At 45.7% G+C, this 71,481-nt stretch overlaps 3 protein-coding genes across 3 annotated transcripts; 2 read left to right on the top strand and 1 right to left on the bottom strand.

Moving 5' to 3' along the window:
- The first annotated feature begins 11,090 nt into the window (after positions 1-11,090).
- Positions 11,091-41,066, top strand: LOC8030955 (calcium-activated chloride channel regulator family member 3). Its single transcript, XM_029970494.3, has 9 exons — positions 11,091-11,152; positions 20,748-20,913; positions 28,230-28,527; positions 35,392-35,498; positions 36,245-36,418; positions 39,311-39,432; positions 39,878-39,992; positions 40,725-40,952; positions 41,061-41,066. Exons 2-9 carry the CDS (start codon positions 20,755-20,757, stop codon positions 41,064-41,066), a joined length of 1,209 nt encoding a protein of 402 aa, XP_029826354.3. The 5' UTR covers positions 11,091-11,152; positions 20,748-20,754.
- Positions 41,067-42,797: 1,731 nt separating this feature from the next.
- LOC121834558 (zinc finger MYM-type protein 1-like) lies at positions 42,798-44,669 on the bottom strand. The gene has a single exon (XM_042288270.1). It carries the CDS (start codon positions 44,667-44,669, stop codon positions 42,798-42,800), a length of 1,872 nt encoding a protein of 623 aa, XP_042144204.1.
- A 5,662-nt stretch (positions 44,670-50,331) lies between these two features.
- On the top strand, positions 50,332-63,312 carry LOC121834557 (calcium-activated chloride channel regulator 1-like). The gene is made up of 7 exons (XM_042288269.1): positions 50,332-50,403; positions 50,505-50,804; positions 52,779-53,000; positions 54,536-54,809; positions 57,434-57,598; positions 58,403-58,729; positions 62,855-63,312. The coding sequence occupies exons 1-7, from the start codon at positions 50,332-50,334 to the stop codon at positions 63,310-63,312; spliced, it is 1,818 nt and encodes a 605-aa protein (XP_042144203.1).
- The last annotated feature ends 8,169 nt before the right edge of the window (positions 63,313-71,481 follow it).

The raw sequence follows: 71,481 nt of genomic DNA, 5'->3' as shown, positions 1-71,481 counted from the left end.
GCCGCCTTCGCTCGTCCCATAAAATCTGCCGGCTAATGGCTTCCTTCATGATAGAAACTGTACCCCTCTTCACGTTACGAAGCCCAAATGGTTTGTTCGAAACTCTTGACTCTTGTTTGTTTGGAGCATGGCTAGCACAACCACATCAGAGAACAGAATGGAACATATTTCTTTCGTGCTTCTGAGCTATTGTTGGGGTTCCGCAGGCTTTATTTGTTGCCATCTAAATTCTTCTAATCAGTTGGAAACAAGTTCTACTGCCAAAACCCAACCCCTCCCCACCCCGACGTCACAAATACTGATGTCACATAGACAAGGGGAACACGACTACAACATAAACAGAATCACTTCTGGACACTAACCCCCGAATTCATAGATGTGACTTCAACTGAAGCCGAACTTCGACTTGCTCAAGTCCGCCTCAACACCAAGTTCGACTTGAAAACGCTCAAGCTGGCTTTTACGTTTCATAGACGCTCCCGCGAACTTCCTTCGTCAAGTCCCGTTCAAGTCGCGAGCGCTCGCGCTGCTTCCCGCCTGGGAGCGAGATTAGGTTGCAATTTTTCTCTTAAAAAGGGTCTCAAACGTCAAAAAGAAGTTGCTTCTTAAAATTTTCTTCATAGCATGTCTTTACGAAACGCAAACCGTGAAAGATGCTGTTTAGCAGGTTTCGAAACTAACGTTGTACGCGTTTTCTAGACAAATGTGCTTTTCCGTCTAGCAACGTTGGCTCATTTGAGCGATGGCTCCTGGCCTGTTTCTTTTCGTTTTGCTCGTTGGCGTGCCTCGCTTGTGGACATATTTGGCGTCAAGTGAGTTTCGACGTCTCCTTCATTATGAAAACTCGGGAGAAGCTTGAACTAGGATTCACTGAAGACGAAAAACAAATGCTTATCTGGGTTCAACAAGCATGAAAAGGTATTCGAGTGAGTGCCTGACTCCGGTGCCGCGTCCACACGCTTCAACGAGAAAGTTTAAAATCCTCATAGGATCTTCCTACGGGATTCTAGTAACGAAAAAGCGCTTGGAACTCCCGATGCGGAAGGTACAGGACTGTGAATTGAAGCGGTGCTCAAAGTAGGTAAGTGTTCTACAACATTTCCTTACTGCAAACTATGCGGCGTAGTACTCTCGGATATGTAAACTGTAAACTACGCGGCCTGGCCTAAGCGCTCTTTCGGCTGTTTTAAACGTTATTTTGTGTTGCTTACATGTTTCTACGAAAGCTTGTGTTAAGGGGCGCCACTACATAAAGCGTTGGGCGCGGTGCCTGTGCTTTCGGTGTTCGAAACCAGGAAGTAGCTACCGGGCATCATGGTTTTCGCAGCTATGTTTACCTCGTCGGGCTTTCGCGGGCAAAAACTCTGGCCCAGAACATGTTGTGCATGAGGCAGTGGAACTGTCACTGATGTTTGGTGCGCAGAGGCAGGGTTGTTAACCTTCTGTAATCAAAAAGCTCTCTTTAAAATTTTAGTTTTTTTCTAATTTCTATTTGATTATTTCGGCTGTTAATAGTCTCGACGCTGCCACTCTCTCATTTGTGACAACCGTGGATTGAAGTCAAACCATTTTATACGGTTTGCAGAAGTCTCTTTCCTAAAGATGAAGTCCAGGAGCAGGAGTAGCACCTTAGGAAATATTAGCTTTGTGGTTACATCTTGTATATTTCATGTAAGTGCCTTACATAAACTTTTCTTTTTTTTTAGGAAGGGAACTGCTTTTTCAGCCAGTGAATGCGGTCTGGGCTGGACCTAATTTCCAGGCAAGTAAATGAGCATGGTCATGTTGTGCCCCCTGTGCACAGTGAGTGCCCCCTGTCCACAACGAGTCAGTGTGCTGCTGCAGCCAATGGTGCACTGGTAGGAAGGGGAACTGTCTGTTGAGCAGGAGAAAGATGAAGCAACGAGGACATGAGTAAAGCGCTCAAGCTGTTGAATGCACCTGCATGCTGTGGTTTCGTGAAAGGGCACTTTAGGGTGTAGGCGACTTCCTGTTAGATGTCTATCAAGCATTTCAGGTCAGTACCCATTGTCTTCTCATAAATGAGTGACTATGATGCCTGGGAGCACCACATCAATGTCAGCAATGCTGCAAACGAGTGGACTAACAGCAGAAAGCATCTCTTCCCGCTGACGTGACTGCAGAAATTTGCTTTTATGGCCTACCGTCGTCTGGATGTGAAAGGCCGCTCATCGCTCTTCCGCCTGTGCGACCATGTCTCAGAGCTGCAGTTGCTTCACTGATTGAAAAGTTGTGGCTGCCCAATTCTGCATGCGACACACTGTTCCAGAGATTGGTATGACATGTTTCAGTACGGCCAGACATTCTACTTGTTCATAAAAACATATGCCGGACTGTTTCAAGACAACTGTGACACCCTGATCGTTTGTCGAGTTCAGTGACAACCATCAGTTCGTCGCTGTACTCTTCAGTGCCGTTTTTATTTGGCTGCTTGAACATCTTTGGCTACGGCAGTAAATGCTCGCACCACTGTAATTGTTTAATAGGAAGTCATTTAGGACCTGAGCCGTTTTTGTTACGACCATGGCCCTCCTCTCATGTCCTCGTCACATTGTTTTTCTTCTGCGCCACACAACCATGAAGCTTGTGACACACTAGTTTGCATTCACAAGCTCACGACTCGCACAACGTCTAAGCTTGGAAATATATAAGCAACCTGAGAAGGCTGTTTAGTGACTGAAAATTTGCATAAACTAGAAAACCTGATGACTGAATTAAGGTGGTTAGTTGGGCGAGTTGGTAATGATAGAACATGGTTAAAATTGTGCACAAATAGAAAGGAACAGAGGAGAGAGAAGAGACAAGCACAAACTCGCAATTCAATGTATTGAAGGAAGAAAAAAGAACAGCCTGTAGCAACAGCTCGAGCCGAGGCAATTCAATGTATTGAAGGAAGAAAAAAGAACAGCCTGTAGTAAGAGCTCGAGCCGAGGCCGGTGTGGCCTCGGCTCGAGCTGTTGCTACAGGCTGTTCTTTTTTCTTCCTTCAATACATTGAATTGCAAGTTTGTGCTCGTCTCTTCTCTCTCCTCTGTTCCTTTCTATTTGTGCACAATTTTAAACTGATGACTGAAATGCACTCATTGTGGACCACCGGGAGATAAATTGTTCAACAGCACAGTTGTTTCCTAGATATAAGCACAAGCTTGCACTCCTTCTATTTTCCTCAACTGCCAAATGTATGTGCAGCATTTGGTGTAGGCTATACGAGGTTGGTCAGAATGATTTTTTTTCTATAATTTAGCATCTCAGCTATCTGTAAACAAAACTTGGAGTCTTTCAGGGCCTCTAGATGTGGAGGGCCACCTCCAGAAAATTATTTTGTGTTTGCCCGTCAGAGCCGCATGTTGGGATATGTATCTAAATAAGCAGCTCTGGTCTGTATGTTTGTTTGTCAACAGCTTGAGCCATTCCCTTTTTGCAGGTTTTATGTCGGTAGTGTTTCATGATTACAAGACAAACAAGGAGGCTAATGCACAGGTTGCAGCCATTAAAATTCTTTTATTTCGGAAGTGGGACAGCAATATTGAGGCTCTTACATTTCTAAGTGTGCAGCGAGTAATGAAACGTAAACAAAGGAAGCAATACGTTCCACCATATTTTTAGCACAGGGTTCACATTCGTTCTAAACAGAATCAAGAAAAGAAAACGGGTATTTTCACTGGGGAAAGAAACATGCAGGACACAGCATTCACAAGGCATGCCACTTAGAAATGCAAGAATCAAAGAGAAAATAACTTGTAAAATAATGAAAAAAGCATGATCCCATAATAAATGAGAAGATCACAAAAATGCAAACAAGACAAGGATGGAGGGAGGTGCGCATATGAAATGGATGGTACTTTGCATACCTTCCTTCATCTTTATCTTATTTCGACTGTTCTAGGTTTAGGTCATTATGCCCAAGCAAAGCATAAATCACATCATATTTGTGATAAACATCATATACATAAACATCAGTTAAACAAAGCATTTCAGTTAGGGATTATATGAATGATTGTGATTAATGAACTGTGGCTCACTATGTGCTCAAAAGTTTGAAAATGTGCACACCGTGCAACATACGTATTATCCCCATTTCATTGGTGCCACGAGGAAGGGGGGTCCTATACAGTACCACTCTGAATTTAGCCTGCTTGTTTTTCCACCCCTTTCAGGTGGCAGTTGCACTGATCTTCCCAACATTGCCCCCTGGCTGGCATGACTGGCAGAGCAGCAAGGATGGCTCATTCTCCCTAGGTTACGTGATGCTGTGCACGGAGTGACCATTTCAACTACCCGACGAGTATGGTGCCTGGAGCGAGTCTTCGACTGGTGTGTTTAGCCTCCTTTACTGCCCATAGATCAAAAGTGGTCACGAAGAGGCAACGAATGACGTCACAGAAGCCGAAGTGTCACGCTATTGCATGTTGCGATCCTGGCGGTTGGCCATTGAAAAGTTAAAGAGCAGCCGCGAGTACCACGAGGCGAACACGAGTGTTGCTGTTGTCACGGCGTCCCAACCACCGGCTGCTGGAGCTTCAGTGGACTGTCGAACTGGAGAGTGACCTGCAGCAGAACAGGCGTCTGCCACATCAACCACCGCCGCTGGGAGGATTGCGACCGGCGACAGTATGACACTTGTATGACGCACCGGGCAGAAATTGAGGGACCACTTCTTTGGACACTCTAGACACACCAGTCGGAGATGCATTCCAGGCACCATACCTATACATGGATGAAGAAAGAATAAACAATTAAAACAGGGACAACACAACCACATCTTTCACGAAAGATGTGGTTGTGTTGTGTCACGAAAGATGTGGTTGTGTCACGAAAGATGTGGTTGTGAAAGATGTGGTTGTGTTGTCCCTGTTTTAATTGTTTATTCTTTCTTCATCCATGACTTTAACCAACACGCTCTGGCTTCAGACTGCTTGTTTTTCTACCCCTTTCAGCTGGCAGTCGCACTGATCTTCTCAACATTGTCCCCTGGCTGGTATGACTGGCAGAGCAGCAAGGATGGCTCGTTTTCCCTAGGTTACGTGATGCTGCACACATACCGTAGTGATAATTTCAACTACCCAACGAGGCATAGGGATTGTTTTTTTCTTTCAGCAGTGTTGCGAGTCTTTATTTGGGCGGTGTTGTACCTGAATCAGTTAATAAATGTTACGAGTCAGAGAGACAATATATGATGTTTTCAAGAATTTGACAAATTATCATCCCAACATCTTCATTATGGAGGTTGCATGCAGATAATATGTGCATGGGTGTGAAGTTTAGTGCAAGTGAACAATCATAAAAAAGGTCAACTCACTTTGTCTCGCCTTTATTGCAGTGGAAGAATTGTGATGTAGCTTTTTCTTCACGAGGCAATAATATTTTGATTGTGGAGTGGGCACAAAAGTGTTGTGCCCGCGAATCGAGCTTGGTGCAAACCTGTGCATAGTAATAAATCTTTTAGAGCAAAAAAAAAAAAATTAAACCGGTGGCTATTGTTTCATTAGATATTGTTTCGGGGAAAGTTGGTAAACACTCCTCAGCATAGTACTAAACAATGCTTTCGACACATCCACTTGTCAAATGTTGCAGAAATCTTAAGAAAAGAAGATATGCCTTCTTTCAGCAAAGCCTTTCGACTAACTTTAAGCGAGATGTAATTCGAGAAGTATAATGTTTTGTGGTGAACAGCTACTGAACAAATACAGTAGTGAAACAACACATCAAAACTTGTTAAAAAAAATTTGTTGAAATGTGTCGCATCTGTAAATGGATTCGAGTGAGTTTTCAGCAGCTATATGACCAATTTTGTTCTAAGCAGCCATTTGACCCTTCAGAGATCACTTGAGGAGTTGAAATGCATGGCAACACCAAACTAGAAAGCATTCCTGATTTTTCATATTTATTTTACTGACGCAGGGGGCAAGTACATACTACACGTCATTTTTTTTAAACTAGTAATCCAGCACAAACAACAAAGAAGTGGGAATAACTGCTGCAATAAAGTGGATATTTGGGGCAGTTGGTTCATTGCAAACAAAAAGCGCCGAATAAATGCAGGTACACAGACGAAGGGAAACAGGACAATGCGCCTTGTCCTGTTTCTCTTTTTCTGTGTCCTTGTATTTTTTTGGCGCTTTTTGTTTTTAACAACTGCTAGCATGCATACAGGGAACGTTACATATTAGGGGTCAAGAGCTTGCATCAGCAAACGTGCGTGCGCACCACACATGCTTGCTCAGGTCCTTCGCGCCAGAAGCTCTGGAGACTTGTTTATTTTCGGTAAGCGGGGGAACCCACCTGATAGTTTATGCAGGCAACTGCTTTGAAGTTCTCATAAATGTCCGCATAATCGCCACCGGGGCCCGGGCTCTTTATACACGCGTGCGTGAACCCGGTTACTCGAAGGAGGCGGATGATTTCGGGAGCGCCGGGGAAGTGGACGAGTCCGAGCAGTCCGAGCAACAGATGCCTTACGGTGAGACGCGTCACTCTCCCGATTGCGCCGCACGCCGTCTGTTGTGAAGTGTTGACAGCTAGAAACATCTTGCCAGCAAAAGTCGCAGCGTGACGAGCAACTGTAGCTTGGGTATCAGCGGCAGCCGCCTGTTGTCGCCGTTCGGATCAGGCCGTCAAGTCGCGGCCGAGCAGCTCCCGCGCCGTTGCCGTTCGTCGTCGCATATCCCGGTGGGATGCATTCAATCACGGAGGAATGGCCGCTTCTCTCGGCGAAAAATACCCGTCACCGAGGGCAACACCGCAATTACAGGACACATATATTGAACGCGGCGATCCCATATGCGACATCACATCAGCAAGCCGCCATGTTGAAATGACTACGAAGTCGCGTTCAAGATAGGTCCAACCCAGTCTTGAAATTTGGGCACTTCAAGTTCGCTTCAAGCTCCGTTCAAGATCGGTTCAAGTTAAGGTGCGTTTGTGAAGCGCGCTTGCTCGTCGCAAGACGGACTTGAGCAAGTTGAAGCTCGACTTCAGAGCAAGTCACATCTATGAATTCGGGGGTAAGGCATACATTGCCAAGATTGCAGATGTCAAGCAGAACTAAAATCATTGCCCCGTAATAAGTAAAAATAATATTCAACTAATTAGGGAAGTTATTGAAGCTGAAAAGATTTCGAGGTTAGAAGAAAACTGTGTCACTAAACCTTGTCCAGATTTATTACAAAAAATAATTGAATTATCTTGCATCCACATGAAACCAAAAATAACAAAAAAAATCTTATTGTTTAAAAAGACAGGCGCAGGCAGAGAAGAAATAATACAAGTCTGAGTTGCAAGTCAGAGCTTCATGAATGTCTTTTCCTTTTGTGTGTGCCTGTGCTTGGTTGCGAATTTTTCGCGCTGTGGAAAAGTATGCAACACCAGCTTGCCCGAGCCTCCATATTTTTAATACTGCCAGTAGAAACTTTCACTTTGAAAATATGATGAGGACCGAATTTGAAAATTCAATGTCGCCAAACAATTTTTTGCGGACGTAAGGTTTTGGTTACGAGGTCAGTCATAGCTACTGGTGTATTTAGCCAATCTTGAGTCAAATTTGTGACCTTGAAAAAAATTACAGGTATACTGTTACATTCTCCTTAGCCTCCTGAAGATGTAAATCACTGGATTGAGCCCCTACCATACTGTTTTGTCTCATAACTGATGCAGGTATCTTCTTTTTTTCTTCAACTCAGTTCGACGTAGGAGCAGCCAGGGCGTCCTGTCCCTTTCACGTGAGCAGTGGCCAGCACTGGAAGAAGCAACCTTTGGACTGCTGTAATCCATTCTTTGGGCAAGTGAATAAATTTCTTTGAAGCAGAGACCTGGTGTTTGCACAGCAACTCTACAGAACCAACAACAAACACAAATGTTTCTGTGCCCAAAGCCTTCGTAGCTGCTTGAACTTATTGATCTGAGCTTGCACGTTGCAATGTTAAGGCAAGATGCAGATATAGTTAACGTCTCTCTAAAAAAATTGGGGGCACCTTATGCTTGGATGTCTAGCTTGATCAACTTGGAACGTCCAGCCGAATTGAAACAAGGATCTAGCCGAACTGAAGCATGCAGCCGAATTGAAACTTGTAGCCAAACTGAAGATTTAGCGAAACTGAAGCGTCCAGCCGAATTGAAACTTCTAGCCGAATTGGAGATGTAGCCGAACTGGAACGTTCAGCCGAATTGAAACTTCTAGCCGAATTGAGGCAATAGCCGAATTGAGGCTTCAGCCGGATTGGGACGTAACCCTTTTCCTCAACCTCGAAATACCTCTAAACACTTTGAGAAGTGATTCCGCAACACTTTTTGGCAAGTGAAGTTTCTTCCAGCGAGGAACAGAAAGGAAAACATAAAAGATGCAAGATAAATGAAACATAATTCACCCCCATGAGGCACGCCCGAACACTTAAACAAACCTGTCGAATTTCTTGATGAAAGACACTTTGTCATCCGCCAAGGCCACGGACGGGGCACTAACACACGTGTCTGCTCCGTAGGTAGAAATAAAAAAAACGCCTCATAAATTTCTCAAGTCACTTTGTTGTGTTGACGAGCCAGAATTTTAATCTCTGCGAAAACCGGAGAACACGAATGCGAACGCTGGTTGAGACACGAATGAGAACACGAGCGAATGCTGGTTGAGAGGGCTTCCATTTGTGCGCCAGGGAACTCAGTCAGAGGTGGAGACGAGAGCGCGCGGAACGCGCAGTTCTGGTTGGCAGGATTAGTGGGTAGACCCAAAGCTAGATGCCTTTGTCTCCACTGCCCTCGTCGAACGTACTATAGTACGCGGAACGCCAGCGTCCACCGTTTGGCTCTCGCATTCGAATGCTTTCGACGAGTGCAGTGCAGACAAAGACATCTAGCTTTAGGTCTACCCATTAATCATTCCACTCAGAGCTCGGCGTACTGATTTTCCGACGCTCTTGTTTCCTTTTCTCCTTTAGGACCCCTTTATGGAGAAACTAGAGAAAATGGCGATGAGCCTCCTTTTAGCGAATTCGGCCACCGCAAAGTACGGGTGGGCCAGGTGGGTTAACGTTTTTGTAATGAGGAACCGCAGACTGTGGCTGCGAAGCGGCGTGAACCAAAAAAGGTGAGGGGGGAGGGGGGTGGGGCTTGGGTTACACGCGGACTTGAGATACACTTGTGGAGTAGGTTATACTGTTTTAGTAATTGCTTCCCCTTTTCGATAAACGGCGTTTCTCTAAAGTGAGGTTCCGCTTTTTGTAAACAGATCTTCGATAAAACGTGCCCAATACTAAAACGTGTTTGAATAAAATGGTGCTCCATCCACCGTAGTGAACCCCATAAAGATAAAGAAAGAGCGCAGCAAATTAGCTCCGTGTACCTGGGTATTCTAATCCCCACTGTGCAGTCTGACCAAACAAGCTCACAAACTGCTTACTTCTTACTTCAAATTCCTACTCTATATAATCTCACAAGAATACGAATTCCACGAGAAACATACGATGTAATAAAACAATGTTGGATTTCCGCTCACATGTTACAACCAAGTTCAGGTGAGCGCCGATTGCAGATGACCGAGTGAACCCAGGACCACGAATGCAGATAAGCGCCATCACAACATTGCTTGCGAGGTTGTTTCATTCCGACCACCTGTCAACGGCGCGCCTATTTCTTTTATAGTCTTTTTAGGGCGCCGTCTCGAAAGTTGGCGACGGGGAGGAGGCGAAAGCCCCGCGTTGGCGCTGCGCTTCTTCGGCAACGGTTTCTTTCTCGCCACAGTGGATATGAATCACGCGAAAGGCCTGGTGTTTTCCAATGCTAGAACTTTCTTCGTCTTTCTCTGGGCCTCACGGTGGCTCCGCGGGGTCGGACTCCGCCCCGTGTAACTCTTTTTTTTTTTTTTTGGGGGGGGGGGGGGGGGCGGGGGGCGGGGGCGGGGAAGGGTGTGGTAGCACGCGTCCCAGTGACACATGACACACGCACTAAGCACGGAAGCCTTTTTTAAGCAGCGTTATTTTTCAATAAACGTGTTTCACAAATTTGAAGCTCCGCTTTCTATAAGCCGAGCTTCGATAAAAGGTGCCCGTTCTCTAAAACGTGTTTCCATGAAATGGCGTCCGACCAACCGTAGTTGCGTTCGATCCCCTGCCGCGTGTTGGTCGCTTGGGGAATCGGGAGTCTCGTAAAAAATTTCTATGTTTTTTCCCGCCGGCGTAAGCTCGGCGGCATGAGGTTAAGTGAAGCTCGGTTTAGCGAAGCCGCGCAAAGCGGCGTGTACGAGTGAGGCAGGTAGGTTGACATTTGTGTGATGAGCCGCCGCAGACTTTTGCCGCGAAGCGCCGTAAACGGGAAGGGAGGGGGGGGGGGGGGATAACAAGCTGTGATACACGCGCGAAGTAGGGGATCCTTTCTTTTATATCAGCGTCCCCTTTTCGATAAAAAAGCATTTTTCTAAACTGGGTCTCCGCTTTCTCTAAATCAAGCTTCGATAAAGCGAGTCCGTTTTCTGAAACGTGTTCCGACGAAATGGCGTCGGATCCACCGTGGTATGTGCCGATTTTGATGGTGCGTTGTTGTTTCCGCTTCGGCTCGATGCGACATCTTGGCGACAGGCGGTGGCGGCTTTTTGCACGCTCGTGAGCGGCTCAGGCGGGTTTTGTGACAGTCATTAACAGCGGTAATTTACCTTCGTCTTTGTAAAATATGGTTACATAAATATTTGCATAAGTGGAAACACCTTGCCACACAGCGGAAACTAAAGCTGCACGTGCACATTCGAGTTTTAACGCGTTTGAGTGCGTTGCGGAGTCCTTGCGGCCAGGAGCGGTTGCTTGCGGTGCGACGCGCGCCTTCCCGCAACGCTCGGCAGCGCGACGCAAGCGAGTAGAGACTCGCTCAACTTTTTGAACCGTTGCGGTGCGTTCGACCAATCAGAAGCCGAGAGAGGGGAGGAGGGTGACGTGTCCGCTCGCGCCACTCGGCCGACTCGGCGAGACGTATCTGGTTCTCCGCTAGCAGTGCTCGCTTTTTCGTTTTGGGGTGCGATGGGGACTGGTCTTCCATGGCTGGCGATGTTCAAGTTCGACAAAATGTTGGGGAAGCCAGCCGGATTGTCCCAAGATCGAACATTTCGGCGCTGTCGCTGGGCGGCGCCATGTTGCCGTGGATACCGCTTACCATTGGTGAGGCGACGATAGCGCGTTCTTATTCGCTCTTGACTGCAGTTGAATGCGTGTCAGCCTGACCGTGTGTACAAGCATGGCGCAAGCGCTCTTCGCAACGCAACGCGTCCGCTTGCCGCTACGGAACGCACCGCGCTCAAACGCAGATGTGCGTATGGACCGTGAGCCTTTCAAAATTTCTGGCGCACAGCGCGCTGCGCGAATGGGCGCCCGGACTGTTTGGCGAACAGGTTCCTGGACGGTTCTTTTGTTTTGCTCAAGTTCAGGTTCCGCTCCAAAATGGCGCCGAACATTTCTTTTCGTGTTCTGTTGCGATCCGTGCAAAACAAGCGGTTCAGTTCCGGTTACGGTTCGACACCCTGCTGTTGACCCAGAAAACACAACTTTCTGCGCGCCAGCACGCAAGCTACACAAGCAAGCGAGCAAACCTGATAAAAAATATATATATTTATCAAAATAAAGAAAAACTGTTTTTGCCGCGCGGCGGCGTAACGTGCATGGCCACTTATTAGAGCGGCTAGATTGCAAAGAGGGTCCATCTCAGACCATGGAGAGCGTTGAAATTTTAATGGCGGACTCCTCCTGTGGAGATTAGTCGCAAATGCGCATGCAGTGCGTTTTTGCGTGGCGAGAAGGAAAGCAAGTGGAAAAGCGGAGATCTTAGCAGACGATCAACTCTAATAATTACTTCAATTTTTTCAAAAGTGTATGCAAAACACAATTAATAAAGACAAAGCGTGCATGTATATATTGCGGATTCAATTAACCGAACCCGAGATTAAGTCCGGTAGTGCTGGCATTGAATTGAATGGCGCTTGAAGTAAATTGAATGGCACTCGGATTGAATTGACCACCATTGAACTAAAATGAGCGGGAAAACCTTTAGATGAAGATGAAGTGGGGCAGGCGCCACAACCTAAGAGGTAAGCGTTAAACTTGTTAGTAAGGAGGGAATTTGAATATGAGATACCATCAATTACCAGTTCATTTGGAAGTACACTGTGGGGCTGGGGGATAAGATACCGCATACACTCTAACAAATGCCTGCGCGTCTACTTACAGGCAAAACACTCACTGAGCCAATCTCTGCGATCTACGAAATCAGCTGAGCGAATGATGAGGGGGAACATCCGTTTCGACCTAAAAATGAAGTCTGCGCTGTGGCATTATGCAATGCAAAGCGTCATGCTTGCATTGCGCAGATTTCGTAGGTCGCAGAGATTGGCTCTTCAAGTGTTTTGCGGGTAAGCAGACGCGTAGGAATTTCTGAGAGTGTACAGCGTTCCATACTTTTTCAGGATCGTTATAAACGGGCGCGAATTTTTCGCCGGAATACTGCTTGCGTGATTTCTTTACGTTTGCGTTTAACTTATTCCTTATCTTTTTAAATTCGCGTTCCACCAACTCATCTTTTGTTCTGATAAAACTATCATGGAGCATATTTCGCCGATTTATTCTTCTATAGCCCGACACGCGGCCCAGCTCTGTTTACCAAGACGGCCGGAAGGCCGCGCATGCGCAGTGGCTATGTGGGCAGAAGCGGCCAGGCTCTCCGTGTTTTCGCCATTGCTTTGAGTGGCGTGCGCTCGTTGTTGACGTTGTAGAGACGCTTCCACACTCTCAGAAGAAAAGGGTGTATTGTTACACCCTTTGTCTCATATAATACACCCCAAAACTTCAATGCGACGTACAGCGCTTTATAGTCAAAAAGACGGCCCCAAGTTTTACGAGGGTCTTGATAGCCGTGTGGTACTACTTATTAAAATAGCTAGTCTACGTGTTACTGAGTATGAAAAAAATAATCGGGGTTTTCTTGGCACTACTGCAAAAGCTCAGTGTTTTCTTTGTGTGGTCTTCGATACGTACTTTAGTTCGTTTAACAAGTTATATCGCACCGTTATCAAGCCAATCGTAAAATTTTTGGCCGTCTGTTTCACTGCAGTGCGCTGTACGTCGAACTGAAGTTTTGAGGTGTGTTATATGGGACAAAAGGGTGTAAGGTGATACCCTTTTTTTTATAGATTTATTTGTGCGTAGTATTTCCTGTCAACGTATGTCGTATGCTGTGCCCGACTATTTGACCTCGCTACCCGAGTTTGAACGGAAGCGGGATCGAGACAAACTGTGCGTGGACGGTGTTCCCGCGTACACGATCCGTACGCCGTAAACAAGGACTGCTGGAGTTCCGATATGAGGTTGCTGCCACCGACGTCGATGGCTCACGTTGTCGTTTATTTAGTGCTTTCGCTGAAGCAGTTCACGGCCGACACGGTGCAGGTGTGCAGTCTTCTGGAGGCCTACAATTTGCTTCGAGCCGCTTTCCGCATAGCCGGCGGGATTAGCACAGTGGATCAGCACACTATTGGCCTACGAAAGTGTATTTGTTAATTGATTAATTACACACAGCGTTCATCAAGTCAAGGCATGATATTTTTATTTACTCTCATGACCACAAGGCACGACAAGCGGTAACGCTTTTTCTGAACTGCCGCCGGTTTCCTTCGGCTTGGTAGCACGGGCGTAGAGAGTAGTCTTGTAGGCGCTACCGAAAAAAAAGTTACGGAATACGTTACTCGTTACTTGCCAATAAAAGGAACGTGTTACTGACCTACGTTACCTCAAAATAAAAAGAACGCGTTACCGTTACCGATAAATGTAACGCACGCTACGTTTGCGTTACTTTTTATTTATAAATTGACGGTATAAGTGTTTTTTTTCTTTTGGCGACATCGTTTTTTTTATATTGGGACGAAGAGCGTGGTCGTTGGGGTTTTTCTGAAGTGGAACTTTTGGCATTGAGAAAAAACGAGCAGACTTTTGAAGGTAGGTAAAATGTAGTGCAATAATTGATGACTTGTCGCCTATACTTCGTTTCAGCTTAAATCCAGGCACAGCCAACGCGACGACCTCATGGGACTAATCAAGTAGCCTCACAAGTGCAAGTCACTGTGCCTTTTCTGTTCATGATTGGTTCAGCGATGGTAGGACACGCACAGAAACATGACGAACACCACGATGATGAGCTTTTGACGATGCCTGGTTGTACGCACCAGCTCGTAGCGTCGGCTACATTTGGGCTGAAAATAAGATAAACTATGAAAGCACGAAAGAAAATTACTTTTTTTTCAGGTCTTGGGAAGAATATATAACGAGTAACGTAATTACGTTACGCGTTATACGAAATACGTAACGTGGTTACGTTTCCTGTTATTGTCTTGAAAAAGTAACGAGCACGTCATTACGTTACCGAAAGAAGTAACGCTTTACCGGTAACGCCGGTACTTGTAACGCGTTGCCGCCAACACTGGTAGCGAGCCACCGACGCTCGCTTGGCCGGTGCCCTGCGCGCGAGCACCGTAGGAACAAAATCCATCTGGTCTCGATCAGAGAACGGTTTTACTGCACATAAGCAAGCCTCGGGATGGAGATTGAAATGGAAGCCGCACTTCCCTTCAAGAAAGTGCTTGCGGCACAAACTGTCGTCCTCGCGAGGCGGCCATTTTTTTCGATCCTAGGATATTATCCACCTTCTGCGCCTTTCAGAGCCCACCGGGAGCTTGTGGCAACTTACTCCGCTATTTTTGCTGTACCTTTAGGTGCAATTAACGGCTACACAGTCTTGCGGCAGGCTGAAATGCTATGACGCCCATGCAAAACGCAAGCCCTTCTGCCCTCACCACCCGGCTCCGGCGCGAACGCAGCGCCGCCGCTGCTCCGTGACGTCAAGCCCGCGTGTCGACCGTGGGTAATCCATAGTTTTCTCATTTTTTTATGTTGCTAAACATTTCGCAAGGGAAACGCTTCGTCATAGGATTATTTAATCGTAGTTATGAAAGTTCCGTAGCATATACCGGCATTACATTCGCTGTGTGTATACCATCCCAATTAATGTTTCAAACGAGGTAGTAGAACTTCGGTATATTGGCAGAATTGATACTCCTACAAACTGTGACAGCCACGGAGTGTTTTGTATCTATTCGTATTCGACGAGCAGGAAAAATGCTAAATATAGGTAAATGATCATTGACTGGACAGGCGGACATTCTAGAGATTGTTTCGCTCGGTAGGTTGCTTGTAATAAATAAATGAATTATGGTTGCATTATCCCGACTTATTCTTGTTGGTGCGGTAATAACGTTATTGCACCCGAACGATTCAATAGTATCAAGGAACTGTCCGCAGAGCGGATCCGAGCCCGATAGATCGATATTAAAGTCCCCTATTAGGCTATTAGTATGATTCGTAAATTCAATGAGGCCATATGGTCCAAACGTTTAACTACGTAATTAATAAATTTAGACATTGCGCCAGAAGGTGGCCATATAGAGCAGCCACTACGGTTCCGTCACATACGGCAACAATCGAGTCATAGTCCCTACTTACCCTACTCGGGCATAACACTGTACCCTATGCTAAAAGTCCCATGTGTAAAAGGAGAATTGCTTCATGGCTCCGGTCATCGGTCCAGCCGCGGCAGTGAACAATCTTTGTCCGGTAGCAAAACAAAATAGCCTCAAGCACGCTTTTTTTCCTTAAGCTTTCGAAGGTTACTAACAATATGTACTGGCCTATCGGTGCGCTCCGTCAACTTCGGCCCCAACTTTGTGTTTGACAAGTTTAGAAGCCCAGGTGTCTAAAAAAAAAAAGATTACGGTTTGTCTGTATTTTTTTTACACAAAAACAAACAACGCATCGCCGAACACAATCCCCGCCCAAATGCTGCGCTACAGGTTGCGATTAGATGTCACACATTCCAAACATACCGTTACCCGATTCAAATGCTACAAGCGCTGTGACGCGTGCCATCCTCGGCGCCTCATTGGCTCGAACTAACCCTCATCATCCCGCGTTAGGCGCACACCCAATCACTCCGAGTGAACCAGCTAGCTAGTCAACAGATAACGTCCGTTAGTCAGTCGACAACAATGCCTTATGCGCAGTTTTTCTCGTCTGTAAAGATAATATGCTCCTTTCCCCTATCTGCGTCAACTTTTGAAGACAGTTCGAGGGGCGTATTACGGGCTGATAATGCAACAAAATAGAGGACGGCGACGCATCCGCCTCGAACGCAATAGCTCTCTGTTGTCGTGATTCTCGATCAAAGGTTTCAGGTTGCGAGACATCTTGTAATTATTCAATGAGGCCAACCAAAGCGAAGTAAAGGTAAAAACCTAGGCCCCGCTGGTTAATAACTTCTATTACAAACCCGAGTCAAGAGACGTGTCCATTTGTTTTTATTGTTCCTTGTCTCAGGTTTGTAATGGAAGCCAATCAGAGAGCACTAAAAGTGCAACGGAATGGCATATATGGCATCTTGTTGTGCGGTTGCTTTCATCGGTCAATCTAAACCCAGTTAATGCGCCGTTACCTTCCGCTTTTAGTAATACATGTGGACGTGTTGGTACGCCTTCTATGGTTACCAACAGAATGAGAATGACAGGGGGTTCTTTCGAACGCTGCAACACGCGATCCTTACCTTCAATCGTGCTTCTGCCTCGCGCGTGCGCTGTATGTGCAGTAACCCCAAAGCGCCGTCGAAGGTAGGAGGCTAGCGCTGGAACCGGAACAGCTGAAGCTCTTCCCTGCCGTTGTCAGATTGTCGGTGACCATAGCCTTTGACTGCGCTCTGACTTCTAGCCAAGGTATAACCGATAAGCCAAACAGCCAGTGAATGCAGTCGGGAGAAACGACAGGTATTCCAAACTTTTGCCGCAATTTAATTACAGCAATTATATTGATGTAACTCAATTACTTCTTAAGTAATATTAGTGACTGGATCAGTTGCGTTTGGCTAAAAGTGATTATTTTTGGACTTTGATACATATTTAGCATCAATGCTTTTAAAGTTTTCATTACTCTGGCATCTGCTATATTTTTTTCTTTTTTTAGTCTTGGAATGGTGGAATGTTTATTGTGCCTCCGTACAGAGCCGCTGATAGGACGAAAAAGCGCAGAGCTTTCGTTTTTGTTTATATAATTAATTCATGGGAAAATTACTGCGCTTTCTGGTTGTTCATTAGCCAACGAATCGAGAGAAAAAAATAGCAGTTCTTGCATCGCGTTCAAGGCACACGTTAACCTGCAGAACACTTTGTATCGGTATTTGCGTGTTCAACGCGTCTTTTTAGAACATATACTTTCACGGCTTCGTCTTTACAGCGCCAGGCGCTGTGACTATCAGATTCGCTTGAGAATTCTTGCGAGCGAACCTCTCGCTAGAGCTTTCTGCACTAGCCGTTAGGGGCCGTCGATTTCGCTGCAGTCGCCAATACACCAACACGCCGTACGTGCTTTTCGTACGCTATGCGTGCGCAGAAAGCAGACTCGCGCGAGATGAAGAGTTTGCGCATGCGCAATAGGCTTTATAATGCGCAGAGCGGACAGCAGCGCACCGCAGGGCCGTAACATCAGAGAGTTTTGTTTGGGCATTCATGGCTTGCACGTGACGTGATCGCCAATGACGGTGGTCATTTCTAATTGTTCTTGCTGAGAATAACAATTTTGATGGCGCGAAGTGCGTGCTGTAGAAGTGTAAGCCATCTATACCCGGCGGTAACCACATCAGAAAACTGAAAATTGTGCGGTTTGTTCCTACCCTTGAAGTGAAAGAATAAGCGCTGTTCTTCACAAAGGACAGTTTCTGAGGAGTGTTTTGACTTTGTAGGACGGTCCTCTCACGTGGGTTTCTCGTTTCGTTAAACACGTTTAATCGAAACACGCTTCGTGAAGAACGTTTCGGAGGCGGAAATTTCTTCGACGCTGCAAATTTTCGTGAACGCATACTCCTGTGACGTTTCGTCGACGACGTATTTTTTGTTACTACCGTAATTTCTGGAGAGATGCGCCACTCCCGAAATATAGCCCACGCCCTATTATTTGCATGATTTGCTATTTCTCCCGAAACACCGAAAAATAGCCCAGTTCTACTAATTGCAGGGCCCTGGCCAATAATAACCTCGGTGAAAACGTTGTTACTTAACTGCAGCGGGAGCTAGGTTAACATTTCTGACTGGGAACGACAGTCGTCTTTGGTTTACTGCCCCCTCCTGCGATTAAAGGTTTCGAGGAGAGCAAAATTTAAAACTACAACATTATTTCACCCTTTTTTTTTTTTTTCTATGACACACCAAAAGTTTGCCCACCACTTGTTTTCATCCGATTTGCTATCGACTTTAAATGGGCTATCTCTCTGGATATTAAGCTCGGGGAAAGTTCAGTATTACCGCAGGTCCGAGTTTTCACAAGGTTTCACTGGAATCATCGAGGATTCGGCAAGATAGGCTACGATTCGGAAGCCGGAGACCGAGGTTATCTATACGCAGAAAGACGCTTTCGGCGAACCCTCGAGACATGTTCCCATGAAACGAACGCGATAACCTTTCGATGAAACGATAGGTCGCTGAAACGTCGCAGTGTCGACGAAATGGTCTGTGGATGCAACAGCGTTCATCAAACTGATCGTCCACCGCCCTCACAATGGTGATGCAAGAAATTTCTTTAGAGCATGCATTTGTATAATAAACCTGCTTCAAACGTGTTTGGGGCGCGTTGGGAAATAATTCTGCTATTTTGTCGGAATCGCTGACTGCCGCGATTGGTCAGCGCCAAGGTGAAGCGCGGCGCTGGCCAAACTCTGGGGCCTGGGGCTCTAAGCTCGTCAAACACAAAGTTGGGGCCGAATTTCACGGCGCGCACCGATTGGACTATCGCGACGATGACTTCGCGCTTTTGTCGCCAGCGTCCGATCGGCGCGCTCGGCGAACTTTCGGCTCCAACTTTGTGTTTGACAAGTTTAGGGCCCCTAGTTGACTTTCTCGCCGAGTGTAGAACGTAGAGCCGCTTGAGGAAGTGGGCGAGAAGGAATGCCGCTCTTCTTAAAGGGAAGCTACGGAGCTTCTTGAAAAAAATGAGTTAGAAGTGAATTCTAGTGTATTTTTACCTCGTGAACCCGAATACCAAAACCATTTGCCGCGCAAGTATTTTTAAACGCGAGAAAAACGCGAAAGATGGTCGCTGTCCGTGACGTCATCGACGGACCTTTTGGCTTGCCAAGGCTAGGGAGGCGGGGCTTCAGCCCTATTTTCAAACTGCTCTTATGGCTCTCTGGCGCGTCGTATTGAAATATAATTGTGATATCTGTTATTCTAAAGGCCAAATGAACGCAATTCAAGCGTTTTTTCTCAAATGTAGAAGTGCCCCATCTTCCCTTTAAGGTAAACTCGTGAAATCTGCGCGATAAAAAAAAGGTGTTTCTTCGTGAGGCGTTTAAGTTGTAGCCCTCCCTATACGTCTCTCATCGCCCAACACGTCATGCGGGGGCAGCTCGGTTATCTTATCCGGGCAGCGTCACAGCTTCCATATAAAACGGTCCCTTACCGAGTAGCGGCCGAGAGCGGTATCAGTTGCACACACGCGCTCCCATCTGCCAGTTTCGTCGCTGCTTCCCTGCACGGTAAGTCGCCAAGGCAAGCTTTTCTCCATGGACCCCGAGCATCGAAGAGGATACCATAAAACGTGCTTTTCTTTTTCTCGATTTCGCTAAACACTTCGTAAGCCGTAGTCACACTGCTTTTACATCATACAGGTCACGGTGTTCTCCGTAGACGCGAGAGAATTACCTGCGCCTACGCCTCACGCATCTTCGAACCATGCATGTTTCCTTCAGACATGTATATGCTTCGACCATGTCCGCGGACAGTGTTTGTATGGCCAATATGTGACGAGAGGAAAACACGCCTCAGAGGGGGTCGGCAGACTTTCTTTTGTATGATGCATTTGCCACGTGAGCGCGGTTTAGACGTCTACTAAGCTCGCGGGGAGAAAACCTGTCCCGCCGCCAATCTACTCAAACGGAGCGTAAAACAATTGTTTATTACAAAGCCACCCATGAACAGGTTGGTGATACGAAGCTCCTACAACTCAGGAAGGAAATAACGTTTTGTAGCATTGGACACCTTAAGAAACGCCTCGCTTGGTTTCTTACGTTCACGCTTCCATAGTTACTGACAGTTTCAAAAACGGAGGGAGCGGCGCCTGCGTCCTGAGTATCACATTATTGCCCCTCGGCCAAAGAGAACGCGGCATTAGCCGATAAGAACTCCGGAGAACGAACCAGGTAGCAGACAAGTTTTAACGTGATAAGTGACGCCCTGCGTTTCTCCAGCTCTCGGTGACCAAACATTTGTGATTAGGTCTTCCGGGTTCTGATACCAATGCCGTAATCTCATTGGCTGCGATGTGATGATAACGTGTTAGGAAGTCGCCACGGCACGCGTTTCTTTAGTTGTGGGCGGATATGCGGAGGGTGCTTCTTGAGCACGGGTTGCAATGACATCAGAACGCCTGGTTCTGATTGGCTGAATTGGAAGGATAGTGTGTACACCTCAATCCTAGCTTTCTCGAGGTCCACCCAGTATCCTTCCAATCCAGCCAATCAGATCTCGCCGTTCTGACGTCATCGCCACCTCCGCGAAAGAGGTAGACGAAGTGCCGCCCCTCATAGATGCTCCTCAGCCGGTTTTGATTGCCGTATGCGTGTTTGAATTAGCGTACCGTATACAACACGTGCTTCAACGGCGTTTTTATTTCTTCTTAGGTCCGAGATGAAGGCAGCTACCTTATCGTTGCCCTTGGTGGCGGCTCTGTGTTTCCCGCTTATCGGCGGCGTGCGTATTGACACGACGGACGGAGGATACCGCGACGTTGTCGTAGCCATACACCCATCCGTGACACCGGACGAGAACATCATCGTCAACATCAAGGTGAACCCACAGACTCCACACCGTACACAATAAGGGGAGGAACACAGAGAGAGGAGAGTATGAGAGGTGCGCGGGGTGGTCAGAGTACCGAGCTTTGATTAGAAGGAGAGTGGGTAGGCCAAGACGAGCTGCCCTCGTTTTTAATCGCGGTTTGAGCGCGTTCGAACGCCGAACGCCTACGTCCGGTGTTCAAACGCGAGTCACTGCGCGAGGAGCAGACGATGCTCTTCTTTGCTCTGACTGGAGGGAGACAGTGGATGGAGGCAAAGGGCGTCTAGCCTTTCCGTCTACCCTCTAATCCTTCCAATCGGTGCTTGGAGCTGTGACGTCCCCCTTGCGCTTTCATCTCCTCCACTGCCTCAGTTTCTCCCCGTATAGACCAGTGTCCGCGCCAATTCCGGGGCGCCGCCATGTTTATCTACGCTCGCGCCACCACGCGGAAAGAACTGGCAGGCAGGGAGGGGGGGCTGCGTTGGCGGCGTTGCTTTGGGTAGCTGGATGCGGCAGGCTGTCCGAATGCACCGACACATCGTGAAAGATGTCTTCACCAGAAGCCTCTGCGGCCCGTTCTTCAACAGGCAAGATGTCGTGAACATTCGAGAACCCATCTCGATCAAGGAAAATAAGGGAAAACCTTTCTTGTCAAATAAAGATTATTATTATTATTATTATTATTATGTTCTCGGTGTCTGCTGACCCTTGACATCCGCGTTTCAGTCCGGGTTCATTGCGTAGTAAATATTTCGCTACTGCTTTCTTGTAGCTTTCAAATGCTTGATTGTTGGCTTCTTGTATACGACATTACATTCGTGGCATGTTTGAGACCGATTTTCGCGATCTGCTTGCCTTTCTGCGGCAGCGCGGCTCTGCCAAGCCGAAATAAGTGCGAGGCGTTCACTTGATCGAACGCAGTTTTAGCGAATGAAAACGAGACGACGACGTTTCATCGAATGACTAGCGAATGGGTCTAGTTACATAGACAGCTCGGATTAGCTTTCTTTTGTAATGTGGCGCCTTGTCTGCCGCTGCGAAGCGGCGTAAACGAGGGCTCCGAGTGTGTTAGCACGCGTCCCCCCCCCCCCCCCCACACACACACACACACAAACACACACTGCGAGCGTCTGGGTTCGAAACTATTAATTGCCAGTTCTAAAGGATGGTACTTACTTGAAGTGGGAGCTGGAATTATACGAGGTACCAGGAGACACTTACTATCGGGTAACGAAGCACGGTGCCTGTGGGGGCGGAGTCTAGGAACGCTACTGATTAATATTGTGACAGGCGATCAGTTATGATAGCAGACGAAACTGCGACTCGTTTGTTCAGAAGTTCGCGGTGATATTTTATTAGCCCTCGTTACAGCACACCAAGGATCTTAGGCAGTGAAATTCACATCACGCAGGCTCGTCCGTCGTAGTCAAATGAGCGCAGTCGACGATGAGGTGTAATGAGCTACAAAGCTTCACAAGGATAATGCGCGTGAGAAAGAGTTTTGAGGAAGTCCAAAACACCGATCCAGCAGACGCACGTACGTACGTTTACTCCGGACTTCATGAACCCGACGGCGCAAGATCAAAGAGCACCGCCGCCATCGCCACCCGGTTTTCTCTGCACTTTGCGCGACGACGGCACTGCAACGGAGGGCACTCGCCTCGGCGTTAACAATCCGCGAAATAGATTAATTTACCACTCTTGAAGCCATTCCAAATGATAAATGAAAATACCTCGGCGTTGTTGAACATCTGACGACACAACCAACACAACTGTGCCGCTGGCTGCGTGAGCCTGACACAAATGTGCCGAGCGCCTGCTCGGCACGGTTGTTGCTCGTGAAGGCCTGCTTATTTGTAGTTGAGACGATGATTCCACATCTTTCGTGGTGCTTGCAATAACTTCGAAGGGCAGGGGAACCTTCTCACGAGGACGTTGAAGACACTCAACACCGGAGCCACCAAAGCAATCGCACAAACCGTCGCCATGTTTGCTTCTTCTTCGTCACTCGCGGCGCGGTCAACTCGTCGCGAGATGTTTTCTGGCTCGGCTAGACGAAAACCAACAACGGCAAAGTGGCGTATGGACACACGGCTCTCACATTACGGGCACTATACTCACATACCGCGGTAAACAGGACCGATGCCCGCGAAACGGCAGTCGGCACACCAGCGAAGAAGCCTTCAACGGGAGCCGGCGGCGCAGGCCGACGCAGCCCCCCCTCCCCGTGAGCGTCTGGGTTCGAGATTATTGTTCGCTTTTGCTCCTTGCGGTCGAGGCTAAAAAGAGCACTTCCGGACAAAGGTCTATACAATCACGGTTCCTGCATCTGGTTGATCCCTTTCCTTTTCACATGTTGATACCCTTCCATCCCAAGTTTTCGCTCTGCCACTTGCCTTGTAGTATTCCTTACTATTTGATATATATATATATATATATATATATAAGGGATATTCTGGCGTTTACTGGCGGTTGAGAAATTCGGGAAACGGAAAGAAATAGAATTGGTTTACCTATTCTTCACTTCATTTAGCCCAAACAAGCGCCGCAGTAACGCATAATATTATTTTAGAGCGCAGCTCTTAGATGCCCGTTTCCAGCTTGAGCGGCGTCGCCGTCGGCGTCAGCGTAACCGCGCGCTGCATTATGGGAGGTTCTCATAATGGCGTCATGAGGGTTACCCTTGTGAGGGTTACGAGGGTTGCCAGGGTTACTCTCACGACGGTTACGAGGGTTACCCTCACGAGGGTTTCTAGGGTTATCCTCACGAGGGTCACGAGGATTACCCTCACGAGGTTCACAGAGCTGCCCTCGCGAGGGTCACGAGGGTTACCCTCACGAGGTCCACAAGGGGTACCCTCGCGAGGTTTTTGAGGGTTGCTCTCAATAGAGTAACGAAAGTTACCCTCCTGACGTCACACGTGACGTCACGTGTGACGTCACGAGGGTAAAAGCTTTTCCACTATATTTAGCGGAAAATTTTCTCCTCTAAATTTAGCGGGGAAGAAAGGGGGAATACCCTCCCCTCCGTGCCATCCCTTCCTCCTCCTCAAGAGCTGCGCTCTAATTGGGCGTTACAGAAAATTGTAAACTTTGTACACCCTTGAGCGTTATGAAGGTAAACAGCCCCCTTCTTGTTTTGGACGCTCCTGCAAATTTTGGAACAAGCTCTGTTCCAGAAGAGGGCTAGAACGCAAAGTTTAGAGCCCAAGCAAAATACCATTTGAGACGTTGAGAGCTCATATAGCTTTAGGGAGCCGTAAAACAGGCAAGAAACCAGGTAAGGTGTTCACCTTCATATTGCCGGCGGGCAGGCTCGTAGCCAGGATTTTGTTTCGGGGGGGGGGGGGGGGGGGGGCCGCCCATGACAAAATGCTGTACGAGGGGGAGCGGGGGGGGGAGGAGGTCCGATGCAAAATGTAAGATTCCGGAAGGGGGGGTATGGCCAGACCCCCCCCCCCCCCTTCTCGGCTACGTGCCTGTCGGCGGGTGTACTTCCAAAGTATAGAGATAACGTAGTTTTTTTATTTTTCTTGATTTGCTCAGATGTACTAATCTTTTACAATTCTAGCGAAAGCTTCCACCAACTTCTGAAATCTCTGTGGTAAATCCCAGCGCGACAAGTTAAGAAACCGAGTTATGGGGTCAGCTTAAAGTGCGTTTAATTAATTTCGCCGTAGCCTCCTATATCTTGAGAAAGCCGGGGACATCGAGGACGAAGTCACTGGCCCGCGGCCGCAGGAAAGATGGCGGTGGCTTAGCTCGGCTATGCCAGGATATACGTAGCGTGAGGTGATGCGCACAAATGAGAGGCGCTATTAAGCGACTCCGGTGCAGCGTCAGACTTGGCTACTGCGCAACGGAGGCGCACAGCTGGGCACGCGGCGGCGCCAGTGCGTCAGCCGCGGCTATGGCGTCACTCCTCTGGAATGCGCAGACCGGCGAGGCGCGCGTGGCGGCGGCGGCGCCGGCGCGCCAGCTGTGCGCCGTGTGACGTCACAGTTCCTCGCGCCTGCGCAGAACGGCTCTTTGGGAGCCACGCGAAGCTGCTCAACCTCGGCCAGTGTAGCTCACGCTACAAAAGAGGAGGAGCGCGCGGAACGGTGACCAATATGGTAGCGCAGAGCAGAAAGGGCAAAGACAGTGTGCGAGCGCTTGGGTCATGAGCGGCCGCTCCCGGAACCACGTTTATTTTCGTGTTTTCGTCACCACCGTTTTCGTACTCCGGGAGAAGCGGTTGCGGCGATTTGAAAGGGCTCTGGCAACACTGCACGATACCGATGGCGTCGGCGGAGTTGTCGGCGTGCCAGCGGAGTGCGTCGTCGTCGGACCATCGTATCGTGCCGCGGAAGAACCATGCAGTTTTGACTAAACGTAACCGACGGCCGCGACCGTTGGTTTCGCGTTCAAGGACCGTTTCGGAGCTGCGGGCGCAGGGAGAAAAGGGAAAGGATTGACACTGAGTTTCTCCTGTCCATGATACCGAAAAGAAAAGAGTAATAAAAATAGTGTTTCTGCGCTTGGCCGCTCGCTCTTGTGTGGCGCTAGCAGGCAATCTTCCCTCCGCTCCCGTTTCCCCGCCCCTCCTTTTCCATTTTCGGCGGCCGTCTTTTCTCGCGACGCGCCAGGCTTTCTCCGTGTAGAGGAGGCTATGATTTCGCCCACGCTGAACAACCGACTGAGATAAGAGTAGGAAGACCCGTTTTTAAGCCTCTTCAGACGGTTTTCCACCAGCTCCGCTGCTTCGCATCCGGTCGTAAGAGGCTTAAAAACCGATCTTTTCTGCTTCGGTCATACTTGGTTGCACGTGTGTGAACGGGCCTTAAAGTCCCGTTCACACATAAAAGACCGGTTTTTAAATCTTTTGTGACGGCTAACGACCGACTGCATCGTAAGAGGCTTAAAGGGGCACGACACCACAACGCGCAAAACAATTTTCACACGCAAAACAATCTTGGTTGACTTCTTCTTACCCCCTTTGCTTCTTTTTATTTGTGACGCAGTCGATTATGAAATTTAGACGCCTAAAAAGCGACGCTTGTATATTATTTAATAACGGCATTCGTAAAGCCTGTTTTTTAACGCAATAGCGAACGCACTACTCACCCTTCTTTTGAAATATTGAAAATCGGAGTTCGGAATTGATGTCGCCTTCTGACGTTTTATCCTCCATTGGAAAACATGGCGGCGCTCGGTGCATGTAGCAGTGAGGATGATCGGGGAGTTGGGAAATCGGGCGAAGTTCTCTTTTCGGAGCCCGACGACCTCTGAAACTTCGAAAAGAAAATCGTCAAGCGGTCAAAACAACCGAGTTTGGTGTCTGTGTACCGTCGACTCGGTTGTGGCTCCAACGGGGCAGCCTTTCACGCAGCACCGGCGCGACATGGCCCCTCATGTCGCTCACAGAAATTCAATGCGTGTCCTCTTCGACCTCGCATAGTCTCAAAGAATTCGAGATCGTCGAAAGGGCCCTAAAAGAACTTCACAAACTAAAATTTTCAGGATAGTGTCCTTTTTATATCACTTCAAATAAAAAAAAAATATATATATGTTTTTCTGTCAGTGCCACTTAAGGGGGACCCCCCTGGGGGGGTCAACTTTTGAACACTTGGCTTAAAATTATTGAAATTTACAGGGTAGGCTGGTGGTCATGCTAGAGAATGCATAACAAAATTTCAGGTCTGTCGGTTAAATGGCAAGGAAACCAGAGCAGCTTCTATCAGCAACACGCCTACAATGATTAGTTAATCTTTCGTCGAAAAACTATCACAATATTCGAGATCTTTATTTGCTAGATATGTAGCGAAATGCCTAGATGGTGCGGCTATGGAAAGGTTTTTGTAAAAAGTCTTTTATTTTTATAAAGTTTTTCTTCTGCGAAATTGGTAAAGCTTTTGGTCTTCTGTGCCTTCGACAAAATGTCAACATTTTTTATAAAAGACATCCGTAAAGTGAAAAAAAAGTTCCATAGCCGCACTCCTTATTAAATTCCAGTCAGGAAAAGGGAAGGATGGGCTTTCCCTGTTTTGCATTATCAAACGATAGATTGACTAAAATGGAATTTCTACCAAAAAGTGGAACGGAGAAAAATGCATTCAAAGTGCTCAAACCCTACCTTTTCTTTAGCTTCGGTGGATAGAAAATAATTTATAAAAAAATAATTATGCAGTGTAAACTGATTAAACTTTCTGGGAATACTCTCTAGATGTTGGTGGATGTAAATATATCATTTTTCCAAATCAACATTTTTTGCAGGATTTTTTTTTTCTGGGCAGTGTAGCCCCTCAAAGGGATACTGAATCTAAATTTGGATTTCGCAAAGTAAGGCTGCAGAAGTGTTGAAGGGGACGCTACAAACCCCAAAACATCACTCGTACATCGATATCTCAAACGGATGGCCGTACTTTTGGAAAAGAAGGGCGCGATCAAGCGAGGTCTTTGACGTAACTGTCTCCGGGAAAATTTCAGAATGAGGAGAAGCGGCCTCGCTTCTCTTTTCCTCGCTTCGGTTCACCAGCTCGACGGGACGTAGCGAGGAGGAGAGAGGATGGGAATCGTGACGGGCCTTGTTTCGTCGGTCTCGTCGGCCGGGTTCAATCGCGCACTTTTTTTCCAAAAAATACGGCGATCCGTTAGATATATCGCCGTATGAGTGATATTTCTTGGTTTTGCAGCTTCCCGCCTATCTGCCCGGCCTTATTTAGTGAGCTCGAAATTTCGGTTCAGTATCCCTTTAAGGCGCGTTCCCACACTTGCAACCGAATAGGACCGACCGAGACAAGACCGGTTTTTAAGCCTCTTGCGACTGCTTGGGACCGAATGCACTGCTACGGAGCAGGTTCTAAGCCTCACAACGGGCTTAAAAACCAGTCTTGTCTCGGCCGGTCCTACTCGGTTGCAAGTGTGTGAACAGGCCTTTACACAATTCGATGCAGCACCGCGTCTAAAATACCAGTTGAGTGCATAGCAGAAACTTGGAGACGCTCCACCCGCAGTAGAGGAATGAGACGCTTTTTATGACATGCTGACTTTGGCTAGATAGGCGTGAAACAAGCTTGACTTTCTAGATGCGTCAAGAAAGCCTCTGTTTGCGAACTTTTCCAATAATCTCCGTCTGCGCTCGTAGCCATCGTTCGATCTTGGGCATATGGAAGACGTTCCCTGCTCTCGTAGTAGCTCTCTTCTGCGGGCTAGCAGATGCTTGCATGCGTCCTGAGTCCTGTGGCCTTATACTTTTCGCCTGAACGGATCGTTTAAACAGTGTATAGTAAGTAGCACTCTTATCCAACATTTTTTTTTCGCTCGTAATATTTGTTGCAATGCAGGCGCTGTTCCGGGAAGCGTCCTTGTTCCTACACCGAGCGACGCGGGGTCGGGTCTTCTTCAAGGACGTCACCATCGCCGTGCCGTCCACCTGGCCCCGGAGAGAGGAAGCAGAGGCCACGGCCAGCAATCTGTTCGACGGTGCCGACCTACGCGTGGCCGAGCCGAACCCGGAGTACGGAGACACGCCGTACACGCTCCAGCCAAGAGGATGCGGGGAAGTCGGAGAATACATCCACATCACGCCGGCTTTTCTCAGCGGCTTGAACGGGACCACTTCGAAGACATACGGCAGCCCGGGTATGCGCTTTTAAATATTGTAAACTTTTTTTATTTAAACCACTCTCCCCTCCCCCTATCCCTGCCCCAATTAAAAATTCCGGTCGTCATTCTGAAACGCAGATGCTTGGGACGGTAAGGTACACTACACAACACTGTTAGCGCGAACACGTCATCAGTGTTATTATTTTTTTTTAATGCGGTAGCACCTTTTAGTTACCCCCCCCCCCCCCTCTTCCCTGATTTCGTAGACCTTTCTGGCCTTCTAATGCCTCCTAATTGGCGTTACGTGATCTATGCGTCAATTCAGTTTCGTCGTTAACTTTGGTTGGAAACTTGACGTCACGTGACCGGAAGCAACAGGGCCTAAAGACAAATGCAGGTTCCCTGCTAAATTTAGCGGAACCATTGACGTCACGTAAGCTAGGCATTAGGGAGTTGTAGTAGATCGTTCTTCTCCTCTGCTACGGCATCCCCGAAGAAAACGCCGCAGCTGCGTATGCGCGCCGCCAGCCTTCTCTGCATAGCTCAAGGTCTTGTGGCGGATTACGGAGCGCTATCTGGGTGCTTAGCGGGCTGCGGAAACGGTCTAACACAATTCCCTAATAATTCAGTTGCCCCGCTAATTTCGGTATTCACACTAAATTCCTATTCACATTGAGCTGCGCCGTGAGTCTCATGACGAATTCTATCGCAGCTCATAAACAACCAAGAATAGTGGTTTCTGCAGCCGATTTTCGTATCTTGCTTCGAAGAGGTATTGGCGGGCACTACATTCTACCGCTTGGGATAGTTCCCTAAAGCCGCGGCCAGTCCTCTAACGCATGATACAAACGACAGTCTCTAGACGCTGTTCGAGGCGTGTTTATTTCATTGTACGACGGCTCTGTACAACGTTGTTCCTACAATAACTGATTGGAGTCACTTTCGCATGGGTGCAGATACTTCTGCCAACATGTCCGGAGAAAAGAGGGTGCCTTTTGTATGATGCATGAACAGTATACGGCTCAATAAAGCCCTCTTCATCACAATAGTGGTTTTCAAGACGGCCTTTCAATTCTAAAAATAAATGGAGAAAAAAAAAAAAAAGCCGGCGATCGCTTGTATGCGCTACCAATGTCGCGAAGCGTACGTGCGTCGTAACACCCCCCCCCCCCCCCCCCCCCCTTCTTATTGCGCGCATACGTGGATTGAGGGACGAGGTGCTCACTGCTTGCGCCAGTCTTCACAATGCCTCGCAAGAGGAAGGAGCCAACTGAAGAAGCGGCAGCAGAACAGAATTGGTGTACTAACTAGCTCGCCAATTCATATCCTTTGTATTACTTACTTCAAGGTCATGATATTCCGGATTGACGTTATATAGATCGGTATGGCCTAGGTTAGTACGCTGGATCTTTGCAGCAGCGAGCCTTACTTTCGTTAAGTCGGTTCCAGCTGTGCATCGACGAGAGAAGCGATGGTGGACTGAGGCTAGTAAAAGAAAAGGGCACACGGCGATTCATAGTTTATAACACGGCAGTGTGTAGTAGCTTACCATAGAGTTAATATAATAATCTGGAGTGAAAGTTCCCGTACTTCGGACCGTACCGGAAGGGCGCGGCGCAGCCGCAGGCATCGATGGTTGCACTGGCTGGTCCTGATCGATTGGTGTCTATCGGTGGCGACGCCTTAGTATACACTAAGGAGCAGTAAAACATCCCCCGTAAGGTTTTACCCAGATAGTTTTTAGCTTTACTTTGCAAAACGAAACAAAATACACCGGCATCGCGTATAAAAAAAAAAAAAAAGAGAAAAGAAAACGAAATACATGAAGTTGACAAGCACTCGCACAACTTGAGCTCGTCGCGGCAAAACGAACCCACGTAACCTTTGGTCTATAGTGTTTTTTTTTTCCCCACTTTTGTGTCGCTCTCTTTCTCGTTCTTTATATCGGAATCGCCGATATCAGCGCCCTGTATTTGCGAGCGTTCTGCTTTCGCTTTTACCCCAACTCTCAGTGACAGCTCAAGGAAGACCAGGAAAACCTTGAGCAACTTTAGCGCTTTATCCTGCACCTTGAGCAACAACAGAACCTGAATCTGCGGGCTTTCAAACCGTCGTATCTTTCTGACAAGGTGTTTTCCAGTTTCGATGCGAGTGTTGCAGATGCAATAGTAATTTTCTCTTTCATTTCGCAAAGTGACGAAAGGGATCTAGAATTGCCGCGTCCACAAAAGAAACGGGTAATAAGCTTCGTGCTTAACGACCGTTTGTTATCTTCTCTGGGTATTCTTCTGACGAGCGTATGTGTTTGGAATACTGGTGGTGCTTAGTGAGCAGGTTAAACATGGTTAGAATGTCACGATGCGTACCAAGTATTTGCGGTTTTCTAAAACGTTTTCTTCGATAGGAATTTAGAGGCCGACCCACCTCTTTTCAATTGTTTATTATATGCACCTTATCTCCTCATCATTTCCACAGTTATACTAGGATAAGGCTAACTTTGGATAAAGACTTTTAAACGAAAATACTGATAAATGACTCATATATTTTGATTTTTGTTTTGTTTTGCTGAACACTTGCATCGTCAAACGATGTGATAAACAAAACACGATTTAAGCTAAAATCACCTTACATTTTGCGTAAAATAAAAAAAAAAAAAAGTGGAAGAAAGGCTGCCTTCACGCTAAAGCCGTGTTGTGCCCGTTACCGAAAAAAGTAACGAAATAGCGTTACTCGTTAGTTTGGTAAAAAGTGACGCGTTATCGAGCTACGTTACTCTTTTACAAACGTAACGATATACCGTTACCGTTACTTTTCAAAAATAACGAACGTTACTTTTACGTTAGTTTTCTGTTCGAGTACATATGTTTGGCAGAGATGTATGATAAGCCTCCTTAACAAGCTTGGATAAAGATAAAAATTTACAGAGTGGTTTCATAGTGTTCTGATGCGCGAAGCAGCTTAATTTTTGGCATGCAGATTAGGCATTGAAACTGTAAATTACCTGATTCTGTCTTCTTTAGTTGATACATTTCATTCAGACCTGCTGGCCATGGCGACGGACTTTCGTTATTCATGCCCATCTCACGCGCAGAATGAGTCGGAGATGTTAGTCAATCGGCTTTTATAAACTACAGCATGCGAACGAGGACTGCTGGAACACAACCAGCCAACCCACACCCCTCATCTGTACGCCGGTTTTAGTAACAGTCCGGTTCATACTATTACCATAGACTGATTTATTTCACTATCTGGAACAGGACACCGGTTAGCAGCACACTGGCTATAATCACTTGCTGCCTCTTACCAGCAGTAGCTCTTAATTTGTCTGTGAAAAAAAAAGAAAAGGTTTCGTGTTTGTAAGTTTTTTTTCCAGGTTTAAAACTTCTTTTTTTAATTTTTTTTTTATCATGACCTTAGAGAATTGAAGACTAATCAAGCGAAAGCTTCTTCTGTGTACAAAAATGGGTCAGGAACTTTCAGGCAGCGAGGGGGAGAGCGAGGGTAAAAATATTCCACAAAAATATTCCCCCCCAGCGCTGTCCACTTCTGCTGCACAAAGCAGGGGGGGGGGGGGGGGGGGGAAGAGGACGGAGGGGAGGAGGCTGTAGCGCAGTCATTCGTTCAAGCCTTCTGGGTGGTGACACTATGAAAAAAAAAAGAAAAAAAAAAAAAAAGGAGGATGAACGGAATTAGCTGGTAGCCGAAGGTTTTTTTCGCCTTCGAGAAGTGAGTTTTTTTTTTTTTTTTTTTAACTTAACTGTGACGGATGCTGGTTCCGTGCAGCGATAAGCTGGTGCAGGATTTTGAGATAAGCTCGTGCAGGATTTCACCAGTTTTAGTGAAAGTAACGAGCAACGAGTAACGAAATTTGTAGGTATAAGGTTTAAAAGCGCAAACAGACAGGGACAATAGAAAATAACACAAACGACAGGGACAAGGCGCTCTGGGAAAGGGCCCATAGTAGAAGAAATATGACCCATTAAAACTTTGGTTTGGGCTAGTTGGTCCATGGTAGATATAAGGTTTAAATGCGCAACCTTATACCTACAATGGACCAACTAGCCCAAACCAAAGTTTTAACAAAATATGACAGCCGATACCGTAAAAACGTAACGGAAATACTTTACTCGTTAGTCATTCAGAATTCTAACGAGTACGTTACTGCGTTAGCGAAAAATGTAACGCGTTACCAGTAACGTCGTTACTAGTAACGCGTTACCTCCAACACTGCGCTAAAATAACCCTAATATCGTTTACATTTTTTGTAAGGTAATTGCGGAAGCATCTTGTGTTCAAGGTACATACTGTGCGACAGTTGCTATTAGCGCGAAAAAGTCAGCACTGCTTTTTCTCCGTTTCTTTCTCAGTTTTAATTAACTGTCGTCAAAAGACGAATAGTGGTGGAAAGTGCTCGGATGGGGTATTAACCTTGGGCGGCGGAGAAAAGCTCACCGGAGAAAAGCTCACCGGAGAAAAGCTTACCGCAAAACCGGCAGACGCGGAGAAAAGCTCACCGGCCTTTCAGCGGATGCGGAGAAAAGCTCACCGATTTTTTCTTTCACTTAGTGGATTCTGCGTAAAACGTGGCGATTTAACACAATTAGAATTCGTCACTTCATTAAAAATAAGTCTCCTTTTCGGTTGTAATATTCTTGAAGTTCATTGGGAATATTTGCTAATTCCTCAGAAATTAGTAATCACCCATTCTGTATATTAATAAAGCCGCAGGTATAAAATCAGGACATCGTACACCTGTAAAAAACGACCATTTATTGACAGCTGACAGTGCGCCGTCGATAGCTCTGTCAGATAAAAACGCTTGCTGTTAGCGAGTTAATATGAATAGCGGTGTGGTGAACGATTTCAGCTCCGAATATTGTGTACTGCCTAATAGATAAGTATGCGTGCATTGATATAATCAGTGTACGCTACGCTGTTTTATTTCTGTTAATTTCATTAAGAAAACTTTAGTTGCGAAAACAGCCTCGTCGTGTCGTGTTTGTTGTTTTCACTCCATCGCCGTCATTTGAGCGGTTTTCATCATGTATAACGTTTACCAACTCGCCCTATTCGCTAACTTACAGAAAACTACTTCTTATATACACGTTTGCAAGCCTGGCTTCAGGGCGCTACCATATTGCTTGACTGGGGTGCGCTAGGGCGAGTCATAATCCGATTACGAAGCCTTGCGAAGGCGTCGTAATCGGATTATAGCCACGCCCGAGAGCGCACCCCACTGAGGAAGATGGCGGCGCCCTGAGACCGGACTTGCAAACGTGTATAGGTGACGAGTAACAGCTGTGCCAGTGTGCAGCTCTGAAGGTCATGGCTGGCTCATCGTAGAAGGGCACTATCACACAAAGGCAACGTGTGGAAACACCAGCACGAACGGCTAGAAAACGTGCATATCCGTGGAAGAAGGAAGCCTCAATACCCTACTGACTGTTTTATACTGTTTTCAAAAGTTAACCAAAGCTTCAAAGAGAATTTCAGGCTTCCCGTTGTTGCGCATGCCCTTTCGAATATTCGGCATTTACAGTTTTGATTTTTAGGTTTTAGGCAGACATTATTAAGTCTTCGAACTTTTTCCTGTTCTTCAAGTTCATAAAGTTGTCAGTTAGGCTTTCGTTGCCCTAGAGAGTGAGCCACAGAAAACACTTGCCCGCATTTATTATTTTGGGAGCAGTATACCCAATAAGCTTAACAAGTATTACAAAAAATGTCTTTTTTTTTACCAAGCTGACGAATTTTAATAATAATGAATTGATATATGTTACGGATGATCCAAAAGCCTCCATATAAAAAGAAGGAAAAAAAAATTGGTGACCTTTTCTCCGGATACGCTCAATGGCCGGTGAGCTTTTCTCCGCATCCGCCGGTTTTGCGGTGAGCTTTTTTCCGGTGAGCTTATCTCCGGTGAGCTTTTTGCTCCGGTGAGCTTTTCTCCGGGATTCCTTAACCTTAACGGTAAATTTTGATGCTCGCCAATACCCTTTCGAGGTAAAATACGAAAATGCGCCCAAATCGCGTTCGCGCTAAAAGTGCCGCGCAGTGTACATGATTGCTCATCTCTGTTCTAGAACAAAAAAAAAAAAAAAAAAAAAAAAAACGTAGAGAAAGCTCGGAACGGGGGGCCCTAATTACTGCATCGACCTTTTTTGTTGTTTTATCATCATATGTTGAACACAAGACTCAAAGTGCTGGAAAAATACCGTAACCGCAGCACAATTATGGACATTTTTATTATTTAAGAAAAGGGAGGGGAGGGGGGCAGCCTGCAGGCAATACAACAAAAAACAAACGAGGAGACAAAAATATAGACTGCGTTTATTATAAGAGCGAAACTACAATTAAAAAAACTGCAATATATAGCATTTTGTGCAAACGTAAACAAGAATAAGAAAGGCACCAAAATAAAACATACAAAATTCATGTTAGCCAAGGCATAATTATGCTACCTGAACGCTTTGTATTGCAGTAAGAACTGAGGCACAAGGCGCAGTGAGAATTTTACGATATTTTTTTATATTCGTGTAGTATTCGCCTAAATAGTTTTAACCTGCATTTAAATTCGCGCACTCTTTTGGTGCGAAGCTTGGTACTATATTTATTCAGATAGTGAAACATCGATATAAGCGTTTATTGATTTTTTAACGACCCTTACAAATATTTTCATAGACCAATGAACGTGTGAGATGCGGGAGAAACATACAGTATACGAAAAAAAAGTTCGCTGGTCGCAGTTGAGGTCTCACATTTTTACGGCTTTCCATGGTCCCGCTTTGCTTTTGGGTTTCAGACGCTTAATTATCAGAGCGTAGAACTTTTCCACTTTTCTGTATTGAAGTTTTGCTGTCTTTTTAATATTGTTTAGCAATGACATCTTAAAATTCGTTGCAGCCTTCCAGCTGGTCCACGAATGGGCTCACTACAGGTACGGTGTCTTCGACGAATACGGCGCGGCTGGGGACTACCGGTACCCGAGCCTCTACTGCGAGTTTGGAATGGTACGCAAAGCCTGATGCGTCTTCCCGTCATGACGCACTACACATTTTACACATAAAGACGATCGCGAGCGGCGAAACCTCCAACTGCGATCGGCATCCAGAAGGGTAGTTGTACTACCCCTCTTACCTTGTCCGCGACTCCTCATGTGTCATGCGAAAGGTAGGAAAGGTAGCGCAACTTCCCCTTCGGACGCCAATCATAGTTCGAGGCTTCGCCGCTGAGTGAGAAGGGCCTGGACGTGCGCAGAACTCTTCAGTTGAGTTGAGCTTACTTACTGCTGCCCAAAACGAAGCAGAGACATATATTGCGGGATAGTAAAACATAAAAACAAAGGAGTGTAACAGCTAGTGTGTACGTGCGGGTGATGCAAATAAAAATAGAATTGACATACACAATAGTGGCGTACCATGTTCCCTACGGGCAGCTCCATACTTTAAGGAATGAAGACGCTATAAGAACCGAAACATTACGTCTATTTATATCAGTCGCATCTACCCTCTCTTACAACGAGTATTTCTTTCTGCATCGTGCAAATAAATTTCTTTCGTGTTGTACTATTTTCTTGTGTGTGTTTTTGAGTTCGTCTGCTCTAGGGGTGCCAGGACCTCGGTCAAGCCACTCATGCCACATTGTGTCCTCGTCCTCCGTTTCAAGATATGGAAGAAAAATGTTGTTATTACGATTGTTGACCAAACATGGATTTTATACGCTATGGCTGAACAGAAACTTATTGCTCTTTGACCAGGTTCGGGCCAACGCCTGCTCGGTCCGCATGCGGTTCACGGCTTCCACTGAGAACGGCGAGCCTTGCCGCGTGTACCGGGGCTGCCAAGTGTCGACCAAGTGCAACGCTAAGTTCTACCAGAACACCAGGGACCCAGTGGAATCTTCCATCATGTTCATGCCCTACATTCCTGGTGTAAGCCTGGCGAATATTTTTTTTTAGGGCGATAGCCTTTACTAAGCTGTTTTAGTGGATTGTTCTGATGACCCCGATAACTATACCCGATACTCCGCCGACATTATCGCGCATCGTTATCGGAGGTATCGTGTAACGATCCGTCAAAGCTCCCCTATTTGGCGATGTTTTGCGGCGGATCCCGGGGGTCTGTGTTTGTGTGTAGATGGCGCCTGCTAAATTTCGCTGGAAAATATACACGGCATATTTGGTAAGGAATGAGGCGACCTCACAATTTAACCTTTATATAGAGCGAAACAGTATCTCCTAAAGCAAGACATCACGTGACGTCAGTATATGATGTTAAATTGTTCGTTGGACTTAAAGGGAAGCTAAAACACTTCTTTAGAAAAAAAAATAAAAAAAAAGACTAGGACAGAGGTTGATTCTAGCGTGGTTTCATACCGTGAATCTGAATGTGACGTTCGTTTTCGCCGAACTTGTAACTAAACGCGAGAAAACACGGAAACCTCCGACCAGTCGTGACGTCATAAGAGGATCTTTCGGCCGCCAAGCGCGTGTGGATCGAGGGCCGCACGTACAATAGGCCTATTGCTAAATTACCCAAGCATCAAGGAGAATGCAGGGATTGGTATTCCACGCGCCGCACGTGCAAGCCTCAGCAGTCGTAACTTTTCTAAAGCAAATGCCGAAAGCAAATTTCATCATGCAAGCGCGTTCTTCAGTGCTTTATTTTGGTTATATATAGGGTTCCGCTTTCTTGGTTTTTATTTTTTAGAAATTCGGCATACTTTTTTCGGTGTATATTTATTTCCAAAAAAGTTTAGCGGTTTCTTGCGGTGAATATGAAAGAAACACCATCGGACACCGGATCAGATAATCGTTGTAGCTGTGATAGTTGTGATCACTCAAAGAATAACGACAGAAATACATACGTGGTCTTCGCTACAACTTTCATAGGACACACCTAAAAAAATTTCCGAATTCGCGGGCATAATTTTTAGCGTGCTTCTTTTTCCTTCCCATTCTGACGACGTGACCGTTTGAGGTAATGACCCTACGCAAACAAGCGGAATGGCAAAAAATATATATATATATTCATTGTATCTATGTTCTAAATTACAGGGAAGATTGAGGGAGGGTGTTAAGAAAGGTATTGATGGGGTTTTCTCGATGTCCTCTCAAGTGCATGAAGCGATAAACGTTATACTAGCCTGGATCCATGCTTTTTTGGGGGGGACCGGGAACTTGACACATGAAGCCCGATCACAGAAAGGGCACAGATGTACCGCGAAGGCCAATCCAAGACCTCTTTTGTTGCATGTTGAACCTTGAAAGAGGGTAGTCACGAAGACGTGAAACAATGTCGAACCTTGCAAAGCCCTCTCTCTCTCTCCCTCCCTCATTTACCTCGACGCGGCCCTAAAAAAAAACCGACTTTTTTCGGTTAAAACCGAATTTTAGAAAACGGGTTAGACATACTTTTAAAGGTTTAAACCCAAACCGCCGAACCTACGAATTGACCTTTTTCGGTTAAAACCAAATTTCCGAAACTGGATTCGGCGTATTTTATCGGTGTTTATCGGTTTAAACCGAAAACTCCAAACCCTAGTTATACACTCGGAATCTTTTATACGGGGAAGGCGTGCGCGTCTGTTGCGTGGAACACGAATCCCTGCATTCTCCTTGACAGTTGGGAAATTTACCGAAAGGTCTATTGCAAGCTTGCCAGGTATATTCCCCCTCCCTGACACCAGACGTGGCGTATTTTTCTGTCCTTTTTAAAAATAGCAAGAGTGCGCGTGCATAGCTTTTATGAAAAGAACAGTGAGTGCGCAGGTGAGCTGGTGGATGTTGATCATGATGTAAAATACCCGAGACTGTGGTAAAAGCTGGGAAACTTGGTCGAAGTTATGCAGGTTTGGTCGAAGTTATACAATTTTTCCAGCTCTTACCACAGTCTCGGGTATTCTACACCATGACAGCTTTTATATGCGCTGAAGATACGTGAGAGCGGGCATTGCGGAAACTAATTTTGTGACCTCACGCTCCGGGAAGGAGGGCCCTGAGCGGTTCTTTAAAAATTATTTTCTGCAGCCCCCATGCATCAAACTGAAAAAAAAAAGAAATCGATATTTTAGATTTTGAACGTTAAATGAAGACGATATGTGTGTTTCCTTAAATGTAAAAACCGCTTCAGCCTCTTTTCAAAGAGACATAAGAGCGCTAAATTTGAACAGAGATGTGTACCCGTGTATCGCGGTCTGAGCAACGCCTCGGCTATGGGCAAAGTTCATTCTGCAGAACACAGGAAGTAACCGCCACATGTTGTGCTTCGAAATCGCACCGATTTTGAAGCCCGTAGCGATCTGGTGTTCCCTTGAAATGAAGGGCTCAATGCCTTTCCTTGGTATTATGAAGCAGACATGCCATTATTAAAAATTCTTCTTCTTATTCAGATACAACCAGAAGAAAAGCGAATGGAGCAGGCAACCTGAGTTATCAAACGTTGGAGTGGCTGTATGATTTGGAATTGTTTCTGTCAATATCCTAGGTCAAGTTCATATCAACATTAGAGGTTTCTCGCTTACTCACAGTGACATGTTACTCATAGTTCCTCCAGTAAAAATACATTACCTAAATTAAACATGTTATCATGCTATAATCGTCTTTGAAGCGCCGTAGGCCGAAGGAGATAAGTAAGCGAGCAAATTAGCCTTTTACTTTCTTTTGAATTCATTTCGCGCTTTAGCGCTTCTCGTTTGTTATGGGCCAATACCCATAACTTCTTTCTGTATAACTCAATGTCCATAACTTCTTTCTGTATAACTCCATCAAAGCTCCGAGTGATCTCTCCAGATACATCGCGTTTCGAATTTTTTTTGTTTCTAGGTGTCCCAATTTTGCGACGACTCTAAACGGAAACACAATATCTTTGCCCCAAGCAAACAAAACCACATCTGCCAACGGAGGTCAACTTGGGATGTCATCAGTAACAACCCGGACTTTCAGAAGTAAGGCCCCAAAAACATTTTATCTTATCACAACGGTTCTCTGCAACCTTCTAGCAGTTGCAGACTGGAGTCATGACGCCGGAAAGAGCCTTTCTTGCTCTAGTTCACTCGAAAACAAATCATGCGATTGTGTCACGTTCTAAATGGCGCATGTTATCTTATGTTTCAGGTTGAAAAAATCTGGACAAACATTTGTTCACAAATATCCCTTCTTTCTCACGCTTTACCAGAGCGAGGATTGAACAGGAGGCGAAACTCGCGTCCTTTCAAGTTTTCGCTCCGCTAGAGAAAATATAGTGGAGAGCTTTCTGGGAGGAGCTAGCCCTGCTTCTCTTAACTTGCAACAGATATTAGATTTATGGCTTGTTGTGTGTCAGTACAACATAGCGGTGACGCACTTTCACATACATTTTATCCTGGGCGCTATGTTTGTTGCAACTTGTAGCCTAGGTGACCCGGTAGCCGAAACTCAGGTCCAGGTGAAGTTTCAAGAGGTGCAGCAAAGAAACGACAGCCTGGGCAAAGTGGTCATGGCTCTGGATATTTCGTGGAGCATGAATGTAAGTGTGCCTTGAATTCATACGCATGTTACACAGTGCATTTGTACGTCAGTGACAGGGTACGTTTTCAGGGGAAGCTACGCCCACCTCTTTTCACCTTAGCACAAAGAAATTTGCTTTTTTTCCAGTGTTTCCTCTACTAAAATGAAAAGGGATAGGAAGAGTTTCCCCTGAACTCGTCAGACTGTAGTGTCGTCGAGCGCGCTGAAGGTGTATTCTCGCCCCTCAGCAAGGTGAGCAATTTTGAATGAGTCCAGTCACGCTACATATATAACGAAGAAAAACGAGGAAAAATTAATATAGTTTTTGTTGCAACCGCAATTTAAACTACGTATCTTTGCTGGTGTTTACGTAGTGCGTATACTAGAGTCACTGAGAGGTTAATAAACGCAGGGCGTAACTCGTCGAAAATAAAATTATTGTTCTGCAGCCAATCAGTATGCGACGTCATGCGATGAGAACTTTGAAGAACCAGTGAGGAAGCAAGACTCGGGATCACAATAGGCCACACTCTGCTTTTCTTCAGTTGGCAGTTACTATGGAATGCACACATGCAGAAAAGTCTGTCCACGTTCGTGTCCAAGAACAACCCGGTTAGCAGGCACGTAGCAAAGAGGAAAGGCCCATGCCCCCCCCCCCCCCCCCCCCCCGAAACAAAATCCTGGCTACGTGCCTGCCGGTTAGCATTAATTTTTCATTTTTACCTTTCACTTGGTTGATGTCCCCGCTTAGGATTACAATCGACTGGTTCGTCTCAAGAGTGCGGCAACACACTTCGTCCGGGACGTCCTTCCGAACGACTTCCTACTCGGCATCGTGGTTTTCAGCTCTACGGCAACGGTGACTCAGAGACTGACAGCCGTGAATGACACCAGCCGTACTGACATGGCCAAAGCCATCGATGGTTTGGCTGCTGATAGAGCCACTTGCATCGGCTGCGCCCTGAAGCAAAGCGTCCAGGTAAGCTTGTGCATTTGCACTATACCCTGTGTGGAAAATATAAAAAAGTCACAAGACAAAAAAAATAAGAGAAATTAGTAAATGCTATGTTTATTTTATTTAAATCAGGTGTAACAGATGCGATCAAAAAGTTCACAGACTGATGTTTTAGCGTAAATAGAGAGGGGAGCATGGTGATGGGCGCGCAAGTGTTTAAGTCATGGTCCTTCGTTTTTTGTTATATCAAAGGACGTTATTCTGTGAACATTTGAATCTGCGCTACACGAGTTTCTGTTATGACGTGCACGATCACAACGGCCATTTCACCATGGACTGCAAAACCAAAACGAGAGCCAGAATCAATCCCTCATCAAACTCGGCAAATATAAAACGAAGACATTTGAAATAATTCAGGAGGCTTATGTAAAAACAGCAACAATTAATTGTGTGATGTGTTTTGAGCGGAACTCGCGGTTCAAGAATGGCAGAACATCGCTCGAAGACGAAGACCGAAGGGGCGACCTCCTCCCTTTGCCTTCCATTGATGTTCTGTCATTCTTTCAAGCGCCAGCGCCACTCCAAACACCTCTCACGTTCCACTGGATTTTAACATAAGCCTGCTGAATCATTTCAAAGGTCCCTCTTTTAGATTTGCCGAGTTTGACGTGGTATTGATATTCACTCTCCTTTTGGTTTGGAGTTTATAGTGGAATGGCCATTATGCTCGTGCACGTGGTCACAAAAACTCGTGTAGCGCAACTCCAAATGTTTAGTTAACGTTGGCATAATGAGTCACGAGGGTCCCTGCGTTTTGTTATGCACGCGAGAGAACGTCAAAACGTTAACTTGTATTTTTAGGTCACAGTAAACTATACAGCAAGCACGACCCCATGACGGCAAGCCCGGAAAGCGGTGAACCGTCCCCGGCACAGCATAAGCTTGACTTCATTTTCCGAATCCTTGGCATGGCGGCAGGTGGCGCTACCAGTTAGTTGCGAGTAGAGTTCCTGTATATGCTACCTACGGTAGCAGAGTTGCGCATTCAGCCTCGGCGCGTGGCCGTAGAGCGGGCTTTCCCGCACGAGATGGATGCTTTGCTCCTCACGTGACTAAATTTGGCGAATAGCGGCGCCGCACGCGCCGCCGCGCATGGAAAACAGGAGAGGAGGAAAAGGAGGCGGAAAGCAGGGGAATATACGCCGGGGCAAGAGAAACGTCGGCGGAGCGACCGTAAAGGTGGCTTTCTTGCACGCCAACGGATGCTTTGCTCCTGACGTGATGGATCTCCGCGAATAGCGGCGTGGCGGCGCGGGGAAAACAAATGCGCAACTCTGGCTCCCGTAGGGAGCCTATACAGGAACTCTAGTTGCGAGAACTCAACACTTTTGACTGCTGCGCGCGCACCATCCTACTGTCCTTTTTTCTTTTCGATACAAAAGCAGTTTTGGAATTTTGTTATCGTTCGTCGTAGTTGATATCAATCAGGTTACTTTCATTTAAACCCCTGTAGCCATGGGCGTCCACAGAACTTTTTCCAGGGGGGGGGGCACCCGTGCACATAAAGGGCCGGGGAAAGGGGGGGGGGGGGGGTTAAGGGAAAAGAAATTGCCAAAGATGCGCGATTTCCGGTGTAAACTTCAAGGATAAAAAAAAAATATTAGAAACGGCAAGGTAAACTGCCAAGCTTAAGAAAGAGACTGGATTTTGTTTTGAACAAAGCGTAAAGTTTAATTATTCAAATTGCAGAAAAATTATTAAAAATATGTTGACAACAAGAGTGCCAAGTGTCTGTGAACGTGAGTTTGCGGCTCACGCGAACTGATGACCAGCACATAGCACAAAATGTTCACCAACATGCGACTGTAGTTAGTCTTCCTTGAATAACAGCTGCAGACGCCTTGGATTTTTCTGGGCAAATTGTGTGATTACACGGGTGATAAAGTCGTCCTTGTGTTTCATTACACGCTCCCGGTGTGCGCTCATCATACAAAGGCCGTCCAACCTATCGTTCCTCATAGTTGAACGTAGCCACGTCTTCACTCTCCTTAGTGTACTGAACGAGCGTTCGACAGTGCAGGTGGTAACTGGTAAGGCAAGAGCCACCTCGATGGCGTTTGCGACAGCGGGGAAGAACGTCTTTGCCTGAAGCAGAAGTTCGGGATAAGATATTTCTGAGCAGTCCCCAGTTCTGTTGAGCCACATCTCATACCAGGAGATGCCCTCTTCCTTGAAGTTTTCGATGCCGTAAAAGCCTTGGAGTTCATCGGCGAGAACAGCAAACTCAACGCGACTCAAGTGCTTCATTCTTGCTGGATGCAGCTGGAGAAGTCTGTAGCTCTTCTTGTTGCTTTCAGAAAAGCGGCGAGCCAAAGAAGCATTGAGAGAGTCCACGTACGGCACATATATTGCCACGCGGTAATACTCTTCCGGCAACTGTATCCCGTAGTTGTCTCGGTGGGCCTGCCGTGAGGCTTGTCTGGGTACAGATATCAACACGCCTAGATGATTGGCCGCTTCACTTGCTGTCTTCATGATATCCGAGAACTGCTCTTCAGCGTTGGTCCGGTGGCCGCGAAAAATATTCTGCAGCTCAGTGATGTGGTTGTGTACAGAATGGAAATTCATGAATAGACTCTGCAAAATGTTCGTAACGGGTTCCAGCCGTGCGCTGTACTTCGCGACAAAGTGCAAACAGACGATGAAAGATGAGCTCGTTGTTGCGCAGTGGAGGATATGAGCGCGTTCCCTCGTTGCAGCATTCGAGCTTGATTCCATTGATGCCAGGTCCTCGAGCGCTTCGACTATGGCCACGTAATGCTCAGAGAAGATCCGAATTGACTTGTATTTTGCAGACCACCTTGTTTCACACAGCATCGGAATGTTGGGCACCAATTTCCTTCGGAGCACGCTCTCACGGAAGAAGTTTATGGTTTGTTTGATGACCCCTATCGTGTTTCGAATTTCAGAGACCTCGTTCAGATCGTTGATCACGAGATTGAGTTTGTGGCTTGCGCAGTGGAAGAATAGTGCCTTAGGAAGCTCTTTCTGTATTATTTTGTTTACTCCAGCTTCTTTTCCAGCCATTGTAGAGCATCCATCGTATCCCTGTCCAACGAGGTTCGACAGAATCAGCCCGGCATCCTTCAAAAACTTCAAGATTGTAGCGGCGATGCAAGCGGAGTTCAGTTGTTCCAGCTCTAAAAATCTCATAAACTGCTCCCGAACGAATGCCTCGGTTCCCGCCTTGTCAATAAAGCGAATCCCTATAGACAGCTGTTCTGTTCCTCCAATGTCCGCCGTTTCGTCCGCAAGGACGGAGAAAGCCAACGCTGTGTTAGCTTCGGACACAATTTGCTCTCTCAGGATGTCGCCACAGATTGTGATGATCTCGTTCTGGATCCGGACAGAAGTGTACTTTGCGTTGCCAGCACAAGAAGCGAAGTGTTCCTGAAGTCGAACATCTCCAGCTTCCACCCGAAAATCAAGGAGATCGTTGAAGACTCCACTGTCAGACTGCTTCCCGCGAATAGGCAAGTCATGCGTTGCGCAAAAGATGATGGTGGAAACTATAGGAAATAGTTTCTCGCGGTTCTTTTCAACTTGGTGATGCAGTGCTCTGTTCAGCTGCTGTGCAACGGGTAGCTGCATGCTCATCATTACATTCATAAAGTCTTGTGAGGCTGCCATTGCTTCCTGGTGCCATTGGGACTTTACGTGATCCCTGCACGCCTCATGCATCTTTTTGTAGTTCATGAAAGCACGCACGATAAAGCTACCTTGAGTGCCGCGGTGAACATTCGGGGGAAAAGTGACGCAGTAACGGCAAAGGGCGCCTTTCGCTGTCGCTGAGTACGCAAGCCAAGGGGAGTAATCTGCCAGCCATTGGTAGCGGAAACTTCTTTTGACAGATGTTACATCTTTCTTAAAGTCGTACTTAACATCTGGCGTCCGTGGGTCTTTAAGAAGGCGTAACTTCAAAGAGTCCGGGATGCTCGGGTGTTTAGCTTTTTCTAGAAACTCTCCCAAGTCATAATTATTAAAGACCCGAGTTGCTTCCTTGCTGGTGTCACCTTGGTTTAAACCCAAACAAGGGGAAGGGGAATCATCGTAGCTTACTACGTCGTGGGAGCTCACCGTTGGTGCAGTCCCTCTCGTAGACTCGACGATGTCAGCTGCTGTCTGGTGATGAAAGCTTGCTTCACTTTGGTCAGATGTGGCAACGTTGAAACATGTCACACCAGGATCTTCAGCAGGACGACTTGATAACACTTCGTCACACATCCGCTGACGCTTGAAGAAGTGTCGAATGTCCATCGTTTCGGATCGCGCTAGGCAAAGGTGACTAGAGAGTGCTTCGTGGGAGATGGCGAACAGGCGAAATGGACGGATTGATTGTAACGGACACAGTGAACAGTCATAGCGGGCAGTAGCTTACGTCTTTGGAATCGTTGTTTGTTCAATTCTTCACTCCACGCCAGCAAATCCCAGCACGGCGTACAGAACACCGAAGCCCGCGCAGTACCGGCAGATCGCAGTCGTGTCGATGACTATGCGGCTACCCTGGTGTTTTTGTTGCTTTCATTCGTCTGAAGTGTCTGACACTCGTTCTTATACACATAAAACAAGGCAAGGTATATTATGTCACGTATTAAAGACTTTCAGCAATAAAAACAGCGTATATAATTAATTAACCTTACTATTAAGATAGATAACAATTCATCAAATTTGGTTTCGGCTTGATTTAACTGGAATCTAAAAATGATGGCGTAGCAACTTAGTTTCGTTGAAACGGTTCGTATTAAAAGGTACTACTCCCTCAACCTTGAATGCAGTACAAGTGTTTCCAGGGGCGGATTTATGGTTCAGGTTTTGAGGGTTTGGGATGGGGGGGGGGGGGGGGGGGGGGGGGGATACAAAGAGATGTGAAGCCACGTGCGAATGGTACTTTGTTCCCCCGAAATGTAGTGGGCTATTTGATACAAAAACTCTACTGTACGATATAAGAATGCAAAATCCATGAAATTCAAAAGAAAAAAATAGCATCGAACTTTCAGCTTAGAATTGTCCTCTATCATAAATATCTTCAATAGCCACCCAGTGTTTCTTTCACCACCGGGACCTGACGGGCTAGATCAGTCATAATATGTGACATGTAAAGTCGGCTCTCAATCCTAAAGGGCGTTTTGTACGGATAGGGCGGACTTCTTGTCATATGGAGAACTCCAGTGTGTTTGCAAAAGTTGAGTAGCTTTTTACCAATGCAAGCTCAAACTAAAAAAAAAAAAAAAAAAATGCTCCAAAGTTGTAGGGGGGGGGGGGGGCAACCGCCCCCCCCCTTGCCCCCCCTTCCGGACGCCCATGCCTGTAGCTGTAAAATATTGATTCGTTAGCAGAATATGTATTTTTTTTTTTAACGTGGCGGATTGATTGATCAATTCGTCCGATCACTGATAACAATGCGGAAAAAAGAATTTCCGTGCATGTAAAGTAGAGCTCAATTAACAACTTTTTTTTAAATGTAATTCCCGCCATACTATAACAAAAACAGAAATAATACTTAAAAAAACAAGCGAGCTGGTGATGATTCATGGTAATAAAACCCGAGACTCAGGAACACAGAAGGGGACGAACACAACACGACGTCTCAATGCGTTGAGACGTCGTGTTGTGTTCGTCCCCTTCTGTGTTCCTGAGTCTCGGGTTTTATTACCATGAACAAAAACAGCTTCGTTTTTTAGGTAGCAGAAGAGCTTTAATTTTCGTCTCGCGTTCTGACTTGATTGCAAAGGGACTTTACTTTTCTAGTTTTTTTTTTTTTTTTGCGTTCTGATTTTGTTGTACTCGGAGGTTACGTAGCTGACGAAAGAAGTGGAAGGCAGAAAGCAAGCTCAACGCTCTGATCTGTTCAGAAGAACGCCTCCTTTTTCTCTTGTTCAGCCTTCTATAAGTATTCTTTGTGTGACTATTATTTCATTTAAATACGAAAGAAATATGCGCGTAGAAAGTATCCAATTATAGTCAAACAATGAAACACATATTTTCGGGATTATTTTTTTGTGGGAATGGTTTCATGTACATTATTTTAATAAAACGTGTCTCATTTAAATCGAGATTTATATCATATTGATTTTTATTCTACACCCTCCCCGTGCCACGTCAAAAGGGCGGCGCACACATCCATCCTAGCGCTGAGAGAGCACTAAGTCAAAACGTCATCATCGATACTTTTAGTGCTGACTCATCACTGAGTCTGCGCTGGAGTTTTTTTTTTTTTTAAATCCGGGCCTTATGCAGTGGTGCGCGATGCAGCTGCTGATGTAGCGGTGTCAGTGTGTGTCGATAGTGCTGACTTGAACAGGCCTGGAAGTCCGGTTTACACATGAGGAACAGCGGTAAGCCAGCACTAAGAACAGCGCTGATACAGCCCTGACTTGAACGTAACTTACTGATGATCCAGCGCTGTATGACTAATATTGTGCATCAGCTCGATCATCGCTATCCCAGCGCTCTTCCTGAGCTGCATCAGCAGCATCAGCAGGCTCAGTGATAGCGCTGAGGTAGCGCTTTAATGCAAGTGTGCAGATGCGACGTATCACAGCCGATGCTTTGAGCTATCCAAGCCGGAAATATTGCGCAGTGGGAGTGTGACGCGACATTGAGCTTTTTATTTGTCTGCGCCTAAGTGCAAGGGCACGTGACACTTTCTGTGCACCGGACTGGCTCCGATGGTTTGCAGCGTCTGCTGTGGTGCATCAAAGGGTGAGACGGAGTTTTAAGTCCTTTAAATACAAGGCTTGCAAGGCCTTGTATTTAACGTCAAGTGCCTTGTGTTATAAGGCACTTGACGTCGGTGCCTTGTAATACAAGGCACTGACGTGACACAATTTTCCATTGTGGTTTCCTTGCTGCTGAGTGCAGACCTTTTGTAGCTTATATTTTTCACCACTGAATTTATATTTCTCAGCAAGAGTAAGAGGAATGGCCACTAGCCTGGCCCGATGACGTTACGTAAAAAGAGATCTATTATTATAATGCAATTAAATGCAAAGGGGCAAGCGAGCTGGACAATAATGATGGAAATAATCCCTGGAGAAGGGGAACAAGAGGGACAAGGGACAAACATAAATCTCCAAACACAGCTAGGTGACTGGTGAGCGACCGAAAAAATCCGCCTGGTCCGGCGGATTATATAACTATAACATTAAATTGCAAGGTTTCACCCTTGTTGGTGTTAGGCTGGTGGCAGCTGATAAAACCCGTTTGCTCTACCGACGTCTAACCCCTGGTTAGTTCAGTTGGTAGAGCGCTCCACTTGTAATGGAGAGGTCCCGGGTTCGATACCCAGACCAGGCGGATTTTTTCGGTCGCTCACCAGTCACCTAGCTGTGTTTGGAGATTTATGTTTGTCCCTTGTCCCTCTTGTTCCCCTTCGCCAGGGATTGTTTCCATCAAGACATCTATATCAGACGGTTGCTAGAGCTGGAATTACCGTACAGTGGCATGCGGACGTGCGGCAATCAATTCGTCAAGTCCATAAATAATATATTTGTAATTTCCAAGTAATTGATTGAGGTTATAAAGGCGCATCATTTCAGGTGCTGACTTTTTCGCCAGATTCTCATGTTTTCAAAACATAAAAAAAACCAAAGAACATTTGAGTGTTTAAATGGGTCACGCGGGTCGAAAACTGATCATGAATGGAGTTTCCGGTGGTGACTTAATATTGACCGCTATAGACGACTGAACGCGTTGATAGAAGAGAGCAGAGCAATTTGTTTTTGCTTCGGTGCAATAACTTTAACACGAAACAATACTGAAAATACGTGTTGGTCTTCCTTCTCTGCTCCATAGCCATGCTGATTTTTACCGAGCACAGTCGGAGTGACGTAGCGATTTTATGAGATTCCTGAGCTATACTTGGGTGGTTTGCGCACCATGAACACACTTCGGCAAACGGTGGGGAGCTTGGCCGACACCACCTAGACAAAATACCTCCCCACACGTCATCAGAGTAAGATCGATCGAAGCGTGAGATTGGGCACGAGTGCTGTGTCAGTGTTCGGCTGGGGCTCGTGTCCAATCACGGCGTCGGAAACCATGCCTCGGGCCCAATAGCCGAGTTTGCGCGATCCGACTCTGATGACGTTTCATTGAGGGAGAGGAGACCAGGCGGAGGCCTTCTCTCTTGGTGCTATTGGCTTGGCAAAGGTGGGAATAAAAGTATTCGTTTGCTCTTATTCTTAAAAATTAATGGCGAAAATAACGTTTATGGCAGCGTATTTCCGTGCTCTAGGTTTCGTTTTCCCACTAAGCGATATGCAGCTGTTTAAACACTCGTGTTTTATATAGTATCATAGTCTTTTTAATTCATCTAAATCATATCCTTGAGAAGGTGCGATACACTATACACTATTTTGATAATCTAATCTTGATTTTGCTTTAATGAAGCGTACACAATGCCTCCGGAAATGAGCATTCAAAAACTTTGGATAGCGGTTTGTGCCGTCAAGTTTTCACAAGTCTTATCACGTGATTCCGTCTTTAGTACGGGGTCGCTCGCAGCTTTCTTATAGTGACAGGAACTAAGATTGTCACCTGATTGAACACCAGTGATGTAACGATGTCACGGACCCTAGTTGTCGGAAAAATGATGATGTAATTAGAGAGATGAAAAGCTGGCAGGATTGATGTGGCAATGATATGTTCACTTTTTCTGTTAGGAACTTCGGAGACGCCGTTATCATTGAAGGAACTTGCTTGTGTAGAAACCCGCGCGTGCATATCTGAGGCTTAAGTAAACTCATAAATGCATTCTCCATCTAGAGAATAATGCCGGACCTTATGCAGTTTAACTGCAAGAGGTGAACTGCCGATACTCACCTGCATGCCAGTTAGGAGCGGTCAAACAAAACACGACGGTTGTCGAGGCAGGTTGGAAAAAATGTTTTACAAAATAATTTTTTAGCAGTTTTTTAGTGGCGTTCAAGCAGGATAATTACCAGAAGCCATCGACACCTTAGGCAGGGAGGAATTTCCAGAAGCCATTAAAACCTTAAGCAGGGGTGATTTACCAGGAGCCATCAAAAACTTAAGCGGAGGAGGTATACAAGGAGCCATCAGCTTTTTCAGCGAGGGAAATAAATCGGAGCCGTCAAAATCTTTAGCAAGATATATTTACCATAATCCATGCATGAGCATCGTAAGCAGGAGAAACGTTCCAAGAGTTATCATTACCTAAAGGATTGAAGACTTGCCAGCTAGGAGCTACGGCTGCCACTCTGAGGCTTCCAAGTGACCCATTATCAAGGAGTACTTTGGGTTACGTCTTGACGCTCTAGCTTATAATCACTGAAAACTGGATGGGCCTACGGTTCATTCGACCGTCTACCTAGAACAAAAAATGGTAATAAAAATACCATTCCACTGTTTATCAGAGGAGCAGCCTAGCGTGCTACGAAGACAGTTAAACTACGTGAGCTTCCTACTTCGGCCATTTAAACCTGCACAATACCGTACCCGTGCATCGCTTTGTAATTTGATTGGTATTGACGTTGTTATCGGTCATCACTCAAGGTGCTGAAAGAAGGCGGCAGAACGGCGGAGGGTGACACCATCATTCTCATGACCGACGGGGAGGAAAACAGGGATCCAAGAATAGCAGCCGTGCTGCCGGAGCTTTTGGCCGAGAAAGTTGTGGTGAACACCCTGGCTTTGGGTACGAGCGCAGAAAAGGATCTCGAAAACCTCGCCCTGATGACGGGGGGAAAGGCGTTCTCACTGAGCGACAGCCAGGCAAACATCGAGGTCGCTATGGAGTCGGCCTTCGTAGAGTCGACCACCACCCAGCTGGACGAAGCTGACCGTCCGATCACGGTCAGTAACTGCTGCGTCCTGTACTCCTGCAACACGTTTAAGATCGGGTCATCGGCATTGAAGTATCAGTTAAGCCGCGGTCTAACTGCTTACACATCACACAAAAGAGAGACTGCAGACACCGTCTGAGACGTGTCTTAGACTTAGGCTAGGTGGCGCTAGCTACCGTTCGTTACAAAGGGTGTAGCCATTAACATCCATCCATCCATCCATCCATCCTTTCTAGCATGACGGCCCTTCCGCATTGATCATACGAGAACTGTCTAGAAACATTTACGAAGCATGCGTATGCCTAAAGGAAACATGCTTCGAACACTGCTTGAGGCATGTCTGCAGATACGTCTGTCATCGTATGTCTGCATCGAACACTGATGTGTCTTTTGCATGATGTACAAGCTGTGTGGCTGCGGTTTAAGAGGTGTGCGGTTAGTAGCTGAAATCGAATAGCTTTTGCGGCATTCATGGCTCTCACACAGAAGGGAAAGGTACAGGAATTTATAGGCATCCAGGAATAACCAGGTGACGTCGCCATTTGTTTGTACGAGAGTGCCACCTTCCGCCACGTTATTGCACTCTCGGGCGGTCATCTACCCACCACCTCACTGCCCCACCAGTTTCAAAAGAGCATCGGGCCAGACCGTTGTTCGATGATGGACGGCTTGAGCCGTCTCCCTACATTTGTGCGCACTATTGGATTGGTTGCAAGATTGCCGCGACAGGATGCAGGTCGAGTCTTGGATCTTTTGGGCTGAAGGTCCGCACTGTGATGAAGCTAGCGATGACACTGCGCTATTTTATTTGAGCCACTATTCACACGCCGACGGTATTACTGAGCGCTCTTGATGCCTCTTATGTACTAACGTTTAAACCAAGGATGACGAAGCAGAATGGTGGGACATAAATTAGGTTTACACGACCTTTAAATGAAATGTGCGAAAAAAAAGGGTTTAATTTCGCGTAGTTAAAAAACTAAACTACACGGTAGAGTTACACTAAACGAGGCTTACTTTATTTTATTGACATGCCGCCAGTATTTATCCCGTTTTTTTTTTTTAGATATCACGTAAACGTCGTGTAAACCTAATATTTTTCCAAACATTTTGCTTCGTCTTTTTTGGTTCACAAGTGAGTATTAAAGTGGGATCAAGATAGATCAACGACACCATGGGTGTGCGAATAGTGGCTCAAAGAAAATAGCGCAGTGTCGTCTAAAACTTAATCGCTGTGTGGGCTTTCAGCACCAAAGTCCAACACTCGAGCTGCACCACGTCGCGGCAATTAAGCCACCGACCCAATAATACGCACAAACGTAGAGAGATGACTCAAGCCGCCCATCATCGAACAAAGGTGTGGTCTCAGGCTTTTATCAGACTGGTGGTGTCGTGATGAGGTGGGTTGGTGACCGCTCAAGTGTACAATAGCGTGGTAAACGATGGCTCTCTCGTATGAACACATGGCGATGCCACCTGGTTATTCCTGGACGCCCATACATTTCAGGCGTGTTCTTTATTTTGCTTCTGACTTTAGTTATTGACACACTGTCAGTAATACTTCGGATGTACACCTCTTTGCGGTGCAACCAGGCAACCAATCGCTACAACATAATAAAAAAACTCGGCAAAAAAAAAAAAAAAAACAGAAAAACTAATAGAAATGATAAGATGTCGGTTCTTCCACCAAATAAAACGTCCAATGTGCTCAGAGAATATTTAGGTTTCCAGCGTATTCTTCATTTGGCTTCTCAGAATATTCATCCCGCATTAATGGCTAACCAAACTCCCAATGAATGGTACCACGATTGTTCTTTCAGGTGCTCACAAGATACATTGCTCACAGATAAGTTTTGACGTGTATTAAGCACACTGAATGGTCGACCTAAAAATAAAAACGTGTGGAGCATATGCAACTGCAATGCGGTTTTGATGGAGCGTTTTGAGTTTGCTCATGCGCGATGTTTACTTTCATTTTGCACAGATTCTGGATGAGTCCATTAAACTGAATAAAAGTAAAACAATTCCAATCATGATTGACCCGGAGCTCGGTAAAGACACGAAGGTCGTCATTGTGTCGGGCAGCCAAACTAACCTGGAGGTTCACGTTTTGGACCCCATGGGAAACACATGCAAGGCCTGCTCCTTCCATATTTCGAACTCGGGTTCAAAATGGCGAACCGTCAAGATTCCTTCGCCAGCAATGGTATGAAATTCAGGTTTTATTCTTCGGTGTTTTGATTGTGTTAGACGAAATGTGTTATCATATCAGAAAACTGTGTTATCTCTTTGCACAGAAGTGTTTTGCAATAAAAAGTATGGTGAGATGACGGCACATTTCCAGCGCCCGTACTTTGCTTCAGGGCAGTGAGCACATTGTGCCGGGGGTTCTTTAAATTAATCTGGCTAAATGACAGATATAATACAAATATTAGTGTTGCAACATTCTTAATATTCAGTGTTACTATTTCGTTCAGAAATGTTCTACTCATTAATTGGGACTGGTTGAATCACCACAATGCCACATTGGAGGTTACATAGTGTCTCGGCGCAAACTTCGCTGACTTTAGATCTCCCATAACCCGAAACACGTGCTTACTCTCTCTCTCTCTCTCTCTCTCTCTAAAAAAAAATTAAAAAAATAAATAAAAAGAACGAGTATTGAAAACCATTTCAATTTAACGCTGTTTACTTTGCTAACGAAGTTACAGCCAGTGTCAGTAGATGTTTTATTTGTTATTGACAACCCTAGCTCTGAAGCAACTAAACATTTTCAATTGGATGTTTGCGGTACGTTTTTTCATAGTTCAATATGTTCTATTCAAACGCTTACCTGTCGTTTTACGACAATATTGAAAGCGTTGATATCTCCAAGGTGTGACCATCTGTTATATCCTTATAGAACCATTGTGATGAATGCAAGACTACAGTACATTAGTCAGAGGTTCCTCCATTCCGTGTCCAGTATTGCTCAACTCACCAGTCACGAATTTACAAGCAGTCCTGACAGGCAAACTTTTATTTTATTTAGAAAAAAAAAAAAAAAAAAAATGTCGCGATGCGTCCGGTACATGAAGTTACCCTTTTTAATCTTGGCGGTACGTCTAGTTTTAGGACTATCATGATGGTAAAGCGTGACCCGCATGGAGCTGTTTCTTGCTCGCGAAATCGCAACGCGCGACGGCCGTACGCGTCGATGCCAACGTAGGTAAACCCGTATGCAGCAACGGACAGCTGCTTCCACCGGTGTACTCTCAACGCCTCTAGGCTACATAAACTGCGCCACGTGCAGATAGAATAAACGCATATGTACTAAATAAATTTTTAAGCTAAGAAAGAAAGGCTTCAAATGGACTCGTGTTTTATTTTCAGGTTTGAAATACATAGTGTGTCAGTCACGCACTCCGCGCACGCCGCAGAAAACGGATTCGTTCAGATCACGTGACTGTTCACCCGGCTCTCCTTGGTGAGAGCAGACGCGTGCTTTCAGCATAACAGCGGCGCGTGTCTTATTTGTTTTTTTGGTTTAGAACGCAAAAGGCGCGTTGGCCATTACGAAAGCTTACGCACCCGAAATGACGCCGCGCCGACGTCGACGCGGGCGAATCGCGAGTAAGAACGTTCCACGCGGTTCATGAGGTGACGAAAACGCGTACACACGCAGTGGGAGTGACAGCAAAAGAAAGTAAAAACGTTGCCCATAGTTTAAAGATCGCATGTTGTCTCCTTTCTTTTCCGTAGCCCGGTACCTGGAATCTTGCTCTGGCGACGAAAGCCGACACGGATGTAGTAAACGTTCGCGTAACTTCGATGGCTGTGGCAGCCGATGACCATCCCATTCGGCTGCGTACCTTTCTCAAGAAACTCGACGTCAACCAGGCGCTGGACGCCTGTATCTTTTCGGAAGTGTCCAAGGGTCCCCATGCAGTTCTGCGTGCAAAGGTCCTGGCCAAGGTCCTGACACCCCAGAAGAACGTTGGGCAGCTGATTGTGGAGCTTTTCGACGATGGAGTCGGTGCGTTTCATTAGCCTGTACCACGTAGACAAAGGGCAGGGCTATCTCCACTACAAAAGGTGCCTAAAATGCGTAGAGCTATAAACACCGCCAGTTCAAAGCCGCATTCACACAACTCAGAACCTTACAAAAGGCACTTCGTTCGCTTCAAGCATGGTGACGGATTTATCTGCGGACAGATCTCAGGCACGTCGGAACCATGTTCGCCTCACACATATGTTCAAACCTGTCTTCAAACAGTGTTTACACGATCAATGTTTTAGGAAGGAACACGCTCCAGAGGATGTCTACAGACCGACTCTTGTATCATGTATTAGCAGTACTGTGACCACGGTTGAAGGGGCGGGTGGTGTGGAGGGGTGTAGCCCGAAACAACCCATTCCCGTTTGAACCCGTCCCGTTTTGACCCATTCCCGAAACGACCTTCCCGTTTGAACCCGTCCCGTTTCGACCCATTCCCGAAACGACCCTACCGTTTGAACCTGTTCCGTTTCAACCCGTTCCCGAAACGCCCTTCATATTTGAACCCGTAGCCAATAGATATTTTACATTTGAATTTGTCTCGTTTGAACCCGTTGGTATAAAGCCCCGCACATCTCAACCTTTTCGCGAAAAGTGTCCATCGTTCTAATCCTGGTTTGCGCAGTTTTTATGCATAAGAATATGTCCCGAAATCATGTTAATGGCATTAATGCAAAGGTGCAGGTAAGCAATTCCGTCATGTTGTGAAATATTTTTGCTTGTAAACGTATTCTTAAAATATGCAATACTTTCAGACAAGCTTCAACGAAATGTATTTCTACTTGAACCACTTAAACTGTTTCTTTCAAGATGGTCCCCAAAATATGTAACTACGAAATGGACTGTGTACATTGCGCGACAACGTTACCACGAACACGATGTTGGCGATTTTTCGAATTTTACTTCGAAATGGTATTAGAAGGTACCACATTTTACCGCTTAGTGGCCCAGAGGAGCACTTTTAAACTCACTAATAATATTGATGGCAGTCTTCTGATTTTTTTAGACAAGTAGCTGAAACCAACAGTCGCTTGTTCGCGCTAACGGTTTCGCCAGGGAGCTTTCGTAGATCGTTTTCGACGTCACGCGACGCTTTCGGCAACCCGCTACGATACCCAGAACTCTACAGTCAAGGGCATCGGCGCGCAGGCGCAGTAGCGGCTTCTTCGTTGCGGAGGGCTTAGCGAAATGGGGAAACGTGGTCTACGAAAACTCCCTAATAAAATCTTAGAGTAACGCAGGCCAGAGTTTTGAGTAAGCGAAAATTAGCGTTGCCTAAGTTTTCATACCGCGACGCCATTTTTAGGTTACCCGAAGCGCTTGCGTACGTTTTTCTAAAACTTCCTTATAGTGAACGGGATATTTTTAAAAGTGATAAATCAGACAGGCTGACGGGCATATGATTGCGACTTCATTTCCTGACAAGGTCAAACACAGAACCGTCGCGTACACGGGCAAAAATCATAAACCACAAAATGCTATCGCCCTGGTTGAGGATGTCGAGCAGGAAAATCGCGCCACCATTCGGCGGTCACCTGGCCCGCACGGCACCACCATTTGCAAGCTGCTGCAGCGATATCCCTATCAAGGCCTCATCCCGTTTGCAGGTCGATGAAGCTGTAAATGTTCGGGCGAGCTCTCCCTGACAGAGTTTATTTTACGAGGTTGTTTCGGAAGAGGGAGAAGTGATGTGAGCAAGGAGAACAGACACTGGACACTTGAACCTAATCAACTGTTAACGAATAATACAAACTAACCGAACGATGGCCGAAGCGGGAATGTTGTTTCAGGAAAGGGCGAAATAGGAAAGGATGAAACGAGAAGGTCGTTTTGATCCGGGTCGAAACGGGAAGGTACAAACGGGAAGGTTGAATCGGGAATGGGTCGAAACGGGAAGGTACAAACGGGAAGGTTGCATCGGGAATGGGTCGAAACGGGAAGGTAGAAACGGGAAGGTTGAATCGGGAATGGGTCGAAACGGGAACTACCCGTGTGGGGGGGCCCAAGTCACGTGTTGTGGCACGGCACCCAATGGGATAGTTGCATTAGCCAATAAGAGCACCGCTAAGAGCACCGAAGAACGAATCACGTAGCAAGAAGCGTGAGGGTGATAAACAAAGCCTTGCGTTTTTTAATCTGTCAGTGACTGAAGCTGGGCTTCTTTCTTTCTTAGGAGTGACCGGTGTGGGTGACTTTTGAGATAATCACGATGGACGTCTTGTCCAGTTTATGTACGGAGGTGAACGAAGCCATGTCAACCGGATTCGCTCGCGCACATACAGGAGCCTTCGGGAAAATAAATGAAACAAGAATGAATAAAACAATAAAAAAAACACTTGGAAGCAAGGACAGACAGCACAGTTCTCTCAGGACTGTTCTGTCTCTCCTTGTCTGTCCTTGTTTCTCCCTGTCTGTTCTTGTTCGTCCTTGTCTGTACTTGTCTCTAAGTGTTTTTATTTTTTCAATTATCTTTGTACTCTCGCTCTTTGTTCTTTGGGGGAAGAAAAAAAAGGGTCCTGCGACGGCTTATGGCTTTCGCCTTGAGTTCTCTATATCCTATTGTTTATTTCATTATATTATCGGCTGTGTTCACTTATTACCAGGTGCGGACGTCACGGCCAACGACGGCATCTACAGCGGATACTTCACGCAGTTCAAGGGCAACGGAAGATACTCTGTGGTGGCCGAAGTTGTGGGCGATGGCTCGGCAATTATTGTGAGAGGACGACGGGGTTCCGGAGGTCTTCCCGTTGTAGCGTCTCCACCTGGTACGTGGCCGGCGATAACGCATTCCCGGAGGTAGACGCAATGGATATCGACTAATAATTTTGTTTTGTGTTTGTTTAAAAAGCGGGAAATTAGCTCCAGTTGGCGTATTTCTTAGCTGTAGATGAGGAATTCATCCGGTGCAGTACCACCACTACCCTAGGGTTTCGAACGTGCATCGAGCTGTAGTGATTAGACGACCGCACGTCGGTACAGTGCTCACCCAGATCGGAACGTGCGAGGGTGAGGAAGGAACCCAGGGTTCCTGGGTTCTGCAGCTTGAGCTTTCGATGCATATACTGCGAGCTGCGGTGAGTTAACACACTCGGCCACTGGACATCACAAGCAAAGATTTCATAAGATGAGAAGCAAAAAACAGGTTTGATGTGCCAGGATTATGACAGATAATGGAAACGATGAATCAGCATTTTTTCAGAACTTTTTGTTAGATAGACATTTCTCAGATAGACCGCTATAGACGAAGTCTTCTACTTCCTTTTTGTATATCGGTCTTGCCTGATGCATGTGACGACAGTTTTTGCTGTGTGCCCTTTTCTGCTATTGGGCTTTTTTGAGTACGTTAGGTTTGCGCCGTCAGAACAACTGTTAGTAAACACTCTCAAGAAATAATTCCACGGCGTAGTGTTGGTAATCGTATGAGGTTTCAGTGTGTTTAATCTATTGGTGAACACATGCATGTTTGTCAAACTTTGCATTGCAAGCTGCCACCAGAAAGACTTTCGACACCTTTGCTGGTTACCGTATGTATTCGGGCCCAATTTTCCAGAAATAATTTTATCTTGCAGAAGTATCTACAAATGTGGAAGCTACCGAGAAAACGGCTTCTGCCTCTCCGGAGTTTGAAGCCGAAGGACTTCCGTTTGAACAGTTTGTTTACGTGGATGAAGACATCGAAGTTGCCGAACCTCTAGAGGTTGTTGGCGAAAAAGCTCCAAGCTTCAGAAGATTTTCAGATGGGGGCTCCTTCCAAGTTGACGGCGCGATCGATGTGTCTAAGATTCCACCGGCCTCGATCCAGGACCTTCGAGTCGCTGATGTTATTACTGAGAACGGATCTCTTTGCGTTGTCCTGTCCTGGACTTGTCCGGGAGAGCACTTGGACTATGGCCAAGGTAAGAAGTCACCTTTTGCATTGCCTCGCGTTGCATTCAGTATAGTCGTTTTAACTCTGTTTGAACTTGGGCATTTGAACATAGTTTTTCACATTTTCTTTGATGTGAATATTCAAGAGAAAGCATAAAGCTCGCACTGATAAACATTGAATCGGCTTAACATTAGACAAATTTTGGTGTTAGTGCACTGTGGCAATGTGTTTTAAACTATGGCTATGAGGTAATTATAAACCAACACATACGAGGGGTAATCAAGAAGTTCCGAAACTGATTTTGTAGCGTAGAAAGTGAGGGAAGCACAGTGATTCGCGCGCAGCAGTCAAAGTAAAGAACCTTCGTGTCTCATTATACCAAAGGGCGTCGCTCTGTGAACATTTGGAGCTGCGCTACACTGGTTTGTTTGACCACATGCACGAGCATGATGGCGATCTTTCCATACACTGCAAACCAAAGCGAGAACGAACATCAATTTTACGTCAAGCTCAGCAAACATAAAACAGAGACCTCTAAAATGATTTAGAAGGCTTATGTAAAAAAAAAGGAAGGTGTGCGAGCTGTTTTGAGTGGCACTCGCGCTTCAAGAATGGCACAACGTGACCGAAGTCAAGGAAAGGTCGGATAAAGTCGCCCCACCGCTCTTCGTCTTCCAGCGATGTTCTGCCGTTCCTAAAGCGCGAGTGCCACTTAAAAACACTTCGAAAAATTCACTGCTTTTTTACACAAGTCTGCTGAATCATAGCGAAAATCTCTGCTTTATATTTGTCAAGTTTGACGCAAAATGGATGCTCGCTCTCGCTGTAGTTTGTAGTCTATAGAGACATCGCTATTGTGCCCATGCACGTGGTCACAAAAACTCGTGAAACGCAGCTCCAAAGTTCACAGAGCGGCGCCCTTTGGTATAATGAGACATGGAGGTCCCTTCCTTCGACTGCTGAGCGCGTATCACTGTGCTGCCCTCTCTTTTTACGCTACAAAATCAGAGCCGGAACTTTCTGATCACACCTCGTATGCTGCCAGTCAGAAAAAAAGAATTGTGTTTGTCGTAAAATAAAAGCACCTCATTCGTCGCCGAAAGCTCAGACTATGTGAAAAATTAGTGGTGCCACTTGGTACAGTTGCCAAGTAACGTAACTGCAATAAGAAAAAAAAAAGTTTTTCTGAGGAAAAAAAACAAAAAAACTCTGCTCGATAGAATATAATTTTTGCTGCATCTCGTAAATAGAGTCACAGGCAGCTTTGAATTAAGACCCATGTACGCTGAAAAGCGGGTAAAAATTAAATGTTTGGCGTCTTCGAACGAACATGGCGGCATGGAGACGTACGAGCGTCAAGAGACCGGGAGAGGGGACAACTGTGTGAAGAGGGAGATTTGAACTGCTTTCCCGCATACAGGGACTTTACGTCAAGCTGCAACGTCGGGCCAACTAGTTTGTAACTCTGGGTTACTGAAAAATACGCGCGAGTGATTTGTCGGGCAGGAGCGTACATTCAATAGTGGAATATATGAACAGAAAGTGCACATGACAGCATCTTCGCCGCATTAAGACTGACAAGTCTCTGACGAAGTTTTCAGTCTTCTTAGGACATGTGTCCTCGTCTTGCTGGCGGCTGCGAATAAAATAACATCATAATTACACGTATTTCTAACTACTGGAAAAAATGTGCGGCTGGTGGTGCCGTTGCCGCTATTATGGCCACACCATTTCTTGTCCCACTACAGCGACAAACAGAAAGAATCAACATCGACAAGCCTCACACACGTTCAGAATGCACGCGAAGGTATCTTTGGTAGGCTTGCGGTCCCTCGTGCTTACTTCACGAGCACCAATAAACTGCAAGCCTGCCAAAGGTAAGCACTTCTGCGTACACGCTGCACGTGTTTGAGACCAGTAGGTGTCCACTGTTTCTGTTTGTCGCTCTAGTGGGACTCAGGTATTAGAGTTGCTAAATAAGCAGTGCCTTAAAGTAACACCACGTCATCCATTTTGTTGTTTAACATTACGAATAACGGTTATGTAAAGCTTCATCTGAAATTGCAGGGAACGCTTTTCCATTCGACGAGAAATGCTCAAAAAAAGTCTGCGACAGAGCAACATACCTTCTTCTGAGTTTGCCGACACTATGTCTAGGGCTCAGGTAGTCGATAGCCTAAATGTAGCTCGATTGGTGGCTGTAGCCACAACCTTGCGTCTACCTTAAACTAAGTGAACCGGCAAAGCTAGGCATATTAACGCGACGCCGCGTGTGAAGGCCAGAACAAATTGCGAAAAGAAAGGCTATATTTTGGATCTAATATTGTCTCGTGAATTCAGATAATATGCGCATACAGATGAGCTAGAAAAACGCCAGATCCGTGCCGCAAGGTTTGTATTGGGAATCTATATCGAGAACATGCCAACGTAACTTACTAACTTGGGTAGTAATTTAATTACTGTAATTTAATTACTTTTCTTAGTAATTTGTAATTGTAATTAATTATTTTCGCCCAGAAGGAATTGTACTTGTAATTTAATTACTTTCTAGCGTCAGTGATTGCAAAAATTCAGGCACAATTACTTTTGCAAAACTGCGGCGCCAACGGAACCTCTCCGAAAGCCTCAGCGTTCGCGCAAGCGGCCTAGCTCTCGGTGAAACACTCGCGCGAAGACACACACTCACACACACTCACAACATAAATAGCCTCAGATTGTTTGTTGTTTTGTTGGTTATACTGCGGGATGAGAAAATCCTCTTTGGAGCCTACCTCAACGGCGCCTTGCTGCGTCATCGGCAGTGCGAGCAGAAAACAATAGCGTAAACATGCCAAAATACTGAAAGTACCGAAAAAAAAATAAGCTTCAGCTTTTAGTTGAGCTAGGTACTTTAATTGTCAATAAAGTTTTTTTTTTTTGCCAGTTTTTGACATCCCTCTTTCAGTACGTCGCATGTTTGTATCTGTAGCATTTTCAAGTTTATTTCCTGTTGGTTTTACTTTGTATATTTTTTGCATAAGCATCTTGGAGACTGACCTCGCACCTGTGAATATTGTTACTAATGATTCGGGAGCCCCTATTCGGTTTTGATATATTTCTGAGCCATTATAATTTCAACTCAATGCAAATAATTTACTATACCATGATGTTTTTATGTGAATGCGGTCGTATTAGCGCGTGTGGATTTTAGTTCTATATTAACACTTGTATATTATTCATGTATGACTAATTGTCGCATTTTTATTTTCCCGGGCTAACAAAACTCTATAAACCCATTTTTTCTTTAGCGATCTGGCATCTATCAACACATGAACTAATTCATTATTATTTATAAAAAAATATAAGAACCGAGTACTTCATTGCCTCAGACTGTCAAGTTCCATCATTAATCTAACAAAATTTATAAAAGGAAAGCACAACACGTGGCATTTACGCAGCGATGATTAAGCCTCCTCAAACATTGGGGCAAGAAATGAACAAATACTATGCGTTCTTTACCTCCGGTTTAAAGTTATATGGCCCCAGTCGGGTGTCTCTAAGAAATACGTAATTGTAAAGTAATTGCATTACTTTTTATAAGTAATTGGTAATCGCAATTAATTACTTTTACGTAGTAGTAATTGTTATTGTAGTTAAACTACTTTTGAAGCGAATTAATTATTATTGTAATTAAATTACATTTTGAAAGTAATTTACCCTTGTATGATTAAGCACTTAATCTGATGGGATCTTCTAACTTTAAGGTGATAACACTTGTGCTTGAAGTTTTTGCAAGCCATCTTTAATAACCTGCCAGCAATTAACAATAATTGCTATTTAGAAGTAACAATTTGTTTCAAGTCAAGTAGATCATTCAATGGATATTAAAATAAAAAAAAAATATTCTGTCGAGCCAGCTACAATAAATATAATGTTGTTCCTCGCACAAGATCCGAGTGGATAGCATTGCCTGAGTCTGCGATTAGAGGAATTTACACGAAAGCGCCCTTTCAGAATGTTTTAGCTTGATTTGTTTTAGTTAACATGCTTTACTGATTCGTCAGCTGTTCATGCTCCACAGATCCGTTTTTCTAACGCAATGCCAGGCTGTACGTGCTCTAATGCTTCAATGGTGCAAATTGGTTTTGTAAAAAAAATAAAAATATTTTTGCAGCTTCTCAAGTAGAGATCAGAGTGAGCACCAACATGGCGAGCTTTTTGAAGCGTTTTGAGGATGGTGTTCAGATTTCCGAGAATGACGTCATGGAAGGCCAGTTATCACCGCTTCCGGCACGAACCAAGCAGAACGTCACCGTCAAGATTCCGGAAGATGTGGTGTCCGAGGCGAAGATCGAAAACCGCACAGATTTCTACTTTTCTGCTCGTGTGCTGAACAAGGATGGCCTCGATTCGGGAGCTTCCAACATCGCCCTGGCTACATTTGAGCATCCCTCTCCTGGGCAGCAGCAGAAGCCGCTGGATTCGAAGAACTGGGGTCTCTTAATCGGAGTACCAGTAGCTATCGTTCTTCTCGTGATTGTAATTCTGACGGTTGTGTTCGGGCGACGCAGAACGTCGACGCAACAGATCCAACCAGAACCTAAGCTTCATCGGATCCACTATGCCTCCTAGGTGCAAATGTTTTCTTTGTCGACGAAAAGAAGTAAAACCATTTTAAAAGAAACATCATGGCCTTCTTGTGGCCACCGCACTTAGATCTGCTGCCAGAAGTCAAGTCAAATGTTCTATTACCTTCGTTCCCAAAGATGACAAGGGCAGCTTATACTTGTTGTTATTCAGGACGCGTGGAAATGTTCCCAAGATGCATATGTGCAGTGTCTATGATGAAAATAATCTGGATTGTTTACTAAGGTAGCGCTAGCACCAAAGACTGTGAAACATGGGTTGAGCTTCTTACTAATCATACGCGTGGTTCGTCGAGAATAATATCGTGTATAGCAGTTCTTACTCCATGTTCAATGATTCAAGCAAGCATTTCAAAAACAGATTTCTGTCAACATATTGATGACTCATCTGAAGGCGATCAAGCTTTTCCGAGTCAAACGATAACTTGCAGCCCAATGAATATGTGAAAACAATTCAGTCGTTTGGTTGTGGTTACCGAATAAAATATTTATTTTGTGTTAATTTCTTACGGTTCAATATACTTTTACATTGTTACAACTCGCCCTTAAAACTCTTATCTAATCCTGGCTATTTGGTGAAGTTGGATGGTTGTTCTTCAACATACTAAAACGCAAGTCGGGGGCAAAAGAAGGAAGACAAACACAACTCCTTCTGGGGTTTCAGTACGTCGAATAACAACCAGCTGTCCTGCCTAGTGACATTGTTTATTTTTGTTTTACTTCAAATTTGATTGTACTCGATGTGCTTCTTCATGATGGGCGTCTCACTTGGATTGTTTCAGTGAGGCGCATTATTAATTATATTTCTCTAGAATTGTTAAACGTTATGTAGAGCGTGTAGTATGTTCTTCTATGGTTTACGCTTGAACGTTGAGGGATTGTTCAATAGACTACTTCCATAAAGCCCTGCATGCAACACGGCGCGCGTTGCACTCTGGGAACTAGTTGGCCAGGGAGGAGGGTGGCATGGTTTCGGTTTCGATCGACACGTCGACAAGAGATGGTTTTCTGGTCCCGAGAGCGTCATTTGTGGTCTCTAAACTAGCCTAAATGGCCAGACCTCGAAGCTTTAGCACAAGCCCGAGACGTATAGCTTGTCTTAACACATGCTTGTTGTATTTTTGTACTTGAGCCTTCCTGTTAGCGCTCCAATCGAGGTATGTGGACGAGCCAGTGCTGGGAGTCTCGACTCTGCGAAGCTCGGGTGCTCGGGGATCTTGCTTGTGTACGAATCAACAAGCTGTAGCAAACAATAAGTATGCATATATCGAGCTCGCGCCTTTACATTAGTGTTGTTGATCAGGAAGTTTGTTGCTTCGTGCGTCCATAGACGAAATATTTCTTTTTGCTTTTAACTGTTTTTCTTAATGTGCCTGACTGTGCGAGGTAAAACTCGGAGGTGCCATTGAAAAGCTCAATTTTAACACACTTCTTATCTCTTATCTGTACTGACACGCAGCACTGCACGAAGTGAAGTCCCCACCCGCTTGCATTTCACTAATATTCAACATCGCGTATGCGCATAAAGTTATCCTGAAATCATATAGGCACATTCGCGCATACAGACCGTTTTAAGAATGCAAAAGTCGAGCACTTGTGTGAAGAATGTCGCACCGTTCGCCGGAAGTGCGTCAGACGGGCATGAACCGCTATGCGCACCGCATTGGGGTTCATGCCCGACCGGCGCACGGTGCGACATTCTTCAGACAAGTGCTCGAACGAATTCAAAGCGCATTTGACGGTTGGTAATGGCCATGATATTTGTTATGTGTTTGCTTTCTCTCTGACTGAGTATGCCGAGATAATTTTAGACACCGTTCCCGGCACAGATCTCGGGCGTCAGTAAAAGCTCGTCCAAAAAGGCTAAGCGAGGAGTAGGGGACGCTTGTTAGGGCCTCCGTCGTAGCTAACCGATCTCAGTGTTTGCGAAACGTTAACCTTCTATCAGCATTAAATTTGAGTGGGAGATATATGATGACACGAGGAAGGCATCATAGTAACTTTTGTGCAGTAGTGAGGTAGAATTTATTGCGTTTCCTTAAAAGTTCATGCGTAAACGCTGGCCTCAACTTTGATACCCTGTGAGGATGCGGCTTGCTTTTTGCCCAGTGAAGTAACAAGAAGCGGACGTTTGGCAAACAAAATGCGTGTAAGGCTCCAGACGAACAAATTTCAGTTGTAGTTCACTGGTACTAGACTGGATTACTGATATTGAGCTCAAAGATGCACTCGTGGGGTGAGGTGACTAAGCCACGACTTACTACATTCGCATACGCACGCACAATATCCGGTGTTTCGGGAACCAAGGAAAGTGCCCCGGTCTTCGTTTTGTATCGCTCGAGAAAAGAGTGTATTGTACGTTCGTGAAAAGTCAGATAATCGAAAACGCCAGCGGCGCGTTCGGTCGCGGCGTGATAGCATGAGATGAAGCTGCTCAGTCGAAACCGAAACTGAGTGGCCAACTAGTTCCCAGAGTGCACTGCGTGGTATTTCGCCGCGATGGGGCGCGTCGGTTTTGGAAGAAGTCCATTGTAGGAAGTACAATATCGATAGAGCAGCAGAGGGCGATTGCTTTACCGCCGGTTGTCCACGTTTATAGCTCTCCCGAATTCAATTTTAAACATAACCATTTTTTTATTTCCAAACCTTTTACTCGGAAATTACGTTTTAATAAATGTCGATCATAGCCTCTAGTGTTGTAAGAAATGCCCAAACTCAATAGGCCATATGCAATGTACTTGACATTATCATCATCATGCCAATTGAAACCGTCAGATTGTTTTTTTTTTTCTTCTTCATATCTTCCAGTTGTGGACGAGGCACGTCTGCCTTTGACTCGGATTTCAATGATATTAAGATAGTGTATTTGTATACTCAATGGGTTTCTGTTTAGTTTTGGTTCAAAGAAGAAACGAAAGACCGCCGCGAAATTTTAGAAAAGAAATTGTCAGCAACGAGGTCTCTAGGATCGTCACTCAAGCAGTGAACTGGACCATGCATTCCAGTGAGCGGTCTTATTCGAAGACTGTGTGAAGGGTTCGTACTGAACTGGTAGCGCGCGATAATGTCTGACACCTACGGCTCCCACTTTACTTGGCCAAACTATCGGCCGGGGACGCCCCAATATTTCAGAAATTTTATAATCGAGCATGAGTACACTAAATGGCTCTTTTCGTTTTGCGTATAGTATATTGCAAATACAAATTTATCCGTGATGTAAGTTTTTCCCAATACATTATTTGGAGCAACACACAATTTATTGCCATGTGAAGTACAATAAACTACTTAAAGGGGTACTCCACCGATTTTTTGAGCTACCTCAACTAACTATATTTTCTGACTCCCCGGCCTTTAGCCTTTCCGGTATGCTATTTAGCATCGCGAAATTCATAATAGGTATTGTGAAATCGGCAAATGAAAATGGTGCAAAAACCAACATTCAAATATTCGCGCACTTTTCAGTGCCGTGACGTCAGTGGCAGGCAGGCTTGCATGTCGAGCAAGCAGCCAAAAAATAGAATGTGCCAATCATTTGTTCCGTGCTGCTGCGCGGGTACTGCAGCGAGCTTCCCAAGCATTCATTTGACACCATGAAACTGCTTCGAATCAGTTTAAAACAAAATCTACAGCCCAAAGAGTGAACCCCTGCCTTCCACTGACGTCACTTTTTCATTGTTGCCAGTAGAGACTTTCAGTTTGAAAACATGGTGAAGACCAAACCTGTAAATTCAATAACTTCGCGAAAAAACAATATTTTGACCTAATATTTGGGATACTATTTTAGCGATGTTTGTTGGTTAGTTTAGCAAAATTTCAAGCAAATCGGAGACAATGAAAAAACCGGTGGAGTACCCCTTTAACGAATCAACTCAGCTGTTTGTTTTTAAGCGTTTAACACGCTAATTACAAACACGAAACGTGATCTGAATCAGGCGGCTGGGGATGAGATAAATATTTATTCTCTGTCTCACATTAATATTGATTTAGCAGCACTTAGAGATAATTTAAGATGGAAAGGAAGAGTCATCAATATTGGAAGAAAGAGATTGTTGAATATTATTCAGGTTGACCCCAAGACCAACTTTCCCGGACGGCGTTTTAGTTCTAGTTTTTAATGACATGTGGCGTATCGACCGTAAATTTCATTTTAAATCGCTGATTCGCCATCCATCGCAATCTCATTCTTGTCTCCCATGTCTCTTCTCGCCGTTTTACTGTTCCCTCACCTTTCCTTTCCACTCCCTCCGGCCTGCGGCGTGTTTGGCGATTGTATAAAGCGGCATTTGGGAGGGACTCGAGGAACAAACAAACAAACATCACAAAAGCCCACCCAACGCGGTTAGAAGGCGACTCCAACACTATGCGGAAAATAAAAAAAAACGAATTAAGTAAGAAAAAAAGAAAAAAAAAAATCAGGCTCATTCTAGTACGTTAGTGCAGCCTCTAATAGAACCATTAAATAAACAAGTCGCCGAGATGATTAAATCACACGATTGCATATAACGTCCTTGCATCGTAGACTTGAGGCCATTCATCCTCACTTTGGTCATAGCCTCCCCCATTGAAGGGATACTTTAACGAAATTTGAAATATACCCGTCGTGTTCAGAAATAGGCTGAATATGATCCACAGTATCCGCAAATGACAATCGCACATTTGTGTTTTGAGCCTGATGGCCGTATTTTTCGATATAAACGGCCCACTCTGTCGTGCACTCGGAGAGCAGCCAGCGGAGAGAACGTGACATCCAGTGCAATCGCGACGATAGGCTGTCTCGGGTCGGGCACAGCTGCGGCGAGGCTGTCGTCGTCAGGATTTACTAAAGGCGGGAACACATTTGCGAAAAAACGAACCGAAAATCGGAGAGAAATCGGAGGCTGCGAAAATCGTAGCTTGCGATTTTCGGAAGACGAGCCACATGAGGTGGAATGCGCGGCGCGGAAATCGCAATGCGCTGCGGTTTTCGTGCTCCGACTTTAGGAGGCTGTGCGGTAGTCTGGCGAACTGGCGTCCCATATTTCGCGCCTCTTAAAAACTTCAGCTATTAAAACCTCGTTGAATGCCACGCGAGCCTTTGTACCACCACCTTTTGATAAAGACAGAAGGGTTTTCTACGAAGATTGCGACGAGAACGCAGGGATGGCATACGATGTTGCCTGCGCTGCTTCCGAAGCTGCGTGAGCCGCCATGTTCCGAGCCGATTGTATGTTTTTGTTCCGTCCTGTTCCGGGCTTTCACTCACCGAGCTCCTCCCCCCGAATTCGGAGGCGCCGTGCGAAAATATCTGGCGCTGCAGATCTTTCGAACAGCTCCCGATTTTCGGAAAAGGGGAGGAGCCTAGCTGTCGTGCGATTTTCGTGTGCGGTTTTCGCACAAAATTCGGCTTTTTTTCGCAAATGTGTTCCTGGCTTAAGCCGTTCCGGCCACCGAAGCGGTCAAAGCACGCCAGCGATCGGGCCACTGAACTATAACCGCCTAGCTGCTTTGCACGAATTTTGTGAGGCGGGTTTAATATCTTCTATAATCTTGTAGAGGGAGAATAGCGGCGTCTGGGAAAGTCTGGGACACACAAAAGAGAGTCCCGGTGAGAAGGAAATTCCTCCTTCATCCCTTCTCTTCTGATGGCCGCAGAGCTGGAGGGATGACGTCAGGTTCAAGGCAGGTATATTTTTAGGCGAGACAGTTATCGTCACAAGCTGTCACGGTTCCTAGACAGGCATTAGAAGCGAGGCTTTAGTGACATACCCTAGGTGCCATTTGCTAATCGTTGAATTTGTTTTCAAAATCCTCTTTGTGTATTATTCAACAAGATATATGTGTGTCCGATGGGATATTGGTGCCTTTAACACGTACAAACCAAGAAATAGGCGGCGAAATTTCATTGCGGTATCCCTTTAATTTAATCCAAGCTTATTTCTCTGCCGATACCTTGGTAAAAGCCTGGAGTTTTGACCTTTCGCTTCATGCATACTGCATAAATTGTCTCTGGAAGCACGCCTGAAAGAGAGCAACAAAACAAAAGAAGTCAGCAAGAAACAATGTATGTTAACTACGTATACATAACATCGAAGCGAGTATTGGAGTCTCTGCATACTTGGATTTGCTCAGACACTAAACCATGCCAATAACCACAATGCTGTACTTATTAGGCTGTGGCGTAAACTTTTGTAAACGTAAAATTTTATCGTTTTTAAATAATCTGTTGCATTTGCTACTAATAGAATCAGGTGTGGCTCGTTTCACATCAGGAAGCACCGCTGCGAAGGTTTTGGCTGCGGTATGAGCCAACACATGGCTTTGACGTGATGCCAGTGAGTGTTATTTATATTAGTAGTGGACAAAATATTTTGTATTTGCTGTATATGGGTTTCGTTCTGTACATAACTAAGCCGAATGCTTTCCTGCGAGAAGTAGGCATCGCACAGAAAAAAGTATTATCTCTAGATTAGCTACCGTCGCGGAACATTTATGCAGGTACATAGCGTTTTAGTTAAATTAAGCATATGGTTTCACTTATAAGCTTTCTGGCCGTCATCAGAATTAAAACAAAAATATATATGTATAAATAAATTACAAAATGTTTAAATCTTTAGAGCGCGTAAGAAGCGGGTGGAGTGCTAGAGCTAACCACTTAGGCTAGACGTCTCAGCGCTCGAGAAAAAAAAAAATAAAAAAAAACGCTCGGGTGCATTACAGTTGTTTAGGTTTGCAGAAAAAAAACAAAAAAACGTGCGCACTTTATGTATGTAAAATGAACTTATTTATTTGTTTTCGATGACTCCCACTAAATTTTGAAGAGGAACTATATATGTTTGCTCTTACCAATAGTGGGTAGATATACTCCGGAAGGTTTACGGGGATACAAATACCGAGATATATGTATTTTAAGGTCAAAATACTGATACTGAGATGCATTTGTTTTGCATGTAACGGGATATCCGTGAAATACTTCTGAGAAAATGGCAAGAAAATACCCCGGTATACAGATACATCTAGAAGTAACTTGTTATTCACAAGGTAGGTGCGGAGGGTGCGTTTGTCTCAGTTTATGCACATTCCTTTACCTCAACCTTTAGTTTTTGGCGCTCTATGGCCTTAGTATCTTTTGTGTCATAAGCACCTAATTAACCAACCAACCAACTTATCTCAACTTTCAACCCATTCACAACTACCAGCTCAAATGCTGCTAAAAATATCTTACCGCCCCCAGTGACCCAGGTTGGTACCGGAGGCCAGTAACTGCCTGCCACGCTTGACAAAATGCGTCTGCCTGAAATGAACCCTGTTTCGCTCTGTGCGTCTCGAATTGTAGTGTAAGTGCGTCTTAGTTATCCGAGTGGGGAGAGTGAGCAGCAGTGCTGAACCCGTCTTCACCAGAGCCCAGTATAAAGGGTTCTTTTGTGCACTAACATATAAGCCTGCGACATCTGCGCCTGAACCTGCCGCCCAAGATTGGAGGGACGAAACGACAGAACATAAAATATTGGCGTTGCAAGGAGAGCATTGCCGTGTATACATACTCGATTCCTCCCTAAGCTGAGACTGGAGTAGAAGCTACGTGCCCGGCAGACCAATCAGCCGCCTCCATTTCGTCACCTGACCCTGATTTCTTCGCGTGGGTATGGGCGGAATGGACGGGAGCGTGATAGGGTGCCTTCATGTGCGCTTCGCTTACATGAAGGCTCCCTAGAGCGTGATGACTTGGCGAAAGAAGACTGGAACAACGAGGACGCAGCTTCCACGGTCCACCTCAGTCTCAGCTAGCGTTGAACGGAGTACAGTCACTTTCTGAAACACTACATTTTTCTTGTTTAGTTTTTCACGGAGAAAAAAAAGCTAGTACGCCCTTTCCTATCTAGTATTCGCGCTCCTCTCTCTAGCCCAGAATCCGAGATTCCTCCTCCTCCCCAGAAAACGCTTCCGGTTTCCTCTTTCTTGTATTTTTTTCTATGTCTCCAGCAGAATGCAGGAAAAAAGAAAAAAGCGGTAGTTCGCTTTACCAGATTTGCGTGGCGCTTCTAACAACATGGCTCCTCTTCGCCTAAAAATTTACTTCTCCTCCCTCTTTTACGGCGACCGGATAGCATATTGTTCGGGCGTGGAAGGCGCAGGCTTTACCCTAAATAAGTTAGTTATGGCATTAACTAAGGCTCCT

This window comes from Ixodes scapularis, unplaced genomic scaffold, assembly GCF_016920785.2.
Source record: "Ixodes scapularis isolate PalLabHiFi unplaced genomic scaffold, ASM1692078v2 ptg001477l_1__unscaffolded, whole genome shotgun sequence".
NCBI classification, from domain to species: Eukaryota; Metazoa; Arthropoda; class Arachnida; order Ixodida; family Ixodidae; genus Ixodes; species Ixodes scapularis.
This window is presented reverse-complemented; position numbering and strand designations above follow the sequence as displayed.

Coding starts and splice junctions, on each gene's coding strand:
- LOC8030955 (XM_029970494.3), top strand. CDS start 20,755: ATGAAGGCAGCTACCTTATCGTTGCCCTTGGTGGCGGCTCTGTGTTTC. Junction 20,914..28,229: donor ACATCATCGTCAACATCAAG/GTGAACCCACAG, acceptor GTTGCAATGCAG/GCGCTGTTCCGGGAAGCGTC. Junction 39,433..39,877: donor AACAACCCGGACTTTCAGAA/GTAAGGCCCCAA, acceptor TGCAACTTGTAG/CCTAGGTGACCCGGTAGCCG.
- LOC121834558 (XM_042288270.1), bottom strand. CDS start 44,669: ATGCATGAGGCGTGCAGGGATCACGTAAAGTCCCAATGGCACCAGGAA.
- LOC121834557 (XM_042288269.1), top strand. CDS start 50,332: ATGGTAATAAAAATACCATTCCACTGTTTATCAGAGGAGCAGCCTAGC. Junction 50,404..50,504: donor TACGAAGACAGTTAAACTAC/GTGAGCTTCCTA, acceptor TCATCACTCAAG/GTGCTGAAAGAAGGCGGCAG. Junction 50,805..52,778: donor AAGCTGACCGTCCGATCACG/GTCAGTAACTGC, acceptor CATTTTGCACAG/ATTCTGGATGAGTCCATTAA.